Source organism: Triticum urartu, chromosome 1A (assembly GCF_056163025.1).
Source record: "Triticum urartu cultivar PI428250 chromosome 1A, HENAU_Tu73, whole genome shotgun sequence".
Lineage (NCBI taxonomy): Eukaryota > Viridiplantae > Streptophyta > Magnoliopsida > Poales > Poaceae > Triticum > Triticum urartu.
Window position 1 is genome coordinate 29,715,365 of NC_141873.1, and position 65,625 is coordinate 29,780,989.

The following is a 65,625-nucleotide window of genomic DNA, read 5'->3' on the forward strand; positions in this document are numbered from 1 at the left end:
AATTCCACCGATCGGTCGGTCGATCGATCTGCCTTTTTGGTTCACCGATCCATTTTTCGGTGCAGGTGCAATGCGGGTACTACATATGCCCATGCATGGCGAAGAAGCTTGATTAACCGGTACGACTATCTTTGGGTCAAGTGACGGTTGAACTGACAAGAGAAAAATGCAAAAAGGGTTGTAGTACTTCTGTTTTTAGTTGAATGGTTTTTAGTCCTTTGTGTGAGTCGCAATGCAACTCCCCCAAACAATAATAGGAAAAGACCTACCTCCGTGCAAGGAGCTAGCTACTTTTCAAACGCACGCATGCTCAAATTAAGCACAAGAAACGCAGCCGTCTGTGTTAAAAATCAGCCATTCCCCCTCCTACCCGAAGGTGAAACCCTAGCCCCGAGCGCCTCCTGTCCATGAAATCCCTGGCCGCCGCCGCCGCCTGTGACGTGGCGGCGCCCGGCCGACAAAGGTGGCGGGCGATATCTGCTTGCCCTGACAGGCCTTCTTCACGCATGGGAGAGATGTCTCAAGGGGTAAACCCGGGCAAACGTCGGGCTAGGCTGGGTTTCGGGCCGGGCTTTTAAAAGCCCGATCTTCATTTCCCAAGCCCGAGCCTGGCCCAAAGCTCGAAATACTCCCTGTTTCCACGCCCGGACCCGGCCTGAAATTAAGCCCGAAGCCCGAGACCCAGGCCGAATGCTATTTTTTAGTATGCACATGTGCAAGCTCGGCCCGAAGCCCGAAAACCCGGCCCAAAATACAGAAAAATAGAAGCCCAAGTCCAGCCCGAACTATCTTTCGGGGTATAAAACAAAGCCCGAGCCTGGCCCGAATGTCAAGCCTGGCCCAGCCCAACCCAGGTTTTTTGGGCTGGGTCGTTGGGACAGGTTGTCCATGCCCGAGTTTACTCGAGGGTGGCACGGTGGCTGGTAGATCTCGGTGCGGCGGCACATGGCGAGAGTGTGGGGAGAGGCGGAGCGCGGTAACGAGGTGGTGCGGGGCGACGGTCTTCTTCGAGCGCCGAGGTGGGAGCCGGAGGTCGCGGCGTGGGGCCTTGGCGGTGGCGGATCTTGGCCAGTTATGGTGGCTAGGAGAGGCAGCCAGGATTCGCTGTCAACTGCTTTAGATCCATGTAAGGATTCAACAACGATGACTTTAGTTTTAGGACCCTGGTCCTTAGGTACACGTGCATGAAGAGTTCTCGGCTGTCATCAATAAGGTCAAGCCAGCTTCGATAGGGAAGCAGCGACAACGGCACGTAGACGGCTCATTCTGACGACAATAGTGGTCTTTCGATGGTCTTGGGATCTCATATAATTATTATTATGTTTGAGATGTTTTCTACTTTAGGTGATTTTTTATAGTATACTCCCTCCGGTTTTTTTTACTTTGCATATTAGAATTTTCTGAAGTCAAACTTCACAAAGTTTGACCGCATTTATATGAAAAAATATCAATATCTGCCATGCTAAAGTTATACAATATGAAACTTTATGTCATGACACATCTATTGATATTGATTTCAGATTGTGAATGTTGGTACTTTTTTCTATAAAGTTGGTCAAACTTTACGATGCTTGACTTTAGTCAAATTTTATATGCACATTAAAAAGGACCGGAGAGAGTATTTGATATTTTCTGAAAAAACAGGGTGGCCGACCATCGGTCCAGATCAAACCGGAATGGCCTACATACACAGCGAACGTCTCGCGGTGCAGGAAGCTCAGGTCAATGAGTCGTGGAGGGTGTAGGGGTGAGCTACAGCGGCGCATGTGTCCGAAGGTTGGAGAAGTGTGGGTACGTCACTGTAGTACATGCAACGGTCCACCTAGGGATACTCCTAAGTGTTAGACTAATAGATCTAACGGGTGTGTTTAAGCCGTCATATCAAAACCAACATTCTCCCCCTTGATCGTTAGGCTTAACTTCATTCGCCCATTCTACATAGGAATGATGTACCAAAATGAGGTGTTACTAGAGCTCGAAACGCCATGGAACCTCAACACTTATAGCACACCCGCCTATTTCGAAATGGAAAAACATTTTGCTAATTGGGGAGTGGTTCATTTTAATGGTCCTCTTATTCCAGAATCATAAGGCTTCCAGTAGTCCCATGCCGGCAACATGCTCACGAAAAATACTAGGTGGTAAGCCTTTTGTTAGCGGATCCGCAAGCATATGCTTCGTTCTTATGTGTTTAACATCAACTGTTTGATCCTGGATTCTATCTTTCACAACACGATACTTTATGTCAATGTGTCTGGCAGCATCACTTGACCTGTTGTTACTCGTATAGAAAACTGCGGGTTCATTATCGCAGTATAATAAAATTGGTTTAGATATGTTGTCAACCACTTTAAGTCCAAAAATAATATTCTTTAACCATACAGCCTGCCCGGTGGCCTCATAATATGCTACAAATTCTGCTTGCATCGTAGATCTAGCAGTTAAGGTTTGTTTGGAGCTTTTCCACGATATAGCTCCTCCCGCGAGTGTGAATATATAACCTGACGTGAATCTCTTACTATCCACACACCCGGCAAAATCAGAGTCTGAATAACCAACAATTTCTAGGTTATCAGTTCGTTTATATGTAAGCATGAAATCCTTAGTTCCTTGCATATAACGCAAGACTTTCTTTGCGGCCTTCCAGTGGTCCGGTCCTGGATTTGATTGGTATCTGCCAAGCATCCCGGTTACAAAACATAAATCTGGGCGTGTACACACTTGAGCATACATGATGCTTCCGACAGCTGAAGCATAAGGAACCGACTTCATCTGATCAGTTTCACATTGGTTCCTCGGACATTGAAATGTCCCAAACTTATCGCCCTTAACTATAGGAGCAGGTGAGGGTGAGCACTTATGCATATTGAATTTTTTTAGTACTCTCTCAAAGTATGCCTTTTGAGATAGTCCTAACATTCCTCTGGACCTATCTCGATGCCGAGGACATACGAAGCTTCACCAAGATCTTTCATATCAAAACTGGATGACAGAAAATTTTTGGTCTCATGCAGCATATCCTTATCGCTATATGCCAACAATATGTCATCAACGTATAGGACTAAAAATGTGAACCTACTGCCTTTAAACTTAACGTATATGCAGTTGTCCACAACATTTTCGGTGAAACCAAAAGTTTTGATAATTGTATCAAACTTGAGGTACCACTCTCTTGAAGCTTGCTTCAAGCCATAAATCGATTTCTTTAGACGACATGCCAAATGTTCCTTCCCTTCCACAACAAAGCCTTCTGGCTGAGCCATGTAAACGTTTTCTTTTAAGTCACCATTTAGAAATGCCGTTTTAACATCCATTTGGTGTAGTTCTAGGTCGTAATGAGCTACTAATGCCATTATGATTCTGAAAGAATCCTTGGTTGACACAGGAGAGAAGGTTTGCTTATAATCAATGCCTTCTCTCTGTGTATACCCTTTTGCCACTAGCCTTGCTTTGAACCGTTCGACATTCCCTTTGGAATCATACTTGGTTTTGTAGACCCACTTGCAGCCTACTTTCTTAGCTTCATCGGGAACTTCTATTAAGTCCCATACGTCGTTTGAGCCCATAGATTTCAACTCGTCTTCCATGGCAACCAACCATTTGGACGAATTTTCGCTTTTAATGGCCTCCTTATAAGAGGTTGGATCCTTCACCTTTCCCAGATCATTCATATCCTCAATCATGAAAGTGATATAGTCGTCTGATATGGCTTTCTTCCTCTCACGCCATGGTCTACCCACAGGAGGAGGTGGTGGTGGTACATCATCATTTTGTGAATCAATATTTTCCTGGTGGTCCTCATTTGTGTCTGGATTTTCATTATTAGTCTCCGGATCACCATTTGACTGAGAAACTGAACCATGAGATTCAGGATCATCAGTTGTCACATTTCTTCGTATTGGAAAAACAATCTCTTGGATAATCAGGGATGGTGCACAAACCCGCTTCTCCTCAAGATCGATCTCCCTTAACTTAGTGACCTTATTATCCTAAAAAAAATACCGCTTGTCTAGTCTCCACAAACTTGGTGGTATGACTTGGACAATAAAAACGATATCCCTTTCCCCTATGAGGGTATCCAACGAAGAAACAACTAACTGTTTTTGGATCCAATTTCTTAAGTTGTGGATTGAAAAATTTAGCTTTAGTAGGGCAACCCCACACTCGTAAGTAATTCAAGCTCAGTTTCTTTCCCACCCACATCTCGTAAGGTGTGTTCGATGCTGACTTAGTTGGAGCAAGATTTAGTATGTGTGCAGCTGTCTTTAATGCCTCTATCCAAAGGCTTACTGGTAAACTAGAGTGATTAAGCATGCTTCGCACCATATCCATAAGGGTGCGGTTGCGACGCTCGGCCACACCATTTTGTTGTGGTTCACCAGGCATTGAGTATTGAGCAATGATTCCATTTTCAGATAAGAACTTGGCAAAAGGTCCAGGAATCTGCCCATAAGGAGCATGCCTACCATAATACTCTCCCCCGCAATCAGACCATACAACTTTGATTTTCGCGTTCAGTTGATTTTCAACCTCCGCTTTATAGACTTTGAATTTCTCCAAAGCTTCTGATCGGTCACGTATGGGATAAATATATCCATAGCGGGAAAAGTCGTCTGTGAATGTAATGAATGAATCAAAACCATCTACAGACTTAACATTAAGGGGTCCACATATGTCGGTGTGAATTAATTCTAAAACCCCTGTGGCTCTTACTGCTCCTTTCTTAATTGTTTTTGCGAATTTTCCTTCAATGCAGTCGACACATTTGTCTGCATCTGAGAAGTCTAATGGGAGGAGTATTTCATTTTTAACTAAGCATTCCATTCTCCCCCTCGAAATGTGGCCCAAACGACAATGCCACAATTTCGAAGAATTACTAACTCCTTTCCATTTCTTCTCAACATTAATTTCATCACTCACATGCATAACTGAATCATTATTAAGAGATAACATGTATAGTTGGCCTCGTCTAACACCGATGCCTACATTCTTATTACATTTGATCAAAGCAAATTGTTTCTTGCCAAAATGGCACTCATACATATCATCATCTAAACGAGAAACTGAAATCAAATTCCTACTTAAGGTAGGTGAAAGATCGTGGATATTGCCTAGAGGGGGGGTGAATAGGCGCTTTAAAATAATTACGGTTTAGGCTTGAACAAATGCGGAATAAACTTAGCGGTTAATTTGTCAAACACAGAACCTACAACAACTAGGTTCACCTATGTGCACCAACAACTTATACTAAGCAAGATAAACAACTATGTGATAGCAAGATATATGATAAGAAACAATATGGCTATCACAAAGTAAAGAGCATAAGTAAAGAGCTCGGGTAAGAGATAACCGAGGCACGCGGAGACGACGATGTATCCCGAAGTTCACACCCTTGCGGATGCTAATCTCCGTTTGGAGCTGTGTGGAGGCACAATGCTCCCCAAGAAGCCACTAGGGCCACCGTAATCTCCTCACGCCCTCGCACAATGCAAGATGCCGTGATTCCACTAAGGGACCCTTGAGGGCGGTCACCGAACCCGTACAAATGGCAACCCTTGGGGGCGGTCACCGAACCCGTACACTTTGGCAACCCTTGGGGCGGTCACCAGTACCCGTCAAATTGCTCGGGGCGATCTCCACAACCTAATTGGAGATCCCGACGCTTGCCCGGAGCTTTACACCACAATGATTGAGCTCCGAACACCACCAACCGTCTTGGGCGCCAAGGCACCCAAGAGGAACAAGCTCTAGGGTGCCCAAACACCCAAGAGTAATAAGCTTCTCAAACTTCACTTCCACGTATCACCGTGGAGAACTCAAACCGATGCACCAAATGCAATGGCAAGGGCACACAGAGTGCCCAAGTCCTTCTCTCCCAATCCCACCAAAGCAACTAATGCTAGGGAAGAGAATGAGAGGAAGAACGAAAGAAGAACACGAAGAACTCCAAGATCTAGATCCAAGGGGTTCCCCTCACTTAGAGGAGAAAGTGATTGGTGGAAACGTGGATCTAGATCTCCTCTCTCTTTTCCCTCAAGAACTAGTAAGAATCATTGGAGGGATTGAGAGTTAGCAAGCTCGAAGAAGGTCAACAATGGGGGAAGAACACGAGCTAAAAGGATAAGGTTCATTGGGGAAGAAGACCCCCTTTTATAGGTGGGGAAAAATCCAACCGTTATGCTCATAGCCCGCACAGAGCGGTACTACCGCTCCAAGGAGCGGTACTACCGCTAGGGCGGAAGTACCCCTTTGAAAAACAACAGTGAGGAGGCAAAAGGCCAGAAGAACCGCCGAAGCGGTACTACCGCTCGTCCTCACGGTACTACCGCTCGACCTCACGGTACTACCGCAAATGGTAGCGGTACTACTGCTTGCGAGCGGTACTAAAAAAATACATCCGGGCCTACCACCGCAAGACTTGGGACGAGTTTTTGGTCCGGAGCGGTACTACCGCTGTAGGAGCCGCGGTAGTACTGCTCTGGAGCGGTAGTAAAAAATTACATCCGCTCCAATTCGCGGTAGTACCACTGCAGCCTTTTCAGAACACCAAAACGGCCATAACTTTTGCAAACGGACTCCGAAATCGATGAAACCAAGTTTGTTGGAAAGCTAGCGACAAGGGATAACACAATCTTGAAAGAAATAACAATAAGAAGCAAATTAGAAAAGGCCCATAAGAAAATGGTGAGGACCCTTCCTCGGATAAGACCGGTAAAATCTACAACACCGAAAACATCATAGAAGACGCATGCGAACTCCGTTTTCGATGAACTCAAGCTTGTCATCAAGATGACCATAAGCTCTAAGACTCACAAAGAGAACCAAATAAGAACCAAGAAACATGATGCAAGGATGCAATGGTTTGAGCTCTCGACGAACGATACGATCAAGCTACTCACTTGAGAGCCCCCCTTGATAGTACGGCTATCGATCCTATAACCCGGTCTCCCAACTACCACCATGAGACCGGTAAAATAGAAAACCTATCAAGGGCAAACCTTTGCCTTGCACATGATCCACTTGAGTTAGATTATGACGATCTTGTCCTCCTCAAGATGGACCACCTTTCTTGATTGCGTTGGGTCGATGAAGACTAGATGATTGCTCCCCCATACTCCACTATGGGTGAGCCACTCTTCGGCACATCTTCACAAGTCCATTGACACCAAAATGGATGGCAAGCTTCAAGCACTTGATCTCTTCGTGATTCTCCACTTGAAATTGCACACGGCAATCTTGATGACGATCACCACTTGATGTCATCCTTCCCATGGGTTGTATGATATCATCCTCTTGACGCAAGCCCATGGACACGTACCTAACCCCACATAGACTCTCACATAGACCATGGGTTAGTACACAAAGTGCAATGGACAATGCTTACCATACCATGGGATCACTTGATCCCTCTCGGTACATCTTCTACTCTTTGTGAGTTGATCAACTTGATTCACTCTTGACTTAGTCTTGATCAACCTTGAATCTTTCCAACTCTCTTCGTTTGGATGATGTCTTGAAGGTAAACATGAATGATCACACAATCTTCTTCTTCAAGACATGCTTGCAATAAGCTCAACTCTCAAATGACCAATCTTTGGATAATTCCTTGAATAGCACCTTGGTCGACACAAACTCTCCTTGAAACCAACACATGTACTCCAAGAAAATCCTATGGAGAAAACCTTCAAATATAACTCAAGGAAAGCATTAGTCCATAGAGATTGTCATCAATTACCAAAACCAAACATGGGGGCACCGCATGTTCTTTCAGTAGGCACATAAATAACATTATTCAATCTAAGAATGTGGCCAGTGTGTAGCTCCAACGTGAGAGATCCCACAGCTTCAACATCGGCCTCAACTCCGTTCGCAACCTTAAGCTTTCTTGTTCCTCCTCTTATAGTTTGGATCGTATCGAATCCCTGCATAGAGTTAGCAACGTGAGTGGTTGCCCCTGAATCAATCCACCATTAACTTTATAGAAAGTTCGACATAAAAAGATTCATCTACAAAAGTAATTTCATCAATACCTCTTTTGTTCATCCATTTTAGAAAGCCTGGGCAGTCCCTTTGATAGTGTCCCTCCTCTTTGCAGAAGTTACAAGAATTTTCTCCAGCAGTGGAGCTGCTAGGAGCAGAAGAAGAACTACCGGCTTCTTTACCCTTGAATGCCTTAGGGTTGAATGGCTTAGTGCCTTCTTTCTTGACTTGCTTTTTCTGAGGCTTGGGAAAACCTTGCCCGTCATGCTTTCTCTTGTTAGAGCCAACATGAAAAATATGGTCTTTCTTCTGCCTCATGATCCTCTCTTCCTCCTGGACGATCCTTGCGGTCATCTCAGAGAGCGGTCATTTTTCCTTTAGAGAGTTATAGTTGACCTTAAATTGTTCAAACTCTTCTGGAAGAGACTCAAGAATAATTATGACAAGAAGGGCTTCACTTAAAGAACACTCCAAAGCCTTAAGTTTGGTGTAAGCATTTACCACCCTCAATATGTGTTGCCTAACGTTTCCGTCAATAGTGTATTTCTGAAGAAGTTTAGCAAAAAGCTCATGAGCATACACTTTGTCGGAGCCTTTAAATTGCTCCTCCATTTCAGTGAGGAATTCTTTAGCAGTGTTTTTCTTAGGGAGTGCTTCAGAAATGTCCGGCGATATTGTCGCTTTAATGATGAGAAGCGCAATATGGTTGGACTTGTTCCACTTTTCCATCTTAACATCATAGTCTTTCTTTAGTTCTGCATACTCTGTAACACCTGCCACAGGTGCCACAGGTTTTTCTTCCCTCAAGGCATAGTCAAATTCATTCCAACCCAAACATAATTCGACTTGGGACTTCCAACGAGGGAAGTTACTCCCCGTAAGTGGTTCGATCGTGTCGGACCGAAATGGAGCGGAAGCTGAAATCATCATAAAAATTCATAAGTAAACTTGCATGATTATAAATTTACGCTGGTAAATAAACAAACATGCCAAGTATTTAATTTCAACTCCATGTCAAAACACCGTTGGGCAGAAGAAACATGGAATTAAAATATCATAGGGGATGACTCATAATAATAAAACAACGTTGGTCCGAATTAAAATTAGAGTCATTTCATTCTGAATTTAAACATCAACATAAAAGAAAATATCATTATTTTTGATGTCTAAAAATTCATCATGCAAAACACATAATAAATCCTGAATAAAATATCTCGTTGGTTCAATTTTACCCAGAATAATAATGTGTTCATTTTAGTTTTAGGCATTTTCTATTTTTTAACTATGCAAAAACATAATAACTATTAACTTAAACGCACTGTAAAAACAGAAAATCGGACAGTGATTTTAGCCCGAAAGACCCCACAGCTACACGTACCTAACCCCACAAAGACTCTCACATAGACCATGGGTTAGTACACAAAGTGCAATGGACAATGCTTACCATACCATGGGATCACTTGATCCCTCTCGATATATCTTCTACTCTTTGTGAGTTGATCAACTTGATTCACTCTTGACTTAGTCTTGATCAACCTTGAATCTTTCCAATTCTCTTCGTTTGGATGATGTCTTGAAGGTAAACATGAATGATCACACTGTTGGAAATATGCCCTAGAGGCAATAATAAAAGTATTATTATTATATTTCTTTGTTCATGATAATTTTCTTTATTCATGCTATAACTGTATTATCCGGAAATCGTAATACACGTGTGAATACATAGACCATAATATGTCCCTGGTAAGCCTCTAGTTGACTAGCTCGTTGATCAACAGATAGTCATGGTTTCCTGGCTATGGACATTGGATGTCATTGATAACGGGATCACATCATTAGGAGAATGATGTGATGGACAAGACCCAATCCTAAGCATAGCACAAAGATCGTGTAGTTCGTTTGCTAGAGCTTTTCCAATGTCAAGTATCTTTTCCTTTGACCATGAGATCGTGTAACTCCCGGATACCGTAGGAGTGCTTTGGGTGTATCAAACGTCACAACGTAACTGGGTGACTATAAAGGTGCATTACAGGTATCTCTGAAAGTGTCTGTTGGGTTGACACGGATCGAGACTGGGATTTGTCACTCCGGATAACGGAGAGGTATCACTGGGCCCACTCGGTAATGCATCATCATTATGAGCTCAAGGTGACCAAGTGGTTGATCACGGGATCATGCATTACGGTACGAGTAAAGTGACTTGCCGGTAACGAGATTGAACAAGGTATTGGGATACCGACGATCGAGTCTCGGGCAAGTAACATACCGATTGACAAAGGGAATTGTATACGGGGTTGATTAATCCTCGACATCGTGGTTCATCCGATGAGATCATCGTGGAGCATGTGGGAGCCATCATGGGTATCCAGATCCCGCTGTTGGTTATTGACCGGAGAGTCGTCTCGGTCATGTCTGCTTGTCTCCCGAACCCGTAGGGTCTACACACTTAAGGTTCGGTGACGCTAGGGTTATGAAGATATGAATATGCAGTAACCCGAATGTTGTTCGGAGTCCTGGATGAGATCCCGGACGTCACGAGGAGTTCCGGAATGGTCCGGAGGTAAAGAATTATATATAGGAAGTGCTGTTTCGGCCATCGGGACTAGTTTCGGGGTTATCGGTATTGTACCGGGACCACCGGAGGGGTCCCAGGGGCCCACCGGGTGGGGCCACCTGTCCCGGGGGGCCACATGGGCTATAGGGGGTGCGCCTTGGCCTTCATGGGCCAAGGGCACCAGCCCTACTAGGCCCATGCGCCTAGGGTTTCCACCACGGAGGAGTCCAAGTGGTGGAAGGCACCCCGAGGTGCCTTGGGGGGGAGGGAAACCCTCCCCTGGCCGCCGCACCTAGGAGATTGGATCTCCTAGGCTGCGCACCACCCCCCCTTGGCCCTCCTATATATAGTGGGGGAGAGGAGGGATTTCATACCTCAGCCTTTGGTGCTTCCTCTCTCCCCGTTACGTCTCTCTCTCGTAGTATAGGCGAAGCCCTGCTACTGTGACGCCCTGCATCCACCACCACGCCGTCATGCTGCTGGATCTTCATCAACCTCTCTTCCCCCCTTGCTGGATCAAGAAAGGAGGAGACGTCATCCGTTCCGTACGTGTGTTGAACGCGGAGGCACCGTCCGTTCGGTGCTTGATCATCGGTGATTTGAATCACGTCGTGTTCGACTACATCATCCCCGTTCCTTGAACGCTTCCGCTCGCGATCTACAAGGTACGTAGATGCATCTAATCACTCGTTGCTAGATGAACTCCTAGATGGATCTTGGTGAAACGAGTAGGAAAAATTTTGTTTTCTGCAACGTTCCCCAACAGTGGCATCATGAGCTAGGTCTATGCGTAGTTCTCTTGCACGAGTAGAACACAAAGTAGTTGTGGGCGTTGATTTTGTTCAATATGCTTGCCGTTACTAGTCTTATCTTGATTCGGCGGCATCGTGGGATGAAGCGGCCCGGACCGACCTTACACGTACTCTTACGTGAGACAGGTTCCACCGACTGACATGCACTAGTTGCATAAGGTGGCTAGCGGGTGTCTGTCTCTCCTACTTTAGTCGGATCGGATTCGATGAAAAGGGTCCTTATGAAGGGTAAATAGCAATTGGCATATCACGTTGTGGTCATTGCGTAGGTAAGAAACGTTCTTGCTAGAAACCCATAGCAGCCACGTAAAACATGCAAACAACAATTAGAGGACGTCTAACTTGTTTTTGCAGGGTATGCTATGTGATGTGATATGGCCAAAAGGATGTAATAAATGATATATGTGATGTATGAGATTGATCATGTTCTTGTACAAGGAATCACGACTTATATGTCGATGAGTATGACGATCTACAAGGATGATCATGGAGCCCCAAGATGGAGATCAAAGGAGCTATGTGATATTGGCCATATCATGTCACTATTATTATTTGATTACATGTGATGTTTATCATGTTTTGCATCTTGTTTACTTAAAACGACGGTAGTAAATAAGATGATCCCTTACAACAATTTCAAGAAGTGTTCTCCCCTAACTGTGCACCGTTGCTACAGTTCGTCGCTTCGAAGCACCACGTGTTAATCGGGTGTGATAGATCCTTTCGTTCACATACAACGGGTGTAAGAAGTTTTACACATGCAAAAAACACTTAGGGTTAACTTGACGAGCCTAAGCATGTGAAGACATGGCCTCGGAACACAGAGACCGAAAGGTCGAACACGAGTCGTATGGAAGATACGAAAGGTCGAACACGAGTCGTATGGAAGATACGATCAACATGGAGATGTTCACCGACGATGACTAGTCCGTCTCACGTGTTAATCGGACACGGATTAGTTGACTTGGATCGTGTAACACTTAGATGACTAAACGGATGTCTAATATGAGTGGGAGTTCATTAATAATTTGATTAGATGAACTTGATTATCATGAACTTAGTCTAAAATCTTTACAATATGTCCTGTAGATCAAATGGCCAACGTTGTATTCAATTTCAACGCGTTCCTAGAGAAAACCAAGCTGAAAGACGATGGCAGCAACTATACAGACTGGGTCCGGAACCTGAGGATCATCCTCATAGCTGCCAAGAAAGATTATGTCCTACAAGCGCCGCTAGGTGATCCACCCGTCCCACAAAACCAAGACGCTATGAACGCTTGGCAGACACGTACTGATGACTACTCCCTCGTTCAGTGCGGCATGCTTTACAGCTTAGAACCGGGGCTCCAAAAGCGTTTTGAGAGACATGGAGCATATGAGATGTTCGAAGAGCTAAAAATGGTTTTTCAAGCTCATGCCCGGATCGAGAGATATGAAGTCTCCGATAAGTTCTTTAGCTGTAAGATGGAGGAAAATAGTTCTGTCAGTGAGCACATACTCACTATGTCTGGGTTACATAACCGCTTGACTCAGCTGGGAGTTAATCTCCCGGATGACGCGGTCATTGACAGAATCCTCCAGTCGCTTCCACCGAGCTACAAGAGCTTTGTGATGAACTTCAATATGCAGGGGATGGTAAAGACCATTCCTGAAGTATTTGCAATGCTGAAATCAGCAGAGGTAGAAGTCAAGAAGGAACATCAAGTGTTGATGATGAATAAAACCACTAAGTTCAAAAGGGTCAAGGGTAAAAAGAACTTCAAGAAGGACGGCAAGGAAGTTGCTGCGCCCGGCAAGCAAGCTGTCGGGAAGAAGTCAAAGAATGGACCCAAGACTGAGACAGAGTGCTTTTATTGCAAAGGGAAGGGTCACTGGAAGCGGAACTGCCCCAAATACTTAGCGGATAAGAAGGCCGGCAACACCAAAGGTATATTTGATATACATGTGATTGATGTGTACCTTACCAGTACTCGTAGTAACTCCTGGGTATTTGATACCGGTGCCGTTGCTCATATTTGTAACTCACCGCAGGAGCTGCGGAATAAACGAAAACTGGAAAAGGACGAGGTGACGATGCGCGTCGGGAATGGTTCCAAGGTTGATGTGATCGCCGTCGGCACGCTACCTCTACATTTACCTACGGGATTAGTGATAAACCTCAATAATTGTTATTTAGTGCCTATATTGAGCATGAACATTGTATCAGGATCTCATTTAATACGAGATGGCTACTCATTTAAATCCGAGAATAATGGTTGTTCTATTTATATGAGAGATATGTTTTATGGTCATGCTCCGATAGTCAATGGTTTATTCTTGATGAATCTCGAGCGTATTACTACACATGTTCATAGTGTGAGTACCAAAAGATGTAAGGTTGATAATGATAGTCCCACATACTTGTGGCACTGCCGCCTTGGTCACATAGGTGTCAAACGCATGAAGAAGCTCCATGCAGATGGACTTTTAGAGTCTCTTGATTATGAATCATTTGACACGTGCGAACCATGCCTCATGGGAAAAATGACCAAGACTCCGTTCTCAGGAACAATGGAGCGAGCAACCAACTTATTGGAAATCATACATACTGATGTGTGCGGTCCAATGAGTGTTGAGGCTCGCGGTGGCTATCGTTATGTTCTCACCCTCACTGATGACTTGAGTAGATATGGATATGTCTAATTAATGAAACACAAGTCGGAAACCTTTGAAAAGTTCAAGGAATTTCAGAGTGAAGTTGAGAATCAACGTGACAGGAAAATCAAGTTTCTACGATCAGATCGTGGAGGAGAATACTTGAGTCACGAATTTGGCACACACTTAAGAAAATGTGGAATAGTTTCACAACTCACGCCGCCTGGAACACCTCAGCGTAATGGTGTGTCCGAACGTCGTAATCGCACTTTATTAGATATGGTGCGGTCTATGATGTCTCTTACTAATTTACCGCTGTCTTTTTGGGGCTATGCTTTAGAGACTGCCGCATTCACTTTAAATAGGGCTCCGTTGAAATCCGTTGAGACGACACCGTATGAATTATGGTTTGGGAAGAAACCTAAGCTGTCGTTTCTAAAAGTTTGGGGATGCGATGCTTATGTCAAGAAACTTCAGCCTGAAAAGCTCGAACCCAAGTCGGAAAAATGCGTCTTCATAGGATACCCTAAAGAAACTTATGGGTATACCTTCTACCTCAGATCCGAAGGCAAGATCTTTGTTGCCAGGAATGGATTCTTTCTAGAGAAAGAGTTTCTCTCGAAAGAAGTAAGTGGGAGGAAAGTAGAGCTTGATGAAGTATTACCTCTTGAACCGGTAAATGGCGCAACTCAAGAAAATGTTCCTGAGGTGCCTGCACTGACTAGAGAGGAAGTTAATGATGATGATCAAGATACTTCTGATCAAGCTCCTACTGAAATTCGAAGGTCCACAAGGACACGTTCCGCACCAGAGTGGTACGGCAACCCTGTCTTGGAAATCATGTTGTTAGACAACAGTGAACCTTCGAACTATGAAGAAGCGATGGCGGGCCCGGATTCCGACAAATGGCTAGAAGCCATGAAATCCGAGATAGGATCCATGTATGAAAACGAAGTATGGACTTTGACTGACTTGCCCGTTGAACGGCGAGCCATAGAAAATAAATGGATCTTTAAGAAGAAGACAGACGCGGATGGTAATGTGACCATCTATAAAGCTCGGCTTGTCGCTAAGGGTTATCGACAAGTTCAAGGGGTTGATTACGATGAGACTTTCTCACCGGTAGCGAAGCTGAAGTCCGTCCGAATCATGTTAGCGATTGCCGCATTCTATGATTATGAAATATGGCAAATGGACGTCAAAACGGCATTCCTTAATGGTTTCCTTAAGGAAGAGTTGTATATGATGCAGCCGGAAGGTTTTGTCGATCCTAAGAATGCTAACAAGGTGTGCAAGCTCCAACACTCGATTTATGGGCTGGTGCAAGCATCTCGGAGTTGGAACATTCGCTTTGATGAGATGATCAAAGCGTTTGGGTTTACACAGACTTATGGAGAAGCCTGCGTTTACAAGAAAGTGAGTGGGAGCTCTGTAGCATTTCTCATACTATATGTAGATGACATACTTTTGATGGGAAATGATATAGAACTCTTGGACAGCATCAAGGCCTACTTGAATAAAAGTTTTTCAATGAAGGACCTTGGAGAAGCTGCTTATATATTAGGCATCAAGATCTACAGAGATAGATCAAGACGCCTCATAGGTCTTTCACAAAGCACATACCTTGATAAGATTTTGAAGAAGTTCAAAATGGGTCAGTCCAACAAAGGGTTCTTGCCTGTTTTGCAAGGTATGAAATTGAGCTCAGCTCAATGCCCGACCACGGCAGAAGAGATAGAAGAGATGAGTATCATCCCCTATGCCTCAGCCATAGGTTCTATTATGTATGCCATGTTGTGTACCAGACCTGATGTAAACCTTGCCGTAAGTTTGGTGGGAAGGTACCAAAGTAATCCCGGCAAGGAACACTGGACAGCGGTCAAGAATATCCTGAAGTACCTGAAAAGGACTAAGGAAATGTTTCTCGTTTATGGAGGTGACGAAGAGCTCGTCGTAAAGGGTTACGTCGACGCTAGCTTCGACACAGATCTGGATGACTCTAAGTCACAAACCGGATACGTGTATATGTTGAATGGTGGAGCAGTGAGCTGGTGCAGCTGCAAACAGAGCGTCGTGGCGGGATCTACATGTGAAGCGGAGTACATGGCAGCCTCGGAGGCAGCACATGAAGCAATATGGATGAAGGAGTTCATCACCGACCTAGGAGTCATACCCAATGCGTCGGGGCCAATCAAACTCTTTTGTGACAACACTGGAGCTATTGCACTTGCCAAGGAGCCCAGGTTTCACAAGAAGACAAGGCACATCAAGCGTCGCTTCAACTCCATTCGTGAAAATGTTCAAGATGGAGACATAGAGATTTGTAAAGTACATACGGACCTGAATATAGCAGATCCGTTGACTAAACCTCTCCCTAGGGCAAAACATGATCAACACCAGAATTCCATGGGTGTTCGATTCATCACAAAGTAACTAGATTATTGACTCTAGTGCAAGTGGGAGACTGTTGGAAATATGCCCTAGAGGCAATAATAAAAGTATTATTATTATATTTCTTTGTTCATGATAATTGTCTTTATTCATGCTATAACTGTATTATCCGGAAATCGTAATACACGTGTGAATACATAGACCATAATATGTCCCTGGTAAGCCTCTAGTTGACTAGCTCGTTGATCAACAGATAGTCATGGTTTCCTGGCTATGGACATTGGATGTCATTGATAACGGGATCACATCATTAGGAGAATGATGTGATGGACAAGACCCAATCCTAAGCATAGCACAAAGATCGTGTAGTTCGTTTGCTAGAGCTTTTCCAATGTCAAGTATCTTTTCCTTTGACCATGAGATCGTGTAACTCCCGGATACCGTAGGAGTGCTTTGGGTGTATCAAACGTCACAACGTAACTGGGTGACTATAAAGGTGCATTACAGGTATCTCCAAAAGTGTCTGTTGGGTTGACACGGATCGAGACTGGGATTTGTCACTCCGGATAACGGAGAGGTATCACTGGGCCCACTCGGTAATGCATCATCATTATGAGCTCAAGGTGACCAAGTGGTTGATCACGGGATCATGCATTACGGTACGAGTAAAGTGACTTGCCGGTAATGAGATTGAACAAGGTATTGGGATACCGACGATCGAGTCTCGGGCAAGTAACATACCGATTGACAAAGGGAATTGTATACGGGGTTGATTAATCCTCGACATCGTGGTTCATCCGATGAGATCATCGTGGAGCATGTGGGAGCCATCATGGGTATCCAGATCCCGCTGTTGGTTATTGACCGGAGAGTCGTCTCGGTCATGTCTGCTTGTCTCCCGAACCCGTAGGGTCTACACACTTAAGGTTCGGTGACGCTAGGGTTATGAAGATATGAATATGCAGTAACCCGAATGTTGTTCGGAGTCCTGGATGAGATCCCGAACGTCACGAGGAGTTCCGGAATGGTCCGGAGGTAAAGAATTATATATAGGAAGTGCTGTTTCGGCCATCGGGACTAGTTTCGGGGTTATCGGTATTGTACCGGGACCACCGGAGGGGTCCCGGGGGCCCACCGGGTGGGGCCACCTGTCCCGGGGGGCCACATGGGCTATAGGGGGTGCGCCTTGGCCTTCATGGGCCAAGGGCACCAGCCCTACTAGGCCCATGCGCCTAGGGTTTCCACCACGGAGGAGTCCAAGTGGTGGAAGGCACCCCGAGGTGCCTTGGGGGGGAGGGAAACCCTCCCCTGGCCGCCGCACCTAGGAGATTGGATCTCCTAGGCTGCGCACCACCCCCCCTTGGCCCTCCTATATATAGTGGGGGAGAGGAGGGATTTCATACCTCAGCCTTTGGTGCTTCCTCTCTCCCCGTTACGTCTCTCTCTCGTAGTATAGGCGAAGCCCTGCTACTGTGACGCCCTGCATCCACCACCACGCCGTCGTGCTGCTGGATCTTCATCAACCTCTCTTCCCCCCTTGCTGGATCAAGAAAGGAGGAGACGTCATCCGTTCCGTACGTGTGTTGAACGCGGAGGCACCGTCCGTTCGGTGCTTGATCATCGGTGATTTGAATCACGTCGTGTTCGACTACATCATCCCCGTTCCTTGAACGCTTCCGCTCGCGATCTACAAGGTACGTAGATGCATCTAATCACTCGTTGCTAGATGAACTCCTAGATGGATCTTGGTGAAACGAGTAGGAAAATTTTTGTTTTCTGCAACGTTCCCCAACACACACAATCTTCTTCTTCAAGACATGCTTGCAATAAGCTCAACTCTCAAATGACCAATCTTTGGATAATCCCTTGAATAGCACCTTGGTCGACACAAACTCTCCTTGAAACTAACACATGTACTCCAAGAAAAGCCTATGGACAAAACCTTCAAATATAACTCAAGGAAAGCATTAGTCCATAGAGATTGTCATCAATTACCAAACATAACATGGGGGCACCGCATGTTCTTTCAACCTCCCCCATTTTGGTAATTGATGACAATCACTTTCACGAGAGTTTATACAAGGAATTATGCATCACCAAGCAATGCAACAACCAATAATGCATGTGTATGAGATGCAAATGCTTAGGAACAAAACCAAAGCAAGGAGAAAACTCTGAAGACTTCTCCACAAAACTCTCTGAAACTTCTCCCCCATTGGCATCGATTGCCAAAATGGGCGAAAAGCATAGAAGGCCAATATAAATTGTGTTCCTCCATAAATTGTGTATTTCTCAACAAGAGAGTGGGATGCAATACACATATCCAATGGTAATACTTGGAGGAAGACCAACTATATTGAGGCACCAAGATTGCTAAAGGAATGATATGCCATAAGGACATAACAAAGAGAGAAACAAGCAATCAAGCAATCAAAAGATACCAATTGAAGCAAGCTATCAAAAGATACCAATTGAGCCAACTAGGCCAAAGATCCTACGAGCTACATGAATAAAGGATATTATGATAAGAGCAAAGGAGTGTTCTAAAGAAACTAGAGAAGCTCCCCATGATTTGTGCACACATAAGAATTTTTGTATTTGGATACAAAGTGCACAAAATAGGATCATAGCTCCCCCAAAATCAGTGGAAACTTACAACAAGTGCAAGTGAGCATATAGGAAACTAAGCCTAGTACATGTAACAAACACGTGGTTGAGCAATAAGTGAAAAAGGCAACTTAAGAATGGGCTCAACCAAAATGATGTGTGTGAGTCAAGGCAATGCACTTGAGAAGACTAATGTACGGATGAGCATTAAGCATCAATAAAGTCTTGAAAAAATGAGGCAACACAGTGCAAGGCCTATCATTCCCACATACAACTAGCAAATGGGTTCACAAGCTAACTAATAAGCATATAAAGAACCTATGCTTGTGACAATCCGTGGCGAAGATAGAAGATGAAAGCCTCATCAAGACGAGGGATACCAATTAAGATGGAAAAAGCCTCGTAGAGATAAGCATGAGGAAAATAATCTTCACCACACAAGAGTGCATCAAGATGCAACGAGATACGATGCGCACTCAAGGAAAACGCTTTCACGGAGCCACCAAAGAAATAACATAAGAAAGGCAAGGTTGGCGTGAAAGAAAGGATATCATTTAGAGATGTAATTTCTCTCAAGTGTATAAGGTTCTAGGTAGACGAAATCATGATGATATATATCTACAAAGAAGGATGTACACCCGAAATAGTTACAACATGAAGGAACAAGATATCCAGACGGAAGTCATACATATACCAATAAGATATTTGCTTCAGAGCATAGCACAAGGCTAGATATGGTCTTATTGCATATAAATGAATTCCAACCACACGAACATCAAAGACATCACAACTAGCAACAAGACATCATTGTTGGGATGCTTTGAGAAAGGAAACAAGTATCACAAGAGAGAATGGATAACATGCCATGATACAACCTACGAAAGGTTGATGCAAGAAATGTGTGCATGAAGTAGATGATGATACTTGTTACCAAGATACCATTGGATGGATGTAGTAGATGCCAATTAAAGGTAGATAGTAGTTCATTAATCATCCTAGCTTGACTCCAATAAGCACATGGTGACACCACCTTCCTTGTGAGTGAGCCGAGCATCCAATGCATCTCCACTTGTTCTTAGAACAACAACACAAACAAAATGGTACCCAAACTCATTGGGACCAAAGAGTTAGAGAACCAACAACACATAGGACAAACTCCACATAAATATGTGCATATAGATATGAAAATGAATTTCATGCACATCTCATCCAATTTGAGACTTGCTGGAGTTCCCCCTATATATTGGGTCAAAGAAAGAAAACATGTCAAAGAAACTACAAGAAGTAAATATACATGCTCAAGAGTTTCAAGAACCGAGACCAAAAGACAAAGAAATACCAAGCGAAGAAAAGATACCAAATGAATAAATCATCACTTGGAGGATATCCATAAAAGATACATCAAGGAATGAGATATCCATTGATACACTCAAAAAGAAAGATGTCAAACTCCCAAAAGAGAGAATGGTTCCAAACAAACCAATCCCTCTACAGAGTTTCATGATGGCACAAAGCACCAAAAAGAAACGGCTTGCCTTCCACAAACACACACTTGATAAGGATCACAAGATGAGTGTTTTATAGAGAATAGGATGGCTCCCCCAAGCCTAGTGCATTATAGAGAATTTGCATTTGAATACAAAATGCACGAGGTAGGATCACCACTTTCACTATATCTAGAAAACACTAGACAAGGTCAAGAAATTAACAAGATCCACAAGTGGTATGGAATACAATGGGAGTTGACACAATCCTAGGCAAGAGATAAAGCAAATAAAAGCAAAGGCCAATGTAAAGATGATCAATAATTTCTACCACACATAAGTGAGTACCAATTGTCAAAAGACAAGAAGTATTTGGAAATAATTCCCGGTGGTAGATAACAAGGATATCCGACATCATCTTCACACCAAACAAAAAGCAAATTGCAACTTGTAGAGCTAACATGCCACCTAGGAACAAGATAATTTACAATATCAATTCTATGTGACAATATCTCAAATGTACACATTTTCTATACTAGTAATATACACATAGCATATTACTCCCCCATAATGTGATACCAATTAAAGATAAACAAGAGGCAAAAAAACGATCCAACACGAGATAATTAATGGACAATATAGAATTTAAATTTCTCATGAGAAGACATACCACATAGCGACTAGATAATCTAGAAATATCAATAATATATGTATTACTCATGTACACACATATATAGGATTGTGAGGTGCACAAAGCACATCACTCCCCCATAATGGGATATTCCATTAATCTCTCACAAGGGCCAACTAAGAAAATAACAAGATGCAAAAGGCTCAATGCATGACACACACGTACATGATGTTCAAACCAACACACACATACTTGATTGCTCAAGATAATCAAGTTGGAAGCACAACATATACAAACACATGCAAGGAACAAAACCAAACATGCAAAGGGGTAAGTAACTATCAATGTAAACACTTTAAGCACGAGTTACCGCATGGAGAAACATTGGATATAAGATAGAAACTTGATAATTTGAATAACTTGGATTGAGACAATTAGAATGATGAAGTCCCCTTAATTCTTCATAAAGTAGCCAAGTCTCCAATGCCCTCAAACAACACCTATTGATCAAGTTTGAGCTTGTTGGTCCCCAACCAAGTTGGGTCCTAAAAGGTTAGTCACAATAGGCTTGGCTACCTAAATGGTTTTCTTCTTGACACCACTTTGAGTACCAACAACTTTGGCAAACACATTGCCAACCTTATCCTTCCCAAGAGAATAGATATCATCAATAATAATTGGGTTGGATAAGTTACCACTAGTGCATGAAGAGGCGAGGTGACCTTTCTCACGACATAAGTAGCAACGTCTACTCTTCACTTTCTTCTCACTTGATTTCTCAACTTGAGAAGCATTAGCTTGAGGATTCTTGGGAAGAGGACTTTCTTCAACTTGTGGTTGAGCATCAGATCAAACTTGTGGATGCTTCCCTTGTTGCTTGTCACTAATGGCCTTCTTCTTCAATGGGCAAGATCTAACATGATGCCCTTCTACTTTGCACTTGAAGCAAACAATCTTGGCCGAATTCTTGACTTGTTCTTGGCCCTTCTTTTTGTTCACTTTGGACTTCTTCTTCTTGTTGGAGTTGAATCCAAGTCCACCTTTGTCATTGGGGGATTTTTGCATGCTCAAGATATTGTTGAGTGTGAATTTTCCTTCATGACTCTTTTCCAAGTCTTTCTTCAAAGAAGTGACTTGGGCCTTGAGCTCTTTGATTTTCTCTGCATGGTTAGTCTCAACACAAGTACTAGAGGAAGTATAAGCTTCATCATTAGAGCAACAAGGCAAGGAAAGCAATTCATCACAAGATGTACCAATGTTATGCATGGATGAATCGCGAGGACTAGCACAAGGCAATATAGCATTTTGACCAAAAGTAGTGCTAGTATCCACATGAGGCTCACTAGATGTTACCTTAGCAAGCATGGCCTCATGAGCTATCTTTAGCACATTATGGGATACTAGAAGATCATCATGAGAGCTTGTGAGGTTTACATGATTTTCTTCCAACATCCCATAATTGCTAGATAGCAACTCAAGTTGAGCCCTTAGCTCAACATTCTCCTTTAATATGGATGCTTCACAAGAGATAGAGTTAGTAGCACAAGCATCATCATTAGCAACAAGAGGAGAAGACAACTTGGCAAGCTCTTTTGAATATGAAGCTTTAAGTTGAGCATGAGACTCGGTGAGTTTGATGAGCTCACCCTTGATGATCCTTGAGCCATTTTCGAGGTGCTCAAAATCCTTAAGGAGTCTAGCATGAGCAACTTCAAGCTTAGCATTTTTAGTTTTGAAATCATTGGCCACCTCGAGTGCTCTATCATGAGATTCCTTTATTCTAGATAATTCTAGAGCAAAGGTCTCCTCAAGAGATTCGGATGTGGTTTGTTCATGTTCAAGAGCTTGAGATAGCTCCGCGATCTCATTTGCGTAATCACGCTCATGAGCTTCCATTTTCTCAATGGTGACCTCATGCTCCTCCAGATGAGATTCCAACTCCTCAATGTATTTCCTGCCTTCAATGGCAAGAGACATGATTTCCATGAAGTTGGAACGAGCAAGTTTATTTTTGTGAAGAGATTTAAAAATCATTTCCCCCTTAGTTTTTAAGGAGGCAACATTATCATTCTCTTCATCATAATCAACATCATCATCACTCTTGCCATCATCACAAGATATATTGGGATTCAAAGTGGGAGATACCTTTGAAGCCTTGGCCATAAGGAAAAATGCAATAGATGATGATGAAGGATCCGTTGAAGCACCATTCAAGACCACATCTTGTTCCATGGGGTGTTGGGTTTCCTCTACATTGTTAGCACAACAATTCGAGGACATATATGCATTTTTTATCATGGCAACAAGACATAGTAAACATATCATCATGGGATTTAGTCAAGCAATTTCTACATGATATGCAAGGACTATCAACACAAGCATGTGAAACATTTGGAGTGCTCGAAGTGTTAAAGCCCAAAGAAGGAGCATTGCAATAAGATAGTGATGAAGGATCATCCACAATAAACATACTATCATCGTTGCAATGACCAACACTACTCACCATATCATTACCTTGTGGCAAGCCACATGTAGGTGAAGTAGAAGAAGTTGAGAAGACTATACGGCCGGATGTGGAGGGAGAACAATCATCCCCACAAAACTTGGACACGCCATATTTATCTTGAAGCTTTGTCCACAACTCATGAGCATCCCGGAATGGCATGAGTTGAAATATAACTACATTGCTCAAAGCATCGAAAAGCACATTAGAAGCTTGAGCATTGAGATAAGAGTTTTTCTCATCCTCTAAAGATAATCTTTGAGGATCCTTTGGAGGAGAAAAACCCATATCTACAATTCGCTCTAAATTTGGGTCCATGAACCTAAAGAGATTAAGCATGCGAATTACCCAAACATCAGAATTTGTGCCATCGAAACTAAGAGTGTGAGAGAATCATAATCCCCTAGTCGACATCTTTACTCTCTAGGCGGTTAAGCCTAACAAAGAGAGATGAGGCTCTGATACCAATTGAAAGATCGCGGATGTCGCCTAGAGGGGGAGGTGAATAGGCGCTTTAAAAAAATTATGGTTTAGGCTTGAACAAATGCGGAATAAACCTAGCGGTTAATTTGTCAAACACAGAACCTACAACAACTAGGCTCACCTATGTGCACCAACAACTTATACTAAGCAAGATAAACAACTATGTGATAGCAAGATATATGATAAGAAACAATATGGCTATCACAAAGTAAAGAGCATAAGTAAAGAGCTCGGGTAAGAGATAACTGAGGCACGCGGAGACGACGATGTATCCCGAAGTTCACACCCTTGCGGATGCTAATCTCCGTTTGGAGCGGTGTGGAGGCACAATGCTCCCCAAGAAGCCACTAGGGCCACCGTAATCTCCTCACGCCCTCGCACAATGCAAGATGCCGTGATTCCACTAAGGGACCCTTGAGGGCGGTCACCGAACCCGTATAAATGGCAACCCTTGGGGGCGGTCACCGAACCCGTACACTTTGGCAACCCTTGGGGCGGTCACCGGTACCCGTCAAATTGCTTGGGGCGATCTCCACAACCTAATTGGAGACCCCGACGCTTGCCCGGAGCTTTACACCACAATGATTGAGCTCCGAACACCACCAACCGTCTTGGGCGCCAAGGCACCCAAGAGGGACAAGCTCTAGGGTGCCCAAACACCCAAGAGTAATAAGCTTCTCAAACTTCACTTCCACGTATCACCGTGGAGAACTCAAACCGATGCACCAAATGCAATGGCAAGGGCACACAGAGTGCCCAAGTCCTTCTCTCCCAATCCCACCAAAGCAACTAATGCTAGGGAAGAGAATGAGAGGAAGAACGAAAGAAGAACACGAAGAACTCCAAGATCTAGATCCAAGGGGTTCCCCTCACTTAGAGGAGAAAGTGATTGGTGGAAACGTGGATCTAGATCTCCTCTCTCTTTTCCCTCAAGAACTAGCAAGAATCATTGGAGGGATTGAGAGTTAGCAAGCTCGAAGAAGGTCAACAATGGGGGAAGAACACGAGCTAAAAGGATAGGTTCATTGGGGAAGAAGACCCCCTTTTATAGGTGGGGAAAAATCCAACCGTTATGCTCATAGCCCGCACAGAGCGGTACTACCGCTCCAAGGAGCGGTACTACCGCTAGGGCGGAAGTACCCCTTTGAAAAACAACAACGAGGAGGCAAAAGGCCAGAAAAACTGCCGAAGCGGTACTACCTCTCGTCCTCACGGTACTACCGCTCGACCTCACGGTACTACCGCAAATGGTAGCGGTACTACTGCTTGCGAGCGGTACTAAAAAAATACATCCGGGCCTACCACCGCAAGACTTGGGACGAGTTTTTGGTCCGGAGCGGTACTACCGCTGTAGGAGCCGCGGTAGTACTGCTCTGGAGCGGTAGTAAAAAATTACATCCGCTCCAATTCGCGGTAGTACCGCTGCAGCCTTTTCAGAACACCAAAACTGCCACAACTTTTGCAAACGGACTCCGAATTCGATGAAACCAAGTTTGTTGGAAAGCTAGCGACAAGGGATAACACAATCTTGAAAGAAATAACAATAAGAATCAAATTAGAAAAGTCCCATAAGAAAATGGTGAGGACCCTTCCTCGGATAAGACCGGTAAAACCTACAACACCGAAAACATCATAGAAGACGCATGCGAACTTCGTTTTTGATGAACTCAAGCTTGTCATCAATATGACCATAAGCTCCAAGACTCACAAAGAGAACCAAATAAGAACCAAGAAACATGATGCAAGGATGCAATGGTTTGAGCTCTCGACGAACGATACGATCAAGCTACTCACTTGAGAGCCCCCCTTGATAGTACGGCTATCGATCCTATAACCCGGTCTCCCAACTACCACCATGACACCGGTAAAATAGAAAACCTATCAAGGGCAAACCTTTGCCTTGCACATGATCCACTTGAGTTAGATGATGACGATCCTGTCCTCCTCAATATGGACCACCTTTCTTGATTGCGTTGGGTCGATGAAGACTAGATGATTGCTCCCCCATACTCCACTATGGGTGAGCCACTCTTCAGCACATCTTCACAAGTCCATTGACACCAAAATGGATGGCAAGCTTCAAGCACTTGATCTCTTCGTGATTCTCCACTTGAAATTGCACACGGCAATCTTGATGACGATCACCACTTGATGTCATCCTTCCCATGGGTTGTATGATATCATCCTCTTGACGCAAGCCCATGGACACGTACCTAACCCCACATAGACTCTCACATAGACCATGAGTTAGTACACAAAGTGCAATGGACAATGCTTACCATACCATGGGATCACTTGATCCCTCTCGGTACATCTTCTACTCTTTGTGAGTTTATCAACTTGATTCACTCTTGACTTAGTCTTGATCAACCTTGAATCTTTCCAACTCTCTTCGTTTGGATGATGTCTTGAAGGTAAACATGAATGATCACACAATTTTCTTCTTCAAGACATGCTTGCAATAAGCTCAACTCTCAAATGACCAATCTTTGGATAATTCCTTGAATAACACCTTGGTCGACACAAACTCTCCTTGAAACCAACACATGTACTCCAAGAAAAGCCTATGGACAAAACCTTCAAATATAACTCAAGGAAAGCATTAGTCCATAGAGATTGTCATCAATTACCAAAACCAAACATGGGGGCACCGCATGTTCTTTCAGTAGGCACATAAATAACATTATTCAATCTAAGAATGTGGCCAATGTGTAGCTCCAACGTGAGAGATCCCACAACTTCAACATCGGCCTCAACTCCGTTCGCAACCTTAAGCTTTCTTGTTCCTCCTCTTATAGTTTGGATCGTATCGAATCCCTGCATAGAGTTAGCAACGTGAGTGGTTGCCCCTGAATCAATCCACCATTAACTTTATAGAAAGTTCGACATAAAAAGATTCATCTACAAAAGTAATTTCATCAATACCTCTTTTGTTCATCCATTTTAGAAAGCCTGGGCAGTCCCTTTGATAGTGTCCCTCCTCTTTGCAGAAGTTACAAGAATTTTCTCCAGCAGTGGAGCTGCTAGGAGCAGAAGAAGAACTGCCGGCTTCTTTACCCTTGAATGCCTTAGGGTTGAATGGCTTAGTGCCTTCTTTCTTGACTTGCTTTTTCTAAGGCTTGGGAAAACCTTGCCCGTCATGCTTTCTCTTGTTAGAGCCAACATGAAAAACATGGTCTTTCTTCTGCCTCATGATCCTCTCTTCCTCCTGGATGATCCTTGCGGTCATCTCAGAGAGTGGTCATTTTTCCTTTAGAGAGTTATAGTTGACCTTAAATTGTTCAAACTCTTCTGGAAGAGACTCAAGAATAATTATGACAAGAAGGGCTTCACTTAAAGAACACTCCAAAGCCTTAAGTTTGGTGTAAGCATTTACCACCCTCAATATGTGTTGCCTAACGTTTCCGTCAATAGTGTATTTCTGAAGAAGTTTAGCAAAAAGCTCATGAGCATACACTTTGTCGGAGCCTTTAAATTGCTCCTCCATTTCAGTGAGGAATTCTTTAGCAGTGTTTTTCTTAGGGAGTGCTTCAGAAATGTCCGGCAATATTGTCGCTTTAATGATGAGAAGCGCAATATGGTTGGACTTGTTCCACTTTTCCATCTTAACATCATAGTCTTTCTTTAGTTCTGCATACCCTATAACACCTGCCACAGGTTTTTCTTCCCTCAAGGCATAGTCAAATTCATTCCAACCCAAACATAATTCGACTTGGGACTTCCAATGAGGGAAGTTACTCCCCGTAAGTGGTTCGATCGTGTCGGACCGAAATGGAGCGGAAGCTGAAATCATCATAAAAATTCATAAGTAAACTTGCATGATTATAAATTTACGTTGGTAAATAAACAAACATGCCAAGTATTTAATTTCAACTCCATGTCAAAACACCGTTGGGCAGAAGAAACATGGAATTAAAATATCATAGGGGATGACTCATAATAATAAAACAACGTTGGTCCGAATTAAAATTAGAGTCATTTCATTCTGAATTTAAACATCAACATAAAAGAAAATATCATTATTTTTGATGTCTAAAAATTCATCATGCAAAACACATAATAAATCCTGAATAAAATATCTCGTTGGTTCAATTTTACCCAGAATAATAATGTGTTCATTTTAGTTTTAGGCATTTTCTATTTTTTAACTATGCAAAAACATAATAACTATTAACTTAAACGCACTGTAAAAACAGAAAATCGGACAGTGATTTTAGCCCGAAAGACCCCACAGCTACACGTAAAACGGCCCAGCCCAGAAGAAGTTTTTTTTTTGTGTTTTCGCTGGACTGACATAACCTGGGCCGCATCCGACAGCCAGAATCGGCCCATTAGCGCCCGCCGGCCCAGTAGGGAGCCGCGCGATGCTCTGAGTCGTCAGATCGAGCCGACGGCTCGGATCGCCCCAAACCCGAGCAAAACCTCCGGCTGGGTCAAACCCTATCCATTTCTAACCCTCCCCCGATTCCCACTCACTGGCGGGGAAACGGCGTTCGACGGCGGCCCGAAAGGCGCGCCGGCCATGGTGGCGCGGCGGCGGCGCTCGTCGAAGCAGCATGCCGTGGACGATGTCCGGCGTGCTCCTTCGTCGAGCGTGGCTGCTAGCGTCCGTGTACATGGCGCATCAAGGAGGAGGATGGGCGCCGGCCACCGCGGCATGAAAGGCGACGGCGACCTGCGCAGCGTCGGCCACACAGAGGCACGTCCATTAGAGCAGCGGCGGCTGCCGAGTTCTTCCCGCACGTCGTCCTGAGGACGGCGGCGTCACGGCGTCTCCGCCCTCGCACCGCGGTGGACGCAGTGCGGGCCCCGAAGGGAAGAGGCGGCTACGCGGCGCATTAGGTGAGGATTCTCCTCATTCCTTCTCCAATTCGTGTACATCAGTGCTTGATTTGGGGGAAAAACAGTCATAATTGCAGAATTAGGGTTCTTACGAATTTGGGATTAATTCTAGGGTTCTTCATCATGAGGGGTTGCTACTGTAGACTTGCATGTATCCCTCTGCCTAATATTTTGCTAATGCATATGGAAACAGTACTTAAGCATGATCAATTTTAATCAACTTAACATGAAAGTGAGCATTAGATCTTAACTTAGATTAATTAAAAAATTGATTGACCAAAAGATAGCAGTACTTAATCCGTAGCAATTAGAAAACAACATGATGATGTACAGGGGGCAGCAAGACAGTAGCATGCATATTTGGGCTAACCAGGGGCTAAAACTTTCAATCTTGATTATGAACCCTAAACTTGACATTGATCTAAACATGGTAGTGATCTACTGATCAACAATAAAGGGATCTATTGCAATCAAGATTGGCGACTAATACCACTGTTGGATAAATTATGATCTGACGGCTTAAACAGGCCCGTTAGATCTATTAGTCTAACAAAAAAAAAGATGAAGCGATAACAATAAGTGAAGGGGTCCACGTACCAACGTACGTGAGCCTCGATCAGAACTAACGCGCCCTGATCGGGGGCGCCCAAAAACCAACTCAGGTTTTGGATCCCCTGTTGCCAGCGCCATATTAAAAGGGATACGGGAGAGAGCTGGCCACCTACGAGATCACAATTCACGTAAAGTTTACTCTCCTCCCGATATTCTCTCACCCCATCCGATCAGGGGGAGTGCTGCAGCGACGGGAAGACCTAAGCCAGCCGCCACCGCTGTCCCTGGGAAGTGCCGGTGGCGCCCTGAAGGAATCAGGACGTCGAGGAGAACCTCTACTTCGACTGCCGTGACATGTAATGATCCCCTAAACCCTTCTCTGTTCATGTTTTTAGGTGATCTAGATGCAATCAGTTCCTGCTAATGACATCCAGAGATGCATAATTTTCCAACACTAAGTAGCTGCAACATACTTATATCTGAGGCTTTCCAAGATGTGTACCAGTATACGTACGTGTGCGGTGCAAGGTTACCGAAGACTACTCAATGGAATAATCAAACCAGGACACATGCATGCAGCATGGACGGCAATGGAATAATCAAATAATCTACACAACGAAAATTGGGAGAGGAGAAAAAGACTGCCCGATTGGTGCTAAATTATCCTTGTTCGACTTGAAGCTATAGATTCTTTTACTTGTGAGAGAGAGTAGTAGACGCACTCACACACACATAACCATGCGCACCACACGAGTACGCGCGTCTTTAGGGCTGCAAACGAGTTGAGTTCGAGCAAGTTGGATTAGGCTCAGCTCAACTCATACTAAAATACGAGCGAGTTCAAATTAAGCGAAGCTCAAGGTCAAGCCGTAGAAAGTAGCTCGTCCCTAGTTTGTAACGATCTCAAGCTAGTTTTGAATTAAATAAGATGATTTTTTTCTGGAATAATTAAGGCAAATTTCCACACGAGATAGGCCACAACATAAAAAATTACTACAAATTTCGACTTATTCTTTCTCAACTGAAGATAAGATATCATGGACGAACTTGCAAGAAAAGAAAATAAAGGTGCAACTGCTCTTGAACTTTGGCAAAAATAACAAGATATTCAACATACCACTGAACATGCACCATATTGAGGCTAAATTTTCTTCGCTGTTAATTAAGCTTCCATGTTTGTTAGTAAGTAAAATGGCGAAAAATTCGCACACAACATATATAATAATAAACTAACCATTTCTTTGTAATAAACATGAAAAATATTTAATATACTTATATGATATCGAGCTATCGAGTTCAAACTGAGCGAGCCAATACTGTCTCAAGATCAGCTCATTTCTTGATCGAGCTACATAAAGTGCTCATACTAAGCTCATTTCCTTTCGAGTCGATCTTGAGTCGAGCTAAAATACGAGTCGATCTCAAGCAGCTCACGAGCCTCGAGCTTTTCTTACAGCCCTACGCGTCTTACACATATGCTAGGAAATATTGAAGGCACAACTGTCTTTCCATTCCAGCGAATTCTACTAATAAGGATTAAACCCGAGTAGGTGGAAACTAACGAAGAAATTACCCATAGAATGGTTTTGAAACTTGTACAGTTTACCTGTAGGGACTGTCAAAACCTTGTGGATGTAGCTAGGTAGAAATGCCATCAAATGATAATCGCAAAAAATCATCGAAGAAAATATGACTACATATGTCCTATCAAAAATTAGCATGATAAAAAACTGTATCTTACGTTCTATTAATGAAAAAATGTATATCATTATATTATTTGATGTTTTTTCAAAGTCACTTTAAAGCAAGCAAATTGTTTTGGGTCTGTCGAGAACCTCGAAATATGAATCACTTCGAAAAATTAATTCATTCATTTTTGGTGGTTTTGCTTCTTTAAAGTTTCTAAGAAACGTATTGGGAAAATATGAAAGTGGGAGTGTTCTGGATTGGGAACCTGCAAAATTTTAACGAAAAATATGGCAATTTAATTTTGTACAAGAAAATATTTGGGGAGTCTATTTTATCTCTTCTTCCCGTTTTGTTTTATGAATTTTTTGCACGTTGTAATTTTCTAGCTTTCCTTACACACTTGTTTTCTTTTTCACATGCATTCGGAGAGTCACTGCAGTCACTTACCAACTGCCTGCTAACTTGGTGAGATATTGCTGCCTGATAACTTAAACAATAATTTTCAATTTGCTATTTGGTGTTCTTGAAAAATTGCTTATAGTTATTGGTGAGAAATTTTGCGTGTTAACTTATTAACCATTTAATTACACGTGAGGTAACACCAAACTCACTAAGATACACACAAGTCATGTCATCATCATCATCCTAGGTGGAGTAGTAAGTAGAAATAAGGCGCCGCTTGATCCGGAGCAGAGCAGTTTCGATGCACTCCTACGGCTCGGCCACGTCGTCCTTGCCGTGCTCACCGTCGTGGGGTTGCCCGTCGATCTGGACGACGGACACCGGCACCTCATCGGCGTTCACGTCGTGCTGCTGCACCACGAGCACCGAGGATGCCACGCCGTGCCCTGCCGACGCGAGCGTGTCGCCGATAGGTCCCAGCTCCGGGTGCTCTGCCGGACGGACGGCCAGCTCGGCCACCATCGCCGACGGCAGCCGCCCCCTGCCGGCCACCACCAGCCCGTACTCCCGGCTCTTGCCGATCGCCACCACCTCCTCGATCACGTTGCCGGCCACCACACGCTCCTCGAACCGCACCGTGTCGCCCATTCTCTGCCGGAACTCGCCCACCGCCGCCTCGTCCAGCTCCTGCGCGCGCACACCGTAGTCAAATCAATACGAGGAGTTCAACAATGCCGCCATTAATGGTAATAAAATGTTTGTTACCTTCTCCTTGTGGCCGTTGACGACGGCGGTGGAGAAGGTGTAGCTCTTCTCGGCGTTCCTGGCGTCGGTCGGGCGCAGCGTGACCTCTGCGTGCTCCTCGCTGCCGGCCTTGCCGTCGAGGAAGCGCACCACGGTGAGCTGCACGCCGGGGTGCTCCGCCATCCTCCCGGCGAGCTCGAGGGCCTCCCGATCGTCGGGCCCGCCAAAGAACAGGACGCACACGCCGTGCGCGACCTGCTCGGAGCTCACCTGCTCGCCTCCACCAAAGCTGCGGTCGACGAGGACGGCGACGGAGCATGGCGCCTCCCGCAGGATCCTCCGGTTCACGGCGCGCCACTCGGGCCCGAGGTTCTCGACCTCGTCGCCGCCGCCGTGGCCGGCGTGCTGGCGCTTGTGGAAGGGCAGGACGATGAGGGAGACGCGCTTGTCCTCGGCGACGGCGGCGACGTCGTCGTGCATGGTGTGGAGCGCGGAGACGGCGGTCATGGGGCGGACGTGGACGTGGCCGAGCTGCGCGTAGGTGCCGAAGGCGACGTCGACCTGGTCGTCGCCGCGGCGGTAGGGGCGGAGGAAGGGGAGGCCGTTGCGGCGCGCGGCGCGGGCCATGAGGATGGAGGAGGTGCGCTCGGTGAGCTCGACCATGCGGAGGATGTAGAGCTTGACGAGGCGGCGCGGCTGCGTGTGGCCCCGGATGGTCTCGATGAGGTTGATGAGCGCCGGCACGTCGTGGCCGCCGTGGATGCACGCCAGCACGCGCAGCTCCATGGCGTTGGCGCCCGCGGCGCCGCCAGCAGCGGAGGACGGGGAGGACGGCGCCGAGGTGGGGCCGTGGAGCTTGCGCGGGTGCAGGCGGCGGCGGCCCGTGGCGCGCGCCGGCTTGTAGATGGCCATGACGGTGGGCGTTGTGATGAAGGTGGTGACCAGCGCCATGAGCACCAGGATCGCGAACGTCTCCTCGTTCAACACCTGCAACCAGACCAACATGAACAGACGCAAGTTTTGGTTGAATTTCTGCAAAATCCGTATACCTGAAAAAGCTCTCACACAAACGAACATCCGATCATCTTTAGAGTATAATTAGCACAATCTTTAGAGTATAAATCTGATCATCTTTCTATTTACAGCTTATGACAAAATTAAGAAAAATATATTGTAAACTTTTTTTTTTGCGAATCAAAATTGCAAACTATAGCATTCTGTGTTCTGTAAAACGAAGTAAAAAAATAAAAACAAATGAGGTAGAAACATGATCGAATCTTTCCGCACAAAAAAGGAAGAAACATGGTCGAATATTTATGTTTGACTTGAGAGTGTTTGTGTTGACTTTGATGGGCCAAAATGAATAATGCATAGCGTAGACATTTCGTCGGATCGCGCCGCGCAGCGCAGTGCATGATGCGGCACGTGGTGGGCGTGAGCGACTCGTGGGCGTCTACGCCACTGCGGACCCACGTGTCAGCCACTCAAACGGTTGCTCTACTTGCATGAGCGATTCAAACGGTCATTCATCTGGACTTTGCAGCCATGCACGCAGGGTCAACTAAGCAAGTGATTAACCACTCAAGGATTATTAGTCATGTAAAATCACATGCGTAATTTTTGGACTTTGAAGTTTTTGTTCATTCCACTACTAGTTTCTACTTAGTACACCATGCAAAGTGCACCGTCATCATGTATTCATGTTAGCGGACTATAATACTACAGGGCTGTTTGGTTTGAGATTAAGTTTGCGTACCACATCTAAGGTTAGGCAAGTTTAACTTACTTGAATGGATGTTTGGTTCAAGCTACACCTTAGGCAAGTCACATTAAAGCACACATCACATACACTTAAAAAATATGGCAAGATTCTTTTAGACATGCCAACTTATGGTTCTCATTTTAAAAAACTAACCTTAGACAAGTGTGACAATATTGTATGACAAAGTGTGGCATGGTTAGACCTAAAACCAAACAGGCCCTACGTATGTGAGAAGGTTTTGGATCGGGAGAGATTGTTCATTCCGCTACAAGTTTCTAATGCAAAGTGCATGATGCGCCACGTGATGGCACGGGACGCATGCTCCAAGCTGCGTGCATGAGCGACTCGTGGGCATCTACGTCACTGCAGAGTGCAGACCCACGTGTCAGACTCACAAACGGTTGCTCTACGTGCATGCTGAAGGAACGCTCTGGAGCACTTCATTTGGACTTTGCAGCCGTCAAATTTCAGCAAGTGATTAATCACTGACTCACTCACTCACTCACGGAACAAGGTGTAATTTTTGGACTCTTCATGTGCTACCACTGACTTCGTTGCCCTAGAAGAAATGAGAGCAAACTGCCATGGCAGAGCAGAATCTAGAAAGCTATAGTACGTAGCATAGAGATGATCCATCTATTCTCTCCCATGTTTCAAGTGACTACCAACAGAGAGATAGACAGAGACGAATCTAGGAAGAGGAAGCAGCAGCAGCAGGTGACTCCTGCTTTTGTCCTCACGAGACCAGACGGCCGGATAGCCATTCTTTTGGCTCTCTTCACGTCTACGCACGTACACGTATACGTACCAGCACGCAAAGAAATAACCAAAATACATAAATTATACGCAGAAAGACATGTATATATACGACGTCGTGCTGGCCGGTGATGTGTAGTGTGTACGTACCGGCCGCACGCAGTAAGTAGGTAGACGTACCTTGCGCTCCCTGCCGATGTTGAGGACGATGAGCTCGACGAGGCCCTTGGTGTTCATGAGCACGCCCAGCACGATGGCCTCCTTGGCCCCCATCCCGCACGCCATGGCCACCGCGAACGTGCCCATGATCTTCCCCGCGCACGCCGTCACGATGATCAGCGCCAGGATGCCCAGCGCGCCGCCGCCGCGGATGGTGGCCACGTCCGTCTTGAGCCCGCTCGACGCGAAATACAATGGTAGAAGCAGCTCCGACACCAGGTCCTCCACGCGCTCCGTCACGCGGCCGGCGAACCCGCCGTCCTTGGGCACCGTGAGCCCGAACACGAAGGCGCCGAAGATGGCGTGGATGCCGATCATGTCGGTGGCGAGGCCGGACGCGAGGACGCCCGCGAGCGTGAAGGCCACCCACACGGCGGATCCCCCGCCGCCTCCTGAGTCCGACCGCCGCGCCACCCACGACATGAGCGGCTTCACGGCCAGCATCCACACGGCCACGAACGCGGCGCCCGAGAGGAGCACCCAGAGGGACGTCACCGGGCTGCGCCGGTCGTCCCCGCTGCCGGAGATGGCCACGGCGAGGGCCAGCAGCACCCACGCCGCCACGTCGTTGAACGCGGCGGCCGCGAGCGCCGTCTCCCCGATGGCCGTGGTGAGCAGCTTGAGCTCGGCGAGGATGCGCGCGAGCACGGGGAACGCGGTGATGGACATGGCGACGCCCATGAAGACCAGGAACGGCGCGTAGCCGGCCTCGTCCGCCCCAGGGATGGCGCGGCGGATGACGAAGGCGACCCCGACCCCGCACGCGAACGGGAGGGAGATGCCCGCGGCGGCGATGGCGAAGGCGCGGCGGCCGCTGCGGCGGACGGAGCGGAGGTCGAGCTCGAGCCCCACGAGGAAGAGGAAGAAGAGGAGGCCGAGGCTGGCGACGGACTCGAGCACCGGCGCGCTCCAGGGCGGGAAGAGCGCGCGGAGGTAGGGTTTGTTACGGCCGAGCGCGGAGGGGCCGAGCAGGATGCCGGCCACGATCTCGGCGATCACCTTGGGCTGGCGGAGCGGGCGGAGGAGGAGGGCCAGGACGCGGCTGAGGAGCAGGATGAGCAGCGTCTGCAGGATGAGCAGCGGGAAGGCGAAGTGGAGCGGGTCGTCGCCCTGCCACATCCCGTTCGACGACGTCTTCACCGCCGCCATCTCCGCCGACGACACAGACATGGCTGGCTCCTTCGTTTCTCGTTGGTTCCCGCGAAGGCGGAGGCGGTTCAAATCGTGCACGGGAGAGCGGGTGGGGTCGTGGTGGTGTCTCGTAGTGCCGTGGGGAGCGGAAAAGGAGAGGAAGCGGCGCGGGGGGCTCGTGATGCACAGGAGAAGAAGAAGAAGACACTCTCTGCTTTGGCTCTGCTCCGCATGTGAAGCGGTGAACTGGTGATGGTGACTGCTTACGAGTGAACAAAGTGCACTGAATTGATTGCTTATGTTCGATTTGAGCCCAGCATACTACATTCATTCCGCACATAGCACCAAGGCTGAGTCAAATTTATATGTTTGGTGAACAAAGCGCAATGTACAGTTACGATCTTGGATGTGTCTGAAAAGAAACGCCGACCCTCAATCCGCCCTCAACCGTCCCGATCGTGCGGTCCGGACGTGTTTTGCAATCCACGGGTCTGTGATAGACACAATTGTTTTGGCAAACTGGAAACAAAGTGGGGGAGTGGGGTTTGCGAGGCATCCGGAGCGCTGCATCGTCCGCGTCTCGCAACTATGGCCAATCCAAAACCCTCCTCTCTGGCCCGCGTGCTTTCCAGTCCAACGCCAATTGCCCGCATTCATGCCGCTGGGAGAGCGGCCGCTCCGCCATGACGCCTGCTCAGAGCGGACGCGACTTCTCACTGTCGGTCGAGAGAGCGCCGCTCGCTGCATGCCTGGCTGAACACGTGTCCTTGCCGCGTTCAAACGGTTACAAATTGCCCGCCTACCTCTAGTAAACATGCGCATGTGTTGAAAAACATACTCCGGTCACACGTCCTTTCGGGAGCCGGTCGACATTAAACACAACGCCGACTGGCTTCTCGCATCCGGATCATATTTAAACGAGGTCAGATGCCGGGCAAGAACCGCTTCACACCTCCATTTCCCATCCCCTGGGTGCACCATATTCTTCACATTCTTCATGGCATCCGGCGAGTAGGAAGAGGAGTTCTCCGGCATAAATGCTGACTGGATGGCCTGCTGAGCCTGCCGGATACGAGCCAGACAAGTCGCTGCTCCACCTCCCTCGTCGCTCCAGGCCATTAGTACCATGGGCGAGACTGCGGGCTGGCGTGCGGCACAACAAGTGACCGCTCCAAGCCGACGCGTGGTTCAGCAACTAGCCGCTCCAAGCTAGCTCACGAAGGAGTGGTGAGTTGCTCCAGGCCGACACGTGAGGGAGCACAGCGGCATGGGTATCATGACTTCCCTGGACGAGGTCATGTGGTACCGCTCCTTCCCCATCCATGGCAGCGTCATCCACTGTCAACATTCACGGAATCACATCCTGCCGTCAGAGAAAGAAGCCGACCTTGCGGAGATCGACCAAGTGGCCAACACATCCATGACCACTGCCGATAGCGAGGAAAAGTAGACCATGGGAGGCCACCGCCTATTGGGACCCACGAAGGCCACCGCCGCTGCGTCGCCAATGAGCACAGTCGATGTCTTGCCCGCTTCGTAGTCCATCGTCGTCCCCCACCCCAAAAACCAACCCTGATTCGTGTTTCATGGGCATGGAGGCCACTCTTGCCCTTCCACTAAAGCATATCCGTCTGGGGCTCAAGGCAGTCCGATGAGCGGGCTGCTGGACATAGGAAAGACAAACCGTGGGAGTGGAGATCCGCCGCGACCAGTCATAGACTAATTTTAGCCTAGTCTCATATAGTTGTTAGGTAAAATATGTCCAGAATGTAAATGTTGCTGTCTGGTTTGTATGAATATCATCTGGTTTGCATGAATTTTGTCTGATTCGTTGAAAGAGTAATTGAAATGTATGCGGATAGCGTTGAATGTCCGCCCCCCGCATTTGTGTGTGGGGACTAGCCCCTCCGGTCCATGGGCGAATACGATCTCCGTTTTATGGGACAGCGTTGGAAATGCCCTAACACACTAGTCTTGTGATTGGTACGAAGATGAACTGTCACATCTTTCAGTAAATTTTGCAGTCCTTAACTCCCGAAAATTCAAAGTTTTTATAGTTCTTTGGGTAAACTTAGAAGATAGAAAGTCATTTATAAACATTAGCCTAAAAAGAAAGCAGTAGACCATATATATATATTGATGGAGGGAGTCCGTATTTTCCTCTTCTTAATGAAATGCAACACTCCTGACGGTATCTAAAAGAAATCCTTATTAGAATTTTCACGCTATGGGAAGACGGTGGCTTCTCAATTTTTCCTAGCATATGTGTAAGACACACGTGCTCGTGTGTTGTGTGTGGTTGTGTGGGTTTACTACTCTCTATCTCTACCTCTACGTAATAACGAAGCACGCAGGGTTGTTTGTCGCACCAATTTGCAAAAAAGCCCCTGCATTTTCATGAAATCAATTCGTAGTTCAGATTTAAGTCACACCGAACCGTTATTTTACAGTTTTTCAGAAAACCCTGACTTTTTAGGTATTCCATCCGTGGATCATATTTAAGTCAAATAAATGCTTTTCTAAACCATCCATATCTTTTAAACCGTAACTTCGATTTAAACATGTTATATATGAAATTTGATTAGAAAAATATGTAGAATATGAATATAAGATTATTTAACCTGTTAAGTATTTATAAATATTATTTTGGAAGATATTTAATTCAAACAAATGGTTTTCTAAATTATACGTATCTTTTAAACCGTAACTCCGATTTTAATATGTTATATATGAAATTTGATTAGAACAATGTGTGAAATCTGTATATGATGTTAATTTTACCTGTTAAATATTGTTTTGGAAGCAAACTTATAACTATAGCGCACGATCCATTTTTCTTTCATACATGCGGCGATCCGGATTGCAAATAAACACCCACTATAATCATATAGGGAAAAGAAAACATCGAAAACTACACATGCATACCTCTGAATACGTCGCAGGGGAAAACAACAGATTTCTCATCGCGAGTGTGAGAGAAAGCGAGAGAGAGGGAGAGGGAGGAGAGAGGGAGAGAGAGACGTCTTAGGGTTAACCACATTCTAACACGTTTTGGTTTGTGTGAACACTAAGGCCACCGCCGGCGAGGGTGAGAAGAAGGATAAGCGGCAACACAACTATGACGCATTGCTAAAATAAAGAAGATGGACCTATTGTGGCTTGAGTGATGGTTGTTCGGTTAAGAATGTGTTGTGTTTTTTCTCCCGTTGCAACGCACGGGCTCTTTTGCTATTCAAAAGTAAAAGAATTTTAGACAACAACTTTTACGCGATGTGGTTGTGTGGTTGCTGTATCAAAAGTAAAAGCATAGAAATTCATCTCATGCAAGGATTTAGCACCATTCAGGCAACAACTTTTTTCTCGTGTCCCAACTTGTTGCTGTATGGATTATTTGATTATTTCCATTCCCGCCCATTGCATGCATGTGGCTGCCCATGGGTAGTGGTCAGAATATTATGTCCCTAGTTATATCATCAATTTTTCAGATGACATAAATAGCCATCTTGAAAAGTTATTTTTTTGCGGTTATTAGTTATGGCATTCCTTCCTTGCTACATCCATAAAGCTCTTTGGATTTGTGGAGTACATACAGGATAATTTCGTAACTTTTCAAGATAATTGAAACCCTATCATTATGAAATAAAACTCCTATTTACCTAAAAAAAACTTTTCAAGGCAGCTACCCGGGTTCAGTCCTTAGAATTCACATGGTATGGAATGATGGTACGAGCAAATGCTTTGCTCGCGGGAGCCGAATTGAATATTTTCCTACAGCATGGGTACTACTATCTCTCAATAATAAAATAATTCATAGAGCTTAGTGTTAAAGTCAAACAAGGACAATAGTTCACGGTTCAATTTCCTTTATAACCTAGATTGGCTTAACGAAGCCAGAATCAAACACCTCAAATATCATTGTATGTTATTTCCCGTGTAGATTATTCGATGCTGAATTTCTATTGCCGTCCTCCATGCTGAATGCACGTGGCCTAGCGGTGGGCACCTGTCAGAATATCATTGTAGGTTACTGGTAGAGTGGTAGTCTTCGGTTATCCATGCACCGCACACGTAGTACGTTTGTGCACACAGATATACTGGTATGTTGCGGCTAGTTAGGGTTAGGCCAGTCCCTCGCATGTACGGTTACGTTCGCACACTTCTCCAACCTTCGGACTGAAGAGTGAAAAACACACTGACAACCCGGCCTTACAATCAAGACGCCTACACACATGTGCCGCTGTAGCTCACCGACTCATTGACCTGAGCTTCCTGCACCGCCGTACGTACGTGTGCCGTGTATGCATGTCATCAACCACCTGACGCCGGTTGATCTGGACCACTCGTCGATCCATCGGCGGTCATCTGGTCATCATCATCGCACCTCCATTTCTTCTAAGAGCAACTCCAACAGCGCACCTCCGTTCCATTCCAGTTCTAAGAGCAACTCCAACAGCTATCGTAAACCTCAAATAACTAGCGCTTACAAAAAGTTGGGGCAAAAAGTTAGTATCCAGTAGCTTTCCTAATTACGATTCGTTAACAGGTTCCCATAAAAACATCCATTTCTTTCGGCAACTATGGGAAGAAAGTCCTTCGCGTATAATTTTGGTGGGCTACAATCCCATGAGCTTTCATGCTCGGGGCAAAATTGGCAAATTTGACCTTAAAACGAAAGTATTTCATAAACTAAACTGTTTTAGAAAATATTTCACACTGCTCGGACTCCCCCGTGTTGGCCCTGCGCCACACCGTCGTCGACGCCACCATGCTGCCTCACCATCGCTGCTACCTCGCCGCCATGCCGCGCCACGCCTGAGGCGCCACACCTCGCCGCGTCACCGTGCCCAGCCGTTGGCCCTGCACTACTGCGTGGCCGCACCTCCGTGTCACAGACTTGCAGGCCCTAGACTATTAGCTAGGCTTGTTTAGTGGAAAATTGAAAGAAAAATACAGGAAGAAGTTCATGGGAACTGAGAAAAGTAGTTGATGGTCAACTTCCCATAAATTATACAGTCATTCCGTAAAACCGCTTTTATGGAAGATTTTTACAAGAGTTTTTGGAGTTGTTCTAAGTTCTAATGTATCCTCAAAAGAAAAAAAATTCCAAGTTTCTAATCAATCAATGCCTCCATGGTTAGCTTTTCTCCATTGACTTCGTATTCTTAAAAAAAGACATGTGTCTTACGTGTTTCTCGACTTTATGCCGTTGCTAGCTAGCCCTGGCTATATAGTAAGCAATCAGATAGATTTTTACGGGAATCAGTCAGATAGACCTACATAGTTAACTGATCACTTGTCGGAAACTCTGTCTGGATCGTTCCTTGTGGCGAATTATTGTACTGGAAGCGAGGAATTGGAGCGGTGGCGGTAGGTGCTAACGTACACCGTCCGTTCTAAAGTATGCTAAGTATACTAAGCATTATATTATTCCTACCTATCTCGTACCGCGGCGGACGGTTTGAATCGACCCATCAAATGCCCGCGCGCCTTTTCCTCCAGGAATCCACGGTTTGCATTTCTCGATCGGAAAAGTAAAGTAGAGCCTCCATCTTGGAAGGGATTGGAGTTGTGCTGGCCACTCCATTATTACTGTAGCTAGGTTGCATACATCCTCTGAAAGAAAATAGTCACTTGCGTGCATCCAGCTTTGCCTAGTCAGCGGCTAGACTAGACGGACATCGATCGATCACGAGCGGCGGGTGTGTTGATGTGCATTCTTCCTCCTACAAAGCACAAAGCACAATGGAGAAAAGGTGCCCTTGGCCCGCTCCCCGTGGAGTAGTAGCCTTTTAATTAATTTTGCAGCATACGGACTACCCGTGGGGCTGTGTGCGTGTGTGTGCGAGCGCGCTTCACATGTATACCGTGCATGCATATGGAGTAGCGGAGGAAAACATTAAGGCCTTTTTGATTCATAGGATAGGATTATCATAAGAATAGGAATCTTATAGGAAATGAGATGACATGTATCTCAAATCCTATGAGTAGGAATAGAAAACAAGATGTCATTTGGTTGACACCAAATGAATTTTTTCATTGAGTCTAGGCTCTTTTTTATTTTTCTATGAAATGTGGAGGATAGGAACCAATCCTATGTAGGAATAGGAATCCATTCCTATGAACCAAATGGCTCTAAAGAAAAAAAATCTTATAAAAATCCTATTCTCTAGAATTCCTATGAAATTCCTCTAAAACAAAGGAGCCCTAAACGTGGTGAAGAGAATACCTACGCAGTGATAGAGAGACGATCAAAAGTTGATAACATTCAAGTGGATACATGGTGATACACTGATACGTGCCAGGTCAATGTAGCAGTTTCACGTGTGATCCTGCTCGTTTCGGAAAGATCCCCGCAAAACAATTACGGAAAGGGCCATAGATGCTCTTAGGTTGTTAAATCAATCAATAGCCTACATGAAATTGCTAAACAGAGGCGTTCCGAGCGCTTTGAAGTTTCATTTTAATGATGTTTCGGACTTTCTATTACTTTTTTATGAATGTTGTTTCATTCACTTTTTTTTATAGAGCTTCAGTCGATTTTGAAAAGTTCTGGCAGCGCGTCGATGGCTCATTCTAGCAGGGGAGGGGATTTCTGGCACGCAGGTCTCACGGCACGCAATGACGGGATTTTCAAACTTATATCTTTTGAACGAAGAGTCCAAATTAAGTTATTTTTTATATTCGTGCTTCTTGTGACGAGGGCCTTTAGATAAGATACATTTTGAATACGTTTTGATTAATTTTAAAAAGTAAATATGAAGCTTCAACTCTTGAATCTTAGTACACGCAAACAATAAAATCACGACTTATTTTGTCTACGACCGACAAAAAAAAATACCTTAAAATTTTATCTATGAAACTTGGTAAAAGCGAGTAAGAAAAAATTGCAAGTTTTAAATAAAAAACGCAAGTTTCAACGACTGAAAAATAAAACTTAATGTGCCCTCGTGTGGGCTCCGGCTACTTCATGAATCGCCAGGCAATCGAGCGACCGGGCAGGGCTTGGAAGGTACGTGGCCCCCACACCCGCGTAACCCTGCAAATTGTTCGTTCTAGCGGTGATAGGTGTCGTTCGGTGAGTAGTGGTGTTGCAAATCATAGCGGCGAATGAAAACGGCAACTTAGACAAGCTTTTGCAGCATCAGCTCTGCTGCAAAAAAAAAACTCTACAAAAAACCTCTATTGCAAAAAAAATCTGCAACAAAACATCTGTAGCGAAAAAAATCCCACAACACAACCTATGTTGCAAACAATATATTCTGCAAGACTGCAACATAGCCTTTGTTGCAAGTATTTCTGCAACAAGATCTCTGTTGCAAAGTAAATGAAGACGCCGAGCCTCTGGATTGTGCCACACATTCAGCGACTCACGAGGCGGTGGATCTTTTTAAAAGATCTGCCGGCCGACACGTAGCAGGCCCCATAGATTTAAAAAAAATTAAAAAAAATATTATGTTGTTCAACATGACCTGCATAGCGTGGCCACCCAGGGCAGTTGATCTGGTCATGGGTAGCAGCGACAATAGTCCTCAATAGGTAACCACCGCAATCGCATCCATACCGAGATAATATACTCTTGAAGGATCAGAACAACAACATCCATACTGAGATAGTATATGCTTGAAGGATTAGAACAACAACCGCCACGATTAAGAGACGTGTATATCGAAAGGATCTAACATGAAGACACACAAATATAGATGAACGAAAACCGGATTCAAGTAGATCCACCAAAGGTAACCATCAACTGAATCCCACAAGATTCGCTGGAGATACCTCTACACGTTGTCCGATGATGCCGTCTTGCTTTCATAAACAGGACACAAACTCTAATAACGAAACTCAAAAAACCACCTAAAATGACTCCCTCTCGCCAGCAAAAGGACGGAATCCGCCGGATACACCACGGCCCTAAGACCACAAGAGATAGTAGACCGATGGCGCCACCGACGGAAGGCAAGAACCCTAGCCGCCTTTTCTCTTGGGAGGAATGGTCTCTAAATAGATTAAAAGTGATGTTCCAACCGTGACAAACGTAACTGATGTACGCTTGAAATGCTTGACGCACTTACACCACAAACCGTCACCGGGCCGCGTCGTCGTACATAGCCGTTGACACACCTTTTCTCCTCTCCCAGTTTTCTGTTGTGTAGATTATTTGATCATTTCCATTGCCGTCCATGCCGCATGCATGTGGCCTGGCGATAGTAGAGAACCCAGAATATATATTTTTTTGAATTTTTTTTAATTCTATTCATCTTTAATCACGGTAGCAGAACGAACGCTAAGAAATAATAAAAATTTCATCCAACCTGTAAACCACTTAGCAACGGCTAGAAGCACTGAAGCGAGTTGAAGACGCGCTGTTGTCATCGCCCTTTCCTCGTCAGAGTTTGACAAAATTTGTTGTAGTACACAATCGGGAAATTGTGGTGCTAAGATTCCAAAGAATCAGCACAACAGAACAACAACCATCGCTAATGAAAGGTAGCGTATTATAGATTACTGATAAAGTAGTCAGTATGTTACTGATAGTAGTCTTCGGTAATTAACCGTGCACCGGACACGTACTTACACACAGATGTTGTATGTTGCATTCCCTCAATACAAAAAAGAAAGATGCTGTATGTTGCAGCTAGTTAGGCATGTCCCAAGGAGGAACGTCGCATGTGGCTGTACTACATGTGCTAAGAGTATCTACAGCCGAGGACATTAATCTGATCCTCAAACGTCCGTGGACGTGTTCGGGAGTGCCCACGGGCACTTATCGAGCATTCCTCATTTTAGTGCGTCCGCATCCGTGTATTTCAAATCTGGTCCCACATATCCATGCAACATATGCATGTATGAAAATAAACTTACGTAGACCAACGAACTAGCACCAAATCTGGTTAAATCGGGCATAATTCTAGCATAAAAGATCATCCGAGAATCAAGAGATGCAATTTCAATTGGACAATACCCTAAACATGTGATTAATTTTTTAATAAAATAGGGAAGAGCGAAGAAAATCACCATTTGCTCACCGCCCCCTTCCCCTTGCAGTCAGCGGTGCTGCTTTGGCATTCGGTGTAGGCGTCGGCCGCCATAGGGTCGTCGTCGTCAGAGCTTGATCCATCATCAAAATCGTCCGACAGCTCCATGTGACCACCGTTAAACCTCCGAATCAAGCGCTCCTACTCTTGGGTGTGCCTCCTCGCCTTCGCCACCGCCACCGCCTTCACCGATGCCTCGCGCTCCAACAACTCGATAGCGAGCCGGAGCGCTTTGGCGTTCTTTCCCCGCAGCCGCTGGCATGCGTCTCCCTTGTTGTCAGGGAGCGCCAGAGGATGGACGCAATGAGCGCGTCCTCGGGATCGACCGAAGAGCGCACGAGTGCCTAGTGCCTCGCCGACGCGTCGTCTGTCGGGCCGCCACCATGGCCTCCCTCACGTATTGCCGCTCGCATCGTGTGGCCCGCGCCTCCGACTCGGGCGTCCTCGAACGGACCGGCGCCGGCGAGGGCACAAGCACCCAACAATGCCCGTGGATGCCCTCTAGAGGTACAATGGGTGTACTGGCGGCGAGGAGGCGTACTCGGAATGGGGCGGAGCGGGCGGTGCTCCCATCGGCGCTGCACGCCGGACGGGAGGGCCCGGCAACGTTGCCCGCATAGCGGCGGCGGGCGAAGGGGGACGACGCGTCGCTCCGTGAGCTACCTCCACTGTTGCGGCCCTGATCTAGACGGGAGCGGCGCAAAGCAATGTGGAGAGCGACCGCATCGACATCGCTCTCGTCGCCATTGGAGCCAAAGCTGTTACAATCATCCGCCATGGATCGAGTTGGGAAGAGAAGGGGACGAAGAGTATGGAGTGGACTGAGCGGACTGCTGTCTAGGGTTTATGGGAGGGGATATATGTAGGGTCAGTGATGGGCCGAGCCTGTCAGGCAAACGAGTCCGAAACCGTCTCATATCTGTCCTATATTTAAGTTGAATACGAGGGACACCGAACAGTCTGGTCGGTTGAGGCCGGTTCGAGGTCGGCTGTAAATTCTCTAATGTGCTACACTTCTCCAACATTGGGACCGAAAGAGTGAGAAACACACTGACAGCCCAGCCCCACAGTCGAGACGCCTACACATGTGCCGCTGTAGGATGTAGCTCACCGTACTCATTGACCTGAGCTTCCTGCAGCGCTGTACGCACGCGTGCCGTCTATGCATGTCATCGACGACCTGACACCACTTGATCTCGACCATTCGTGGATCGGCGGCCATCTGACTGTCATCACATCTTCAATCCATTTATATTCCTCCATGGTGAGGACGGGGCGTCGACCTGTTGGTTGGGTAGCTGGGATAGCTGCCAGCCCATCCAAGTTTGAATTCCGGCTCGGATGCATAGTGCTCGCGGAGTTTTTTCTATACATAAAAGCCAACTAGAGTTAGTCTTTGGATTGGTCTAAATTTTATATATATATTCTTCTATGGTTACCTTTTTCTGTTTTGACTTTTGAACGGAAAAGAATCGTAAGAAAAAGACACGTGTCGGATTGTATTTCTCGGCCTTACAATGTTGCTACTTGCTAGCCCTGGCTATATAGTAAGCAATCAGATCAGATAGACCTAGCTAGGTTAGTTAACGTCCAAAACTCTCTCTTGATCGTTCCTAGTGGCGAATTATTGTACCGGAACTGAGGAATTGGAGCAGTGATACATGCCAGGCTCTTGGAGCAATTTCACGTGCGATCCTGCTCATTTGGCAAATTAAAATTTACGGAAAGGGCCATATTAAATTGATATATAGCCTATATATTAATTTATTTATTCTACAAGCGAGCCTGTATGAAACTTTGCTAAATAGATCCGGATTGTTTTGAAGTTTCGTTTTAATGGAATTTCGATCACGGTTTTGCACAATTAATGTTGTTCGTTCACTCTTTTATGGAGTTTGCTCGATTCTGGGAAGTTCTGACAGTGCGTCAACGGCTTGTTCTAGCGGCGATAGTGGTCATTCCGTGATCTAGGGGCCTCGATGCAATTTTTATTATTGTTTGAGATGTTTTGTACTTCCGTCGAGCTTTTATAATATATTTGAATTCTTAAAAAGAATACCTGCAAAAAAAGAATTCCTAAAAAGAAGAAGAAAATATTAAGTTGTCCAACATGGCCTGCATGGCGTGGCCGACCAAGGCAGTTGATCTGGTCATGGGGAATAGTCGACGATAGGTAACCACCGCAATCAACATACCCAGATATACTCTGTCGCAGCTAGCTAGCTCAATTAGCTTTGTTTATATATGTGTCTAGGAACATTGCCCGTACGCTTGAAATGCTTGACGCACTGACACCACATACAATCATCGGTACGCGTGGTTGCATAGGTTCCTGCACCGCCACCTCCGGCCTCCCTGCGGCCGCACGTGCACGCATGTCATGAAAATATGAACATACATAGCTTAAAACTTGGCTAGGTTTTCATTAAGTTTTGGACGGAAAGGACTCGTAAGGAAAAGACACGTGCCGTATCGTATTCCTCGGCCTTACAATGTTGCTATACTTGCTAGCCCTGGCTATATAGTAAGCAATCAGATAGACCTAGCTAGTTAGTTAACGTCCAAAACTCTCTCTTGATCGTTCATAGTGGCGAATTATTGCACTGGAAGCGAGGAACCGGAACAGTGGTGGTACGTACTAATGTACACCGTCCGTTTCTAAAGTGGTAACCATCATAGTGATCGCGCGGGAATCCTACATTATTCCTAGTACCAGTTTTGTACTGCGGCGGACGGTTTGGATGGACCCATCAAGTGCATGCCCTCCTTTTCTTCCAGGAATCCACGGTCTGGATTTCTCGATCGGAAAAGTGACAGGAGTTGTGCTAGTCACTCCATTACTGTAGCTTTATTCCTTCCAAAATGCTTCATGCTGTAGCTAGGTTGCCTGTAAAATCCTCTGCGAGAAACAGCCACTTGCGTGAGTGCATCCAGCTTTTAGTATAGTCGGCCGGTGTGTTGATGTGCATTCTTGCTACAAATCAAAGCACAAGAGGGCAAAAAAGGTGCCATATTAGCTCGCTCCCCGTGGAATGATGCCTTTTAATTAATCCTGCAGCGTGGACTACCCGTGGGGCTGTGTGTGTGCAATGCATCGACGAATCACAGTTCACAAGTATACTGCGCAATGCATCTTCGTAGGGCTTAATTCAAAAATCTCATCAATCATGATAGATGATGAGTGATTGAATAATTTTGTGGTTTGCAAAAGTACACAATTAATGTGCTTTTCTTTCTTAAAAATGTGTGTACCAATGTATTAATTGCAATGTGTGCATGCACGGTCAATAAATAGACAAAAAAAATTACTCCCTTTGTTTTTATTTACTTTGTATATTAGAGTTAACCGAAGTCAAACTTTGTAAAGTTTGATCAAGTTTATGAAAAATAATATAGACATTTACCATGAAAAATCTATACAACGTGAAAGTACATTCAATAATAAACCTAATGTTGTTCATTTGTTATTGTATATGTTACTATTTTCGTTTATAAACTTCGCCAAAGTTTAGAAAATTGACTTTGACCAAAATTAATACGCGGACTAAATAAAAACGGAGGGAGTACATGCATTGCTGAGTTTTCTCTTTATCTGCATGCAACAATTTTAATGAACCTCGAAATCTGAACATGGGATGACGAACAATAAATTTGAGACCTATATAACGATTTTTTTTTTGAGATAAACCTTATAAACCGGAAGAGAGGAAATAGCTAATAGCAGTGATAGAGAGATGATCAAAAGTTAAAAACATTATGGTACATGGTGATACATGCCAGGCTCTTGTAGCAGTATCACGTGCGATCTTGCTCGTTCGGCGAGTTAAAATTTACGGAAAGGGCCAGATTAAATCAAGGTATAGTCTATATGAAACTTTGCTAAATAGAGGTGTCCGGATTGTTTTGAAGTTTCATTTTATTGATTACTATGTCACACAATGTTGTTCATTCACTCTTTTATGGAGCTTTGCTTGATTCTGGGAAGTTTCGGCACTGCATCAATGCCTTGTTCTAGCGGCGACAGTGGTCGTTTGGTGATCTAGGGGCCTCAATGCAATTTTTATTATTGTTTAAGATGTTTTGTACTTCTATGAATCTTTTATCATAGATTTGAATTCTTAAAAGGAAGAAAAATAATACTCTTTTTGTTCATTTTTATAAGGCCTTGAAGACATTTCAGATAGAATGCAAAGTAGCTCATATTTTTATTGTCTGGACGATTTATAAAAGTGAACGGAGGGAATATTAAGTTGTCCAACATGACCTGCATGGCATGGCCGACCAGGGCAGTTGATCTGGTCATGGGTAGGGGTCAGAATAGTCGTCGGTAGGTAACAACCGCAATCACATCCATGCCCAGATATACTCTGTTGCAGCTAGGTAGCCTAATTAGCTTGTTTATATATGTGTCTAGGAATGTTGCACTTACGCTTGAAATGCCTGACGCACTGACACCACTTACCGTCATCGGGACGCGTCGTCGCACATCGCCGTTGACTTGAGCTAGGTTTGTGCACCGCCACCCCCGGCCTCCTGCCGCCGCACATGTGTGTGCATGCCATGAAAATCAGAACATGTGTAGCTTAAAGAAACTTAGCTCCGTTTTGTGTAAGTTATATATATCATCAAGTACCGTATTGCTGACAGGGGCGCACCTGACGAAGAAGTATCATCCGTCCACTTTTCAACGCGTGAAACCTTGATCAAGCAGGAATCATGTTACTAACGGAGGCGCACCTGATGCCACTTTGGAGCAGATATACGCATGCATGATTGCTCCTTCATCTCATTTTTTCTCCCTCAGACGGCTCGAAAATGCGAAGTAACCTAATAACCTTGATCGGCCAACACGTGACATCTTCCTGGAACGTACAATGCTGCACTGGCGAATTAGTTAAAAGTACTCCAAGATTCTCTCGTACTCGGCAGATTAATTATTGTACTATACTGCAGGCAAGCGCATCAGTTCGAGAATGTATCCTGTGCACCGATCCCATTTGTGCACCCAATGCACCAGCAGATTCATGACCCTTAGATGAAAAAGCAATGGATCAGATTTTGGTCAAAAGTTGGACTATACCATTTTTGCAGATAGAACCTCACAGTTTGTACAAACTAATCCGCACTCCATAGCACACACACCCATAAAAATATCTGTATGTATATTTTTCTGTCCGAACACAAAACAGTTCATATATTTTGAACCGGATGTTCGATTTAAGATCCGTTTGAACTGTAATTTTTGTCTCAGCGAGATCTTTGAAATATGATCAACGTTGAATATGTTTCGATAAATTATTATCATTTGCTTCTTTGAAGCTTGACTTGGAATTTGATGTACTAGAAAAATGTGAACGTAGGACACACATTTGAGAAAGATGTAGATATTCCTCACCGAAATTTTTTAAAACGTGTAAATGTTCCAGTCAAGTTTTGAGTTAAATTTCAAAGCAACAAAATACTGATTTTGAAACATACACTCAATATTGATTTCGATTCAAAGATCTCATCAAGTAAAAAAGGTTGTCAAATTGGTTCTGAAATCATACATTTAGTTTAAAAATATATGACCCCTTTTAGTTTGAAGCAAAAAAGTAAACACACAGATTTATTTTGATCGGAGTGTGGTCTGTGGAGTGCGTGTTAATTTGTACATACTGCAAGGTTGTCTCTGCAAAAAAAAGTATAGTACTACTTTTCCAAAATCTGGTCCATTACCTTTTCATCCACCGTCCGTTCTAGGGTAAGAAAAGCTAGCTAAAACTTGCTTGTTCTATTACCACTCTACACGGCGGATCGATCAAGTGCTGTTCAATTTATGTCCGTAATCAAGCAATCTAGCGATAGCGTGCTAGTCACTTGATGCTCGTGTGCGTGCGGCGTTGAACTAACTTTTACCTGGACGGACAGCACGAGAGGCCGGTGTGCGACGTCCGCAAATAGCTGGGATAAGTGGCAAAGCAAAAGGTTCCAACTCAGGGCCGGGGAATCAAAAATTCCTGCTAATTAACTGGTAACGCATGATACCCGTGGCCTGAATACCGTGCAATCGCATGGTGAATCCACGCGTGATGGATGACACCTAGGCTTCGTGGAACATTTAGTTACTGCTTAACTATCTCTCCCTAATAATAGACCAACGATTGCTTCTGGTCATACGCCGTCAGCAATTTTGCAAAAAACACCATCTCTTTTTGAGAATTCGATCCGCAATCCCTGTCTAAGCAGATCTGAGAAAATGATTTAAATTTTACAAAATAAACCCTGTACTCTTATGTATTCCACCCGTGGTCCTTTATGTACAGAAAAGAACGCCTTCCTCTTATCCATAGCGCCCATTTTGACGTGCGCTAGCGGCCGCCGTGGATTGCGCGAGGGATGGAGGATGCTCGCCGGGGCGTGTGCGGCGGAGACGACTTCTACCACGCGGCGAGGTGGAGCAGGAGCGGTGGTTGTCGGGCTACATGAGGAGGCAGAGGCGTCCAAGGCAAGGAGGCACCGGCGTCGGCTAGCCAAGGGGCGGCCGGAGAAGAGGACTACGGGAAGGCAAGGAGGCACGGGCGTCGGCTAGCCAAGGGGCGGCCGGAGCAGAGGACGACGGGAGGCTCCTTCCGCCGCCGCCACCCGCTTGATTCACCTCGCCCTGTTCTTTCCCGATTTACCTGATGGACAACACGGGCGTCCATGAGCGGCGGTTGCAGGCAACGACCCGCTCTCTTCTCTTCGGATTCGCCTATAGGGGCCGATCCTTGCTTCCACCGGATCCGACGACCGGGCACACGCGTGGGGATGTGGCATCTAGGATGGCCGGGCCGAGCCACTGTCACCGGGAGGTCGAGGAGGGAGGGTGGGTGGAGCCGGATGATGTAGGTCGAGGATGCGCCGCACCGGGGGCAAGGCGCCGCGGGGGAGTCACGGGTTTGGCCACACTAGTAGAAAAAAGGGTCAAATGTGAAGCACATTAGTGCCGGTTTGAATTTGAGCCGGCACTAATGTGTGCATTAGTGCCGGTTCCAACGGCTAGCCGGCCGCTCTCATTAGTACCGGTTCGTGGTGAACCTTTAGCACCGGTTCGTGCCACGAACCGGTACTAAAGTGAGTGGTGGCAGGATGTTGTCAGTCCGGGGCCCGTCCAGCACCTTTAGTACCAGGTCGTATCACGAACCGGTACTAAAGGTCGTCCTATATAGACCCTTCGTCCACCCGAGCTCGCTATGTTCTTCCCCTTTCCCCTCTCCTCTCTGTTCTTTTCCCTCTTTCTCTCAAGCTCATCACACATTTTGCCCAAAATTTGTCAAGATTTGAAGGCCCCCATCCATTTAAATGATCACAAAGGTTAGCAACTTTGTCCTTTCATCTCTCATTGCTAGATTAGCTAGTGCAATGCTTTATATAGTGATTGATTTTTGAGTTTAGTAATTTGGAAGGAATTATATATATGTGCTAGTATTTGATTACATGCAATTTGAGGTCAAAAATAACACTTAGTTTGCATATGTAGGTGTGGTTTACTTAGTGCCTTCTAAATCTCCGTCGTAACCACCGTCGATCGCGCGCAACGTCCCGTCACCGGCACCACCTTGTGGTGAGCATCTTGTTCATGAAGTTTTATATAAAAAAATTGATGTTTGTGTGATTTCAATATATAGTTACTCGTATAATTATCTTACCCATACGTTGTTTGTTATACATAGTGCCATGGTTTTGATATCCGTCCCCGTCGGCCCTCGTCCGGGTTCTGATTCGGATGTGGTATATTCTCTTTTAAAACTATTCATTGCATTTCGTGTTTATGACAAATTATGCCCATCAAGTTGACATAGATATTTGTATGTAGGAGGTAGTTGAACCAGAAATTCCAACCGACCCTATTGTCTAGAGGTTAAATTTAGTTGAAAGAGAAAACAAGGATTTGAAGGAAAAATTGAAAAGAATTGAGGGGGAGAAGATGGAATTGGAGTTGCATGTTGCCGATGTCGTCGATGATCACAAGATTAAGATGGAGAAAATGCACTTGAAGATTAGAAAGATTAGAAAATATGCCTTTCATAGTGAGGCTTGGCATCATTACGCTGTTGGATCAATTGTTACCTTAGTTGCGATCTTGATCGCATTTGTTGTTGCATTTAAATTCTTTAGCTAGAGAGTTATTTGTTTGTTGCATTTAAGTGTTGTATGATCTTTATGTATGAACTTTATGTATTGTATTAATTTGGTGTTTTCGGTGCTGTGTATTAAAGATGAGCCGGCAATGGATGTACGATGACCAATACTCTCCCGAGTTCATTAATGGTGTGCATACTTTTCTGCTTGCGGCTGAGGCAAACAAGCGGGCGGATGGTTTTATGCCTTGTCCATGTGCTGGCTGTAAGAATGGTCACAATTACTCTACGTCAAGAACCATTCACGTCCACCTGTTTGAGTCCAGTTTCATACCCCACTATAATGTTTGGACCAAGCATGGAGAAAGAGGGGTTATGATGGAAGACAATGAAGAAGAAGAGACGACGACAGGTATCCTGGCCATGGGTTCCCTGAATATGATGATACACCAATGAGGGAAGAAGCTGAGCCGGTAATGCGGGAAGAAGCTGAGCCGGCAATGCGGGAAGAAGCTGAAGAAGAGGCATCGGATGAGCCCGTTGATGATCTAGGTCGGGCCATTGCCGATGCAAAGAGAAACTACGCAAGTCATTTGGAGAAGAAGAAGTTGCAGCGCATGTTAGAGGATCACAAAAAATTGTTGTACCCGAATTGCGTAGGTGACAAGAAAAAGCTGGGCACCACACTGGAATTGCTACAATGGAAGGCAGAGAACGGTGTATCTGACAAGGGATTTGGAAAGTTGCTGGTACTGATAAAGAATATGCTTCCAAAGGACAACGAATTGCCCGAGAGTACGTACGAGGCAAAGAAAGCTGTCTGCCCTCTAGGGTTAGAGGTGCAGAAGATACATGCATGCCCTAATGATTGCATCCTCTACCGCGGTGAGTACGAGGATTTGAACGCTTGCCCAGTATGCGGTGCATTACGCTATAAGATCAGCCGCGATGACCCTGGTGATGTCGAGGGCGAGCGTCCCAGGAAGAAGATTCCTGCCAAGGTGATGTGGTATGCTCTTATAATACCATGGTTGAAACGTTTGTTCCAAAACAAAGAGCATGCCAAGGCGATGTGATGGCACAGAGAAGGCCGTAAGAAAGACGGAAAGTTGAGAGTACCCGCTGACGGGTCGCAGTGGAGAAAAATCGAAAGAAAGTACGGGAAGGAGTTTGCAGATGATGCAAGGAACGTATGGTTTGGTCTAAGCGCAGATGGCATTAATCCTTTTGGGGAGCAGAGCAGCAACCATAGCACCTGGCCTGTGACTCTATGTTTGTATAACCTTCCTCCTTGGTTGTGCATGAAGCGGAAGTTCATTATGATGTCAGTGCTCATCCAAGGCCCTAAGCAACCTGACAACAACATTGATGTGTACCTAAGGCCATTAGTTGAAGAACTCTTACAACTGTGGAATGGAACAGGTGTACGTGCGTGGGATGAGCACATGGGGGAAGAATTTGACCTAAAGGCGTTGCTGTTCGTGACCATCAATGATTGGCCTGCTCTCAGTAACCTTTTAGGACAGACAAACAAGGGATACCGCGCATGCATGGACTGTTTGGACGATACCGACAGTATATATTTGGCTAATTGTAAGAAGAATGTGTACCTGGGACATCGTCGATTTCTTCTGAGAAGGCATCCCGTAAAAAAGAAATGCAAGCATTTCGAAGGTGAGGCGGATCACCGGACGAAGCCTCGCCACCGTACTGGTGCTTATGTACATGATATGGTTAAGGATTTGAAGGTGGTATTTGGAAAGAGTCCTGGTGAACAACCTGTTCCGAATGACGCTGACGGACGCGCACCCATGTGGAAGAAGAAATCTATATTTTGGGACCTGCCCTATTGGAAAGACCTAGAGGTCCGCTCCGCAATCGACGTGATGCACGTGACGAAGAATCTTTGTGTGACCCTTCTTGGCTTCTTGGGCGTGTATGGAAAGACAAAAGATACACCTGAGGCACGGGAGGACCAGCAACGTATGCACGGAAAAGACGGCATACATCAGGGTCATGCAAGCTACGCTCTTACCAAAGAAGAGAAGGAAATATTCTTTGAATGCCTGCTCAGTATTAAGGTACCGTCTGGCTTCTCGTCGAATATAAAGGGAATAATAAACATGGCAGAGAAAATTTTTTAGAACCTAAAGTCTCATGACTGCCACGTGATTATGACGCAACTGCTTCCGGTTGCATTGAGGGGGCTTCTACCGGAAAACGTTCGATTAGCCATTGTGAAGCTATGTGCATTCCTCAATGCAATCTCTCAGAAGGTAATCGACCCAGAAATCATACCAAGGTTAGAGAATGATTTGGTGCAATGTCTTGTCAGTTTCGAGTTGGTGTTCCCACCATCCTTCTTCAACATCATGACGCACGTCCTAGTTCACCTATGTGAAGATATTAACATTTTGGGTCCTGTATTTCTACACAATATGTTCCCCTTTGAGAGGTTCATGGGAGTCTTAAAGAAATATGTTCATAACCGTGCTAGGCCAGAAGGAAGCATCTCCAAGGGCCATGAAAATGAGGAGGTCATTGAGTTTTGTATTGACTTTATTCCTGACCTTAAGCCAATTGGTGTTCCTGAATCGCGGCATAAGGGCAGACTGGATGGAAAAGGCACGCTAGGAGGGGAACAAATAATATGTATGGACGGACATTCTCTCACTGAAGCACACTACACAGTTCTACAGAATTCCGCCTTGGTGGCTCCGTATATGGATGAACACAAGAATTTGCTATGCTCCAAACACTCGGAGCGGTCTGATGACTGGATTACACGTGAACAAACCAGGAGTTTCGCCAGCTGGTTGCAGACACGTACCATGCATGACGCCTCTATTGAAGATGACCTGTACTTGCTGTCTCAGTTACCATCTTCGAATATAATGACTTTCAAAGGGTACGAGATAAATGGTAATACATTTTACACGATCGCCCAAGATAAGAAGAGCACCAACCAAAACAGTGGTGTCCGCTTTGATGCAGAAAGCAAGACGGGAAAGGAAACATATTATGGTTATATACAGGACATATGGGAACTTGACTATCGACGTGGTTTGAAGGTCCCTTTGTTTCAGTGCAAATGGGTCAATATGACATGAGGCGGGGTAACGGAAGACCTGCAGTACGGAATGACAACAGTGGATCTCAACAATCTTGCGTATGCAGACGAACCATTCGTCCTAGCCAATGATGTGGCACAGGTTTTCTATGTGAAGGACATGTCTACCAAGCCGAGAAAAAGAAAAGATAAGGAAGCGAATGCATCGTACGATGAGCCAAAGCGGCACATAGTTCTTTCTGGGAAGAGAAACATCGTGGGAGTGGATGACAAGACAGACATGTCAGGAGATTATGAAAAGTTTGATGAAATTGCTCCATTCACAGTGAATATTGACCCGAGCATCTAGTTAAATGATGAAAATTTTCTATGGCTACGGCGCAAAGGGACACACGCGAAGAAAAAGTTTCACATCCAAAGATCTGGGATGTGATCGGCTTCACTATCATCACTTTCTTCTGTGTTTCACACCCAGGAGGGAATCTCTGTAATAGTTAGGGTAGCTAGTTATGTGTTTTGGCATTTGAAACGCGAAGAAATTTTATGTGTAAGCAAATTCTTTCATGCATTTACTGATTTTTTCAGCTAAATGACCCTGAAATTGAAAAACATTCAAATGAACTCAGAAAAGGTTGAAAGTTGGCATGTTGTCATAATTTCACCCATATAGCATGTGCAAAAAAGTAGAAAGGGTTAACGCAAAAACTGGATGCACTTCGTGTACAAAATGGACAATCCCTTTAGAAGTATCAGGGTTTCGGACAAAAGCTCATCCGTTACAAAGGCATTTCATTTTTTAAATAACCTAAGCATTACCAAATTGAATATAATGATAAAACACACTAATATTAAACATAAGAAAAAAGAATCACTGAAAAATCTATTTTTAAAGTTAAGTTATTCACAAACTAGTGATTCACACAAATTTCAAATAATTCAAAATTTAAACTATTCAAATTTGTAAAGTACCGGAACTAATAGAAAGTTTGTAATTTTTTGTTCCTAAAGCAAAAATATTCACAAATAAACTCTAAATACAGCAAAAAACAACTCAAAAATAAATAAAACAAAAATAAAGAAAGAAGAAATAAGAAAAAAATGCCCACCTACTGGGCCACAACAGCCTGCATACGACTAGAAACCCAAATTCTAGTTGGGCCAGGATGCAGGCCCGCTAGCCCAGTAGGCCCAACAGGGCATCGCAGCAGAGGTAGGCCCAGAAGGCCTGCTTAAGAGAGGAGTTCGAGACAGTAGCGACGACGGGGCTTATAAGCAGGTGCGAGTGCCCCTCGGCTAGCGAGGTGAGACTAAATTTCTGCGCCCCTCGCCTGGCAGCACACACCCTTTAGTACAGGGTCGTGGCTCCAACCGGTACTAAAGGGGGGCCTTTAGTACCGGTTGGTGCCACGACCCGGTACTAAAGGGGGTGCGGTTCCCGCCGCTTCGCCTGGCCAAAACAGACCTTTAGTACCGGTTGGTGGATCCAACCGGTACTAAAGGTGGGTTCTATATAATAAAACACTTTAAAAAATTTGTCAGTTTCTCATCTCTCCCTCTGCTTCTTTCTCCTCTGCCCCGTCGCAGCCGCCCCTCGTCGCCGCCCCCGTCGCCGTCCCTGTCGCCTTCCGTCACCGTCGCCGTCCCCGTCCCCGTCGCCGCGCCCTCCCCGTCCTCCCGTCGTCGCCGCCCCGTCGCCGTCCCCGTCCCCGTCGCCGCCCCCCGTCGTCGCGCCTCGCCGGTGAGCTCCTTCCCCGGCCGCCAACCACACACACACAATATTAGTTTTAGTTATAGTTATTAGAAATGTTAGTTATATAGAATTATTAGAAATGTTAGTTTTAGTTATATAGAATTATTAGAAATGTTAGTTTTAGTTATAGAAATGTTAGTTATATAGAAATATTAGAAATGTTAGTTATATAGAAATGTTAGTTATATTAGAAATGTTAGTTATATAGAAATGTTAGTTATATAGAAATGTTTTTTAGTTATAGAAATATTAGAAATGTTAGTTTTAGTTATAAAAATATTAGAAATGTTAGTTTTATTTATAAAATTTAGAATTTGCATATATGAAATCACAATCCACCATTTAAAAAATGTTACTTTACTTTTGCGGCATATAGTATTTGTTGTCGACAATGCCCGGCCTGCATCCTCGCCGTCGACCCGTTCGCGACGACGTCCTGCTTCAGAGGACCCATGTCCGGGACTGGGCTCCGCTGGGCTGGCACTGGGAGGTGCTATCTTCAGGGGCACGACGTTTGGTGAGGAACCCGGCCCCGGGTCCCGTCGTCGACCCTCATCTCCTTTGGTGGCATTCGCGTGGACCACTTTCGGTGTGGAGGGAGCCGGCCCCGCCGGAGGTGGTACATCGCCGTGTCAGGGAGGAGGACGAGCACGTCCATCTCTACATGGCTGCTATGGACGTCAGGTTCTCCAATACCTGGTAGGTTCTTTGGGGAGATCACCCGAGCTATGATCCAGTGATGGTTCCTTCACTTTGGTTGTCCACCGCCTAGCTAGATTACTCTCTAGTATTCGATCTTTATTAGCTAGCTAGCTAGCTAGTGATGTATTCGATATATAATATTCGAGATGATTTATTTGAGATTATATATATTATTCGAGACAATGTATTCAAGATTATGTCTATTATTCGAGACGACGTATTCGAGATTATATCGATGATGCTTATTATGTACTATGATTGACTCAGTTTTTCCTTATTAATTGATTGCATCCATGCATTGTAATTTGAATATATTTCTTTTGGATTAGTTAAACAAAACCTATGGCGGACAATACCGGCAGAGAGGGAGAAGAGGCCCTGTTCAATATCATATGCAATCCTCGCGGGCCAGATGATGATCAGAATGAATAAGATTATGACGGCTCCGAATATCTAAACAACACCGGGGAGGGTGATATGATATTCGATCGCGACGACCGAATTGATGAAGTCATGAACTATGAACATGACGAAGAAAATGTTGATCTTGAAACAACAAAGACCGGCGAGGTATATATTTTTATATAAGCAGGCATCTGGTGATCATCACATGTTTTAAATGACTTGAAGATATATTAACGAATCGATCTTTCTTCTTTCAGCCATCCAGATCGAGCAAATCTTCAGGCAACAGGAAATGAGGCCCGAACAAAAAGTTGAAGGAGGGCGTAAAGTACAATATCGAGGCCATCAAACCTAATGGAGAACCATTAGCGCCTAAGAAGATTGCGGACAAGTTCATTCGTTAGTGCGGAGTTCTTGTGAAGGACCAACTCCCGATCTCCCTTCAAGAATGGAGAGAGCCAGCAAAGCCACGTCCAGGAGTTACTTTTGTTGACGACAGACAAAAACTTCTGCTTTGGGAAACACTCATGGAACATTTCACCCTACCAGATCATTTCACAGATGCAGATGTGGAGAAAGTCAAGGACGCTGCTCTTAGGAAGATGGCGGTTGCATTCAAAAACCACAAGAATCGTGAATGGGCCAAGTACGTCAAGGGAGGAAGGAAGACTCTAGTATTCGAGGGAACACTAGAGAAGCAAAGTGCTCATTGGGACGATTTCGTGAAATTCAAGGATTCGGAATTATCTAAGGAACGTTCGAGAATAAACAAGGCCAATGCCGCAAAAAAGGATAAGTTCCATAAGCTGGGGCCAGGTGGCTATGCGGTGGGAATGCCTAAGTGGGATAAGTCTGAGAAAGAGATGGTGGATGCAGGTGTCACTCCAGAAACATTGAGCTGGCCCCCCAGGTGTAGGACTTGGTTCTATGCGCACGGTGGGGAGTTGGACCCGAAGACAGGCAAAGTTTCGAAGAAGGCATGTCTGGACGGAGCCGAAGATAAGCTACTTGTTGCAATAGAAGAGGATAGATCGGGGGTGTTCCAGCCCAACAGAGAGAACGATGAGCTTACGCGTGCCCTGGGAAATCCTGAACACCCAGGAAGAACACGAGGCATGGGCGTTATTCCGTGGTATGAGGGGTTTTCGGACTGGAACGCCGACTACAGAACCCGTGCGAGAAAGAAGATTGCGGAGGAGAAGAAGAGGAAGATGGAGGAGGAGCAGAGGAAGCTAGACTTTGAACGCCTTCATGTTGGGGAACGTAGTAATTTCAAAAAAATTCCTATGCACACGCAAGATCATGGTGATGCATAGCAACAAGAGGGGAGAGTGTTGTCTACGTACCCTCGTAGACAGGAAGCGGAAGCGTTATAACAACACGGTTGATGTAGTCGTACGTCTTCACGGCCCGACCGATCAAGCACCGAAACTACGGCACCTCCGAGTTTTTGTACACGTTCAGCTCGATGACGATCCCCGGACTCCGATCCAGCAAAGTGTCGGGGATGAGTTCCGTCAGCACGACGGTGTGGTGACGATCTTGATGTTCTACCGTCGCAGGGCTTCGCCTAAGCACCGCTACAATATTATCGAGGATTATGGTGGAGGGGGGCACCACACACGGCTAAGAGATCAATGATCAATTTTTGTGTCTCTGGGATGCCCCCCTGCCCTCGTATATAAAGGAGTGGAGGAGGGGCCGGCCAAGGAGGGTGGCACGCCCAAGGGGGGAGTCCAACTCCCACCGGGAGTAGGACTCCCCTTTTTCCTATTAGGAGTAGGAGAGGGAAGGAAGAGGAAGGAGGGAGGAAGGAAAGGGGGGCCCTCCCAATTCGGATTGGGCTTGGGGGGGCACCCCTCCCTTGCTCCTTTCCCCTCCTTTCCACTAAGGCCCAATAAGGCCCATATACCTCCCGGGGGGTTCCGATAACCTCCCGGTGATCCGGTATTGTCCCAATCTTACCCGGAACCTTTCCGGTGTCCAAATATAGTCATCCAATATATCGATCTTTATGTCTCGACCATTTCGAGACTCCTCGTCAAGTCCGTGATCACATCCGGGACTCCGAACAACATTTGGTACATCAAAATATATAAACTCATAATGAAACTATCATCGTAACGTTAAGTGTGCGGACCCTACGGGTTCGAGAACAATGTAGACATGACCGAGACACGTCTCCGGTCAATAACCAATGGCGGAACCTGGATGCTCATATTGGCTCCTACATATTCTATGAAGATCTTTATCGGTCAGACTTCATAACAACATATGTTGTTCCCTTTGTCATCGGTATGTTACTTGCCCGAGATTCGATCGTCGGTATCTCAATACCTAGTTCAATCTCGTTACCGGCAAGTCTCTTTACTCGTTCCGTAATACATCATCCCGCAACTAACTCATTAGTTGCAATGCTTGCAAGGCTTATAGTGATGTGCATTACCGAGTGGGCCCAGAGATACCTCTCCGACAATCGGAGTGACAAATCCTAATCTCGAAATACGCCAACCCAACAAGTACCTTTGGAGACACCTGTAGAGCACCTTTATAATCACCCAGTTACGTTGTGACATTTGATAGCGCACAAAGTGTTCCTCTGGTAAACGGGAGTTGCATAATATCATAGTCATAGGAACATGTATAAGTCATGAAGAAAGCAATAACAACATACTAAACGATCGGGTGCTAAGCTAATGGAATGGGTCATGTCAATCACATCATTCTCCTAATGATGTGATCCCGTTAATCAAATGACAACTCATGTCTATGGTTAGGAAACATAACCATCTTCGATTAACGAGCTAGTCAAGTAGAGGCATACTAGTGACACTTTGTTTGTCTATGTATTCACACAAGTATTACGTTTCCGGTTAATACAATTCTAGCATGAATAATAAACATTTATCATGATATAAGGAAATAAATAATAACTTTATTATTGCCTCTAGGGCATATTTCCTTCAGTCTCTCACTTGCACTAGAGTCAATAATCTAGTTCACATCGCCATGTGATTTAATACCAATAGTTCACATCACCATGTGATTAACATCCATAGTTCACATCAACATGTGACCAACACCCAAAGGGTTTACTAGAGTCAATAATCTAGTTCACATCGCTATGTGATTAACACCCAAAGAGTACTAAGGTGTGATCATGTTTTGCTTGTGAGAGAAGTTTAGTCTACGGGTCTACCACATTCAGATCCGTAAGTATTTTGCAAATTTCTATGTCAACAATGCTCTGCACGGAGCTACTCTAGCGAATTGCTCCCACTTTCAATATGTATCCAGATTGAGATTTAGAGTCATCTGGATCAGTGTCAAAATTTGCATCGACGTAACCCTTTATGACGAACCTTTTTGTCACCTCCATAATCGAGAAACATATCCTTATTCCACTAAGGATAATTTTGACCGCTATCTAGTGATCTACTCCTAGATCACTATTGTACTCCCTTGCCAAACTCAGGGCAGGGTATACAATAGGTTTGGTACATAGCATGGCATACTTTATAGAACCTATGGCTGAGGCATAGGGAATGACTTTCATTCTCTCTCTATCTTCTGCCGTGGTCGGGTTTTGAGTCTTACTCAACTTCATACCTTTGTAACACAGGCAAGAACTCCTTTGACTGTTCCATTTTGAACTACTTCAAAATCTTGTCAAGGTATGTACTCATTGAAAAACTTATCAACCGTCTTGATCTATCTCTATAGATCTTGATGCTCAATATGTAAGCAGCTTCACCGAGGTCATTCTTTGAAAAACTCCTTTCAAACACTCCTTTATGCTTTGCAGAATAATTCTACATTATCTCCGATCAACAATATGTCATTCACATATACTTATCAGAAATGCTGTAGTGCTCCCACTCACTTTCTTGTAAATACAGGCTTCACTGCAAGTCTGTATAAAACTATATGCTTTGATCAACTTATCAAAGCGTATATTCCAACTCCGAGATGCTTGCACCAGTCCATAGATGGATCGCTGGAGCTTGCATATTTTGTTAGCACCTTTAGGATTGACAAAACTTTCTGGTTGCATATACAACTCTTCTTTAATAAATCCATTAAGGAATGCAGTTTTGTTTATCCACTTGCCAGATTTCATAAAATGCGGCAATTGCTAACATGATTCAGACAGACTTAAGCATAGATACGAGTGAGAAACTCTCATCGTAGTCAACACCTTGAACTTGTTGAAAACCTTTTTGCGACAATTCTAGCTTCTGTAGATAGTGACACTACTATCAGCGTCCATCTTCCTCTTGAAGATCCATTTAATATCAATGGCTTGCCGATCAATGGTCAAGTCAATCAAAGTCCATACTTTGTTCTCATACATGGATCTCATCTCAGATTTCATGGCCTCAAGCCATTTCGCGGAATCTGGGCTCATCATCGCTTCCTCATAGTTCGCAAGTTCGTCATGGCCTAATAACATGACTTCCAGAACAGGATTACCGTACCACTCTGGTGCAGATCTCACTCTGGTGTACCTACGAGGTTCGGTAGTAACTTGATCTGAAGTTACATGATCATCATCATTAGCTTCCTCACTAATTGGTGTAGTAGTCACAGGAACAGATTTCTGTGATGAATTACTTTCCAATAAGGGAGCAGGTACAGTTACCTCATCAAGTTCTACTTTCCTCCCACTCACTTCTTTCGAGAGAAACTCCTTCTCTAGAAAGGATCCATTCTCAGCAATGAATATCTTGCCTTCGGATCTGTGATAGAAGGTGTACCCAACATTTTCTTTTGGGTATCCTATGAAGATGTACTTCTCCGATTTGGGTTCGAGCTTATCAAGTTGAAACTTTTTCACATAAGCGTCGCAGTCCCAAACTTTAAGAAACGACACCTTAGGTTTCTTGCCAAACCACAGTTCATACGGTGTCGTCTCAACGGATTTAGATGGTGCCCTATTTAACGTGAATGTAGCTGTCTCTAATGCATAACCTCAAAACAATAGTGGTAATCAGTAAGAGACATCATAGATCGCACCATATCTAATAAAGTACGGTTACGACGTTCGGACACACCATTATACTGTGGTGTTCCAGGTGGCGTGAGTAGTGAAACTATTTCACATTGTTTTAACTGAAGGCAAACTCGTAACTCAAATATTTTACTTCTACGATCATATCGTAGAAACTTTTATTTTTGCTACGATGATTCTCCACTTCACTCTGAAATTCTTTGAACTTTTCAAATGTTTCAGACTTGTGTTTCATCAAGTAGATATACTCATATCTGCTCAAATCATCTGTGAAGATCAGAAAATAATGATACCTGCTGTGAGCCTCAATATTCATCGGACCACATAACATCAGTATGTATGATTTCCAACAATTCTTTTGCTCGCTCCATTGTTCTGGAGAACGGAGTCTTAGTCATCTTGCCCATGAGGCATGGTTCGCAAGCATCAACTGATTCATAATCAAGTGATTCCAAAAGCCCATCAGCATGGATTTTCTTCATGTGCTTTATACCAATATGACTTAAACGGCATTGCCACAAATAAGTTGCACTATCATTATTAACTTTGCATCTTTCGGCTTCAACATTATGAAAATGTGTATCACCACGATCGAGATCCAACAAACCATTTTCATTGGGTGTATGACCATAGAAGATTTTATTCATGTAAACAGAACAACAATTATTCTCTAACTTACATGAATAACCGTATTGCAATAAACATGATCCAATCATATTCATGCTCAACGCGAACACTAAATAACATTTATTTTAGGTTTAACACTAATCCCGAAAGTATAGGGAGTGTGCGATGATAATCATATCAATCTTGGAACCATTTCCAATACACATCGTCACTTCACCCTTAACTAGTCTCTGTTCATTCTGCAACTCCCGTTTCGGGTTACTATTCTTAGCAACTGAACTAGTATCAAAATACTGAGGGGTTGCTATAAACACTAGTAAAGTACACATCAATACCATGTATATCAAATATACCTATGTTCACTTTACCATCCTTCTTGTCCGCCAATTACTTAGGGTAGTCCCGCTTCTAGTGACCAGTCCCTTTGTAGTAGAAGCACTTAGTCTCAGGCTTAGGTCCAGACTTGGGCTTCTTCACTAGAGCAGTAACTTCCTTGCCGTTCTTCTTGAAGTTCCCCTTCTTTCCTTTGCCCCTTTTCTTGAAACTAGTGGTCTTGTCAACCATCAACACTTGATGTTTTTCTTGATTTCTACCTTCGTTGATTTCAGTATCACGAAGAGCTTGGGAATTGTTTCCGTTATCCCTTGCAGTTCATCACGAAGTTCTAGTAACTTGGTGATGGTGACTAGAGAATTCTGTCAATCATTATTTTATCTGTAAGATTAACTCCCACTTGATTCAAGCG

At 44.9% G+C, this 65,625-nt stretch overlaps 1 protein-coding gene and 3 pseudogenes across 1 annotated transcript; 1 reads left to right on the plus strand and 3 right to left on the minus strand.

Annotated features, from left to right (window-relative positions):
• Window positions 1–7,809: 7,809 nt before the first annotated feature.
• LOC147988720 (uncharacterized) lies at window positions 7,810–8,709 on the minus strand (annotated as a pseudogene).
• Window positions 8,710–27,193: 18,484 nt separating this feature from the next.
• Window positions 27,194–27,874, minus strand: LOC147988721 (uncharacterized; annotated as a pseudogene).
• Window positions 27,875–31,684: 3,810 nt separating this feature from the next.
• CHX20 (cation/H+ exchanger 20) lies at window positions 31,685–36,430 on the minus strand. The gene is made up of 3 exons (XM_048707523.2): window positions 35,009–36,430; window positions 32,332–33,297; window positions 31,685–32,253 (listed from the first exon to the last, which is right to left on the minus strand). The coding sequence occupies exons 1-3, from the start codon at window positions 36,215–36,217 to the stop codon at window positions 31,876–31,878; spliced, it is 2,553 nt and encodes an 850-aa protein (XP_048563480.1). The 5' UTR covers window positions 36,218–36,430; the 3' UTR covers window positions 31,685–31,875.
• Window positions 36,431–53,453: 17,023 nt separating this feature from the next.
• On the plus strand, window positions 53,454–56,818 carry LOC147988722 (uncharacterized; annotated as a pseudogene).
• Window positions 56,819–65,625: the final 8,807 nt, after the last annotated feature.

Coding starts and splice junctions, on each gene's coding strand:
- CHX20 (XM_048707523.2), bottom strand. CDS start 36,217: ATGTCTGTGTCGTCGGCGGAGATGGCGGCGGTGAAGACGTCGTCGAAC. Junction 33,298..35,008: donor ACATCGGCAGGGAGCGCAAG/GTACGTCTACCT, acceptor GTCTGGTTGCAG/GTGTTGAACGAGGAGACGTT. Junction 32,254..32,331: donor TCAACGGCCACAAGGAGAAG/GTAACAAACATT, acceptor GTGCGCGCGCAG/GAGCTGGACGAGGCGGCGGT.